The following is a 72,089-nucleotide window of genomic DNA, read 5'->3' as shown; positions in this document are numbered from 1 at the left end:
GTAAGCTAGGTTACAAGACTAGAAGTTAAACTAATACAGAGTGACAATCAAAAAAGCGTCTTTTCAAGTCTTCTGAATTAAAATGGGATGTTATAAACATAACATGAAATGGGAAGAACCTATTTTAGTGCAACTTTTCTGCAGATTCTTTGCATCTGAAAGCATGTCAGATACAGAGTTGACATGAATTAATATGTCCCAAAGTACATAACAAATTTAACATTTGGATTCTGCAGATTCATGCAGAGGATGACGGCTGCTTAAAAAAGTCCTCTCACTGACATGGATTTGTTTTCACTGTCTGTTCAAAAGTTGAAGTGTGTTGGTCAATCCAACTGTTGCAGGACAAGGAGTGGGAATCAGATGTGTGGCCTAAAATCATACTTGCAGATGAGGTGTGGAGTAATGTGAGGAAAAGTCTGCTGCATGCACATACTGCATCAGCTCATTGAGATCTGTGCTTTGGGCTTTGGAGAAGGATAAAAAAGTGAAACCACAAATGGAAAAATGGATCTCTAGAGTTTTTCTAAAAGGCTGTGTTAGGCCTTTCACTGTGTAATTTTGTTTTATGTTACAGACAAAATAATGAGTCATCTTTAAAAGCTGCTAATTGATTGGGCTGGGGTCATGTGGCCCATCAGCTTCCTTTCAATCTATTTCATAGTGATTAAACAGAGAAAAGATGTAGTTGCAGTAGAGGTAACAGAACAATTCAGAGACACCCTATTTTAACAGTCACCTTAAAATGCCCTTTTCTTTAATATTCCATTTTTGTACTGCATGTTCAGAAGACTTCAGTATTCCTTTAAAGAGAGTTGTTCAGTCCAGAAGAAAAGGATAGTCTAGGCAGTTGAACTGAATAAAAACAACAGAGTGTATAAAGTACAGTTCAGCCCAACTTGACACAGGATTTAGTTGCCCCTTGCCAATTTTTTTCATTTAGACTGAAATTTCCCATCCTGTATGTCTGCTTTAGGCCAAGATTTTCATTTGTTTTATCTGTCTATCTATAGATAGATAGAGATACATTATTTATTTGAAAAAATATCACCAGTATTGAGAATGGGGGAAGGCAAAATGCTTATTTTTCTGTGTGGTTCCCTGAAACACCTTTTGTGTCACTAGAGCTTCAGATTTGATAACAAGGCTTCATCTTGCTCAGGGGCTTGCTCAGTGCTGTCTACATGGAGCTAGGTTGTGAGGGATTGATAAACTACCATGTGTGCAGGCTTAATACAGGCTTGCAAGTGCTTTATGTGCCCTGGCTGTGCCCCAGTCCAGGGCTCAGAGAGACTTTTCCTATCATTTCAGCCATAGCCAGAAGCTGAAGTGAAATTAGGGGGAGGTATTCTCTTGCGTCCTTCCTACCTTTGATGCCCAAGTACTGGAGGGGAGAATGCCAGCAACAGTCTGGGTCCAGCCTGGAGGAAAAGACCCTGGAACACTACTTGGAAGAAAAAACTCGGGGAAGACAAAGAGAGAGTTACATCAATTCATCTTAAAACAGGATACAGAAGGAAAATTAAGAATGGATCCAAACAAAAAGGCTTCTGAAAAGTAAAACTGAAAATATTTCCACAGGCCCCTTCCCATCTTTAAAAAAAAAAAAAAAAAAAAAAAACCAAAAAATAAATAAAAAAAAAGAAAACCACCAAAAAAAATAAAAAAACCAACCAATCAAACAAACAAACAAAAAACCCACAAAAAACCCGAACAACAACAAAAAAACCCCCCCACAAAACAGCACCACCAAAACAAAACCCTCTTTTTCTTTTTCTTTTTCTTTTTTTTTTTAATCTAAACAAGATTGAGAATTAATGTGTCCTTTTTTTTTTTTTCCAAATCATGAATCCTCTTAGATTAGGAGATGTAGCTTTCACTGTGTTGTAATCAATTCCCGCAGAACATTTAGTGTTTCCACAGCTCTGCTGTTGTTCACAAATCCCTCACAATACCCAGAAGATAAGGAAATAATATTGCCTCTCTATTAAAGACCAAGAAAGGGGGTAGAGAGGGAATTAAGCAAGAAAAAATATCCATTAACCTGGGGATTTCTCATTTGTAACATCCTGTGGCCTGGCACGTTTCTACCTTCAAAGTGCAGCTGCTGATATTCACTTGCAGCTGTGAACACTCAGCTCTCTCTCAAATCAGAGCTGAGGTTGAAGACAGACTCCTAGAAAACAGGAAGGGCACAACAAAGCATCACTTCAGTGTCCTGCCTGGAGGCATCAAGGAGGTGGAACCCTGCCTTTTCCTCTGCAGGGAGAGCTGGAGACAGACCTTCTGTTTTGGGTGGCGTCACCCTCCCTCGTTGCTGATGGCAGACGCAGTATTTATGGTCTCACGAGGGCTCCTTGTTGTGTCTCGTGGCTGGGAGGCAATAAGCACCGTTGGCCCTGTGATTAATTTCTCTGGCATGCCTGTGTGACAGCTGGATTGGGAACTGCCTTCCTGCTCCCTGTTTACATGCCCAGCGCTGGAGTGGTTTAAATGCACTGTGACCTAAACGTGCTTCCAGAGTCAAGGCTGTTCTACTAATATATAAAGATAGATCTTTCTGAAATTCGGGGTGACACCTTTCAGGCAGATAAATTCATTACATTATATTGCCTTGCAAAACCACCTCATGCACTAAACCAAAGAAGAAATTCTAAACTATCAAATTAAGTGTGACAGCTCTGCTAACGCAAGAATACATTGTTATCTCAGGTGAATAAACTGAAAAACTAAACTATTGGCTGAGGAAAAAATTTGGAAAGCCATCCTGTCTCATAACCCAACAGAAATGGTAACCTACCCCAGCTGTAAAATTTGGAGGAACAAAACTAGAAACATACAGCAGGATGCAATGAAGTAATTTGCTCTCCAAGGATGGACAAATTTAAATGTACAAAGTTATTTTGTTGTTGGGTTAAAAAGTGTTTTATTTACTTTATGGGAAATGTATTGATCCAAACACTGCTATAGCCTAACTTCTTCTTTGGAACATATTAGACATTCAGTGCAGAGTCTTAGGCTAAGAGGTGCAGACTTAGGCTCTGAATACCTACTTTTGTTTTGGCCTTTTGCATTGCTTTAAACAGAAGGGAAGAGCAAGTTTTCCTTCAACAGCCCTTCTACCATGCTGAGATTACTGGATTAGGTCCTCAGATTACTGGGATTTGAATAAACCATGTTTTGCTCAGAGTAAAAACACACAAATACAAATTCACCCTTCGATTTCAAAGCATCTTGGAAAACTGAGGAAGAATTAGAATCCCTTCACTGAGAATCAGCAATGCTGGGAAGCAGTAGTCAATATTCCAGGACTCTCTACCTAACCTGAAGAGAGGCCAGGAGGCACCTAGAAACAAGCTCAAGAGCATTTGATCGTAAATACAGAAATATGGAACTTCAGCAATGAAACCCCAAACCAAGCAGGTAACTCAGCAGAATTTTGAATTTCTTGTAGCCACTATACTTAGTCAACACACTCCAAAACATCCACTTGGGTTCAGAGACTGTCTCACAACTTTGGGTTGTGGCTGCAGTGAAACAGGGATGTGTTTCAGTCGAACAGCCCTATTTATAGTTTCCAGCAGACACCAGGCCAAACTCTGTGGTTTTGCATGGTTTCCATCTGAAAGACAACAAAAATTGGGCATTTCAGCTGATTTTTTGCTTTGGGGTTTGGTGGGGATGAGAGAAAAGAGGGAGGAAGTTTCATTCAAAAGTTGAAGCGATGAGAAAAGTAAGAGTCTACAAACCCCACAAGCCAAAACTACAGAAGGTTGACATAGAGCCCTGGGAACAGAAACCACGGTGATTTTCCTGTCTACCATAGTAAGCAGAGACTATGTGGTGAGTGATAGTGCTGTAGGAAAATGTCTGAGTGGAGTTCCACAGACAGGAGGTGGATTGAATGGACAAGAAACCAACTGATTGCTGCTGGATGGATCCTGTCCTCCTACATAAAGAACTTCTGATCTAAAATCAGCTGCTCTCATGTTAGCAGCAAAACCTTTACAGCACACACCTCTCAGCTGTGAAACCTCAAAGCATGGCAAGAGGAAGCCATGTGGTCTCCTCAATGGTTGGAATAAAAATATGGGAAGCCTGGAGTACTGAGCCACTGACTCAAAATGTAACTGTTAGGAAGTCACTCCACCTTCTTGTGCTTCAGTCATAGTAGTCCAAAACAGCTTTAAAAAGCAGGAATCACTTAAAAAAAAAAAAATTTAAAAAAAAAAAAAAAAAAAAAAAAAAAAAAAAAAAAAAAAAAAAAAAACACCACCACTGACTAACCCATTTCTTAAGTAACTGTACATGTGATGTCTCTGGAAGCTTTCTTGGCAGATGAAGCATCTTCCCAAAAAGATGATCACCCAAGATAATTCAGGGTCATGATACTGTAAAGAGATCTCCCTTTTAAGGGAAACAAGAAAATGCCAACAGAAACTACCAGTGGAATCAAAACGAACCTACAAGTGTAGATGCCACCTTCCAAAAAGACATCTGGAATCACTCATTTTATAATTTTATTTTATATTGGAATCACTCACAATCATTTTATTGCTACTCATTTTCACAGGATTGTTTTCTACCTCATCATCATTTTCAAAGGGATGAAACAAAATAGACCAGAATGCGAAACTATTGAAATGTACTTTCTAAAATGGAAGAAGACATGAAGGTATACATTTTTCCCTTTCTCACAACTGGATGGAAAACAAGTGAAGCTGAATTATTTTATCATGCACTTATCTTACTTTCAGTAGTGAGAGGAACATAGCAATTTGGCAAGCATTAAAAAGACCTCAGTAAAACTTAAGTGAAAAATGTTCAGTAAAGTGATGTTATTCACACAGTATAATGGCATGAAGTGAAAGCACATTAAAAGTGTCAAGCCTGTTCTCTTCCTCCAATTCCAGCAGTATTCCCCCAAAGCCTTTACTCCATCTCCCAGATAATGCACAAAGAAACTGGGGCAGACATAAAAGTTGTATCTATAACAGAAAATTAAATGCAGTCTGACAAACACCATGACCTTTTGCACTGGCTTTAGCTTAAGAGGAGCTCAGACAAAAACCACACTTTAGTGAGCTAGGAAACAGCCAAGCTATGGATATCTGCTCTAGCATGACCTTTCTGATCCAGCTTGGCATTACAAACAAAGGCACTTGATCATGCCAGGGTGCCAAATCTGCCCAGTATGACAGTTGCCTAAGAGTGTGAAGAGATGCAGACATGTCCCAACTCCTTTTTCTTTTCCAAGTCAAAAGGAACTTTGACTTGAGGCAGTGCTGAACAAAAGACTCTTTAGCTTATTAATACAAAATGTTGATCAGCCTCAAGGAAACTGGTTTTAGCCCTAATCAATGGATGTAATTGTGATTAACTGTATGTTTATCAATCAGAAAGATTATTCGGGAAAAAGAACAATAGTAAATCCTAATTTATTTCAGTAAGGATGAAGGTTGACAAAATACAGTAGACCACATGCACCACTACAACTACTCATGGTAGTTGAACACAATGTCATGTCACACACAACCCATCCTACGTATAAGCAGAGTTCAAGAATCCAGCTGATGAAGATGGAAATACACAAAAAAAACCTGATTCGGGTGAATAAAGACCTCTGGATGTCATCAAGTAATATACCTGACCATCCCATTCCCTGAAGAAAGCAGATCTAGCACTGAAGTTCAGCATTTCCAGATGAGTTTTGAGTATCTCCAAGAGTGAAAATTGCACAACTTCTCTGGACAATCTTTTCCACCTCTAAAAAACCCTTATGACCTCCTTTTTCCTTATGTTGAGCTGGAATTTCCCTTTCTGCAACAGATGTCTGCTGCACTTTCCTTCTCTCTGTGTGTCTCTGAAAAGGGTCCAGCACTTTCTGTTTTTACAGTCTCTGCTAAGTTGGTGTTAGGCCCCTGCAAAACCATCTCTTCTCAGGCTGCACATGCCAAGATCCCTCAGGCTGTCCTTGCACATGGCATGCCTCAGTTCCCAGCCATCCTAGTAGCTTCCTATTAGCTCCCCTTTCTCAGCAATCCTTCAGCCCTGCTGTGAGCAGTGGCTCAGCCACAGTCAACACTGAATCATAGGAAGATTGCAACTGGAAGGGACCTTCAGGTATAGGTGCTGATGCGGGTTCTGCCCTCTCCTCAACAGCATCAGCATTAACAGATGTAGCTGCTGCTGCTTTTTTGATGATATCAAACTAACAAAGTTTGAGAAACTTTACTCCAGGGTGGAAAATTCTAAAATACGCCCAAATCCCAAAACTTCCTACAGCTGCTCAAAAACTCCCAGCCTTCATATGCATGCCTGAAGATATAGGATTTCATATTTAAAGGTTTTGGTGGCACATGTATTACTCTGTAGGGGGCTATTTATAGTTCACTGATGCTCACAGCACTGGCTCTTTGTACTGCCCACAAGTTATGTAACCTGGCTGTTGCCCGGGATGGTGCTAGTGGAAGACAGTGGGTACACTAGTTGTGCTTTGAGAAGTGGCCAAGAGGCAGCTGAGCACAATAAGGAACATAACTTGGACCTTTGCCCTTCCCAAATTGTAGGGCTGGCTGGGCAGTGGTCTGGTCCCCAGAGTATTTATACTTTCATTTACCTCAGCTCAGAGACAAAGCAGAAGAAAATTCTTGGCCATAGACTTGGGGAAGCAACTAAGCCAGACCTCTCTCCTGACTCTAACAAAATGTTTAAACCAGAACTAGATGGGCAGGTTTAGGTGACTAACTCTCACTGATTGCAGAGACTGAAAGACTTAGAGGACAGCAGTCTCCCACCCTTCCAGGAGAGTCTCTGGGAACAGCTCACCTTCCCAGAGCCATGCAGAGGACTTGCACACCATCTTGAGCAGACTCACTGTCTTGTTTCCCCAACATTTTCATCTTGCCTTTGCCTCTTCCCCAATATGCAAGAAAACACAAAACCTTTTTCCCCTCTCCCTTGAACATGTGCCCTTCTGGACTCACCTCCTTCTCCCATTCTGTTCTTAGGAACAGCTGATCAGGCTAATGTTTATGTGGTGAGAGACAAGTAAGACATACCCCACAATAGTGCTTGTGGTCCCAGAAATTCTGAAATAGTTTTGAATCTCCCTTCTTTTTTCCAGAGCACGGGCTCCCATGGTCTCTTATGATGGCATTAATGCAGCTTTTATTTGCCTGAGGAGCACAAAGTGCATGGACATAGCAGAGAATAAGGGCCTATGTATTTATTTAGTAGATTAAAGATCTTATATTAGTTAAAAAGACACAAATATCAAGGGGGAAAAGTACTGCACAGCATATGTCTCAAGAATAGTCAGCTTCCAATTACTGTAATTATATCTTTCAAAGGTAAGGTATGAAAATTATCCCTTTAATGAGGGAACAAGGAAAGCAGAGAGAACAGTACCTTATTTCTCATCTTATCTTTGTCTCCCTGCCATTGTACTGAATTGCCATGATTACTTTTTGTTAAAGTCTTTTCATTTTTCTCACTGTTCTCTTGAGGATATAAGGCTAGGTGAACAAAGCAAGGTTATCAACCAAAATTCAATTTCACAAACTCCTGAAGGGAAATATTTATGAAAATGCAGACTTCAGAAAGATCAGGTTCCTGTCTAACTTTCCTTTATGACTTTGAGCAGCAAGTGAACAAAAGCAAATGCTTCAGTGTTGAGGTTCTCTTTGGTTGGAGGATGGGCTAAATTAAGAGCATAAAAACACATCTCACAGAAGGAAGTTAAAACCTGCCTTCTTCTCCATGTTTTTCTCTTTCTTGCCTTCCTGAGACTTGCCCATCTTCATTCTTTTGAGCAACTAGGGGTCAGTCTAGCTCTCATTGAGCTATTGCTGCAATTGCCTCTCACAGCCAGCGCGTTCCTGCTCTGGCTGCTGCTGAGCTCCCCACCAGCTCCTGCTTTCCTTCCAACTGGATGGCATCTCTAGGACCATGAGTTACACTTTGTGTAACCTTGTCCCATTAAATTGTGTGTCTATCAGCAAAAGCAATACTTTTCTCTTTGAAAGAGGAAGGTATCATCTCAACATTGATGGAACCAAAATAACTCTGCAAATATTTTTCCTGCAGACTCAGTTCCTCAACACAATACAAGGCCTTTATCCTTCTCAACAGTCCAGAAAATTCCAGGCAAGTTTAACCCCATGATCACTGAGTCCATTTCATGTCCACTGGGCATGAGGCAGCCTCAGAGCAGAGGAGTTGGGCACAAGTTGTTGTCACATTCCCTGCAGCAGAGCCATCCAAAACACTGTTTTTCTAAGGAGACTCACAGGCAGACTTTCTGTCATTTTCTCTTTTGGTGTAAAGGCAGAGGGTTCAGAAGAAGAGGAAGGTAAGGGAAGAAGAGATGTAAGGAGAAATAATGATGAAGGGCAAAGAGAGGAAGGGGTGTGAGGGTTAAGGTCTCAGACATGAATGGGAAGGTAATAGGAGGAGGCCACCCAGCAGAGCATTTCTGATAACACCCATTCCGCACAGAGGGCATCTGGGCTGGTGACCAGTGTCTGACAGTGCTCCACTTGGATATACAAATGGATGAGGGAAGAAATCTAACCCCACAGGCCCAGTTATATCCTTGCTAGGAAATATGGTTTTGCTGTCACCACAGAGAGGCAGCTTGATGCAGGACAGAAGGCAAATGATGACATCCTGTGACTTGGGGAGGACTTGGTTAGGGAAGGCATAGATCAAGAGGTGACCTCTCAGCAAGAGATGGTGGGGCAGCTGTGACAAGTTCTGTGACACCATGTGCTTGGGGCAAACATATTCCCAGTCCCTGCTGGATATGCCCTAGTGAGGAAGGCCTGGAAATACAGTGTGCCTTGTCACTCTGCTCTGCAGAGGATTTTTCCATCCAATGTTGTCTGCAAGAAGATTGAACTTTGAACAAACACAGAAAGAAAGCTGGTTTAGTGTAAGAAGCCTCCTGTGTTGTATTGTTCATATTTCTCTGCCTCTAGTAAAATCCCTGAAAAGGCTTGGTGAGGTGACACAACTATAAGGATTCAGCTTTCTATTGCAGAAAATTCACGGAATTACAAGGAACAAGACAGAAGGAGAGCTATTAACATTGCTTTAAACTTTGATGGAATAATTTGATGACTGAATTTCAGCTCTTTTTGAAGTAGAAATTAGTAGTCATGAGTGCTGCTTTTCAAGGTAACCCTGCTTAAATTAAACCAGACAGTACTGAACTCTCACTGGAACCTGCTAAATTAATGGCAGAAGTCTTTAGCAAAGCCTTTTCCCCCTTCTAAACTGTGATAAGTGAGGAATTAGTGGTTTTGAAACAAAAATGCAATTTAAAAATTCAGAGTCTTGAAACATACAGATCACTTAGCTTCTCCACTAATGCCAGACAACTTCTACATACACCAGCTCAAGGTGATATAGGTCAGAAACAAAAAAAAAAAAAAAAAAAAAAAGCTGATAGAAGCTAAGTTATAAACTGTAGATGTAATGTTAGTAAAACAAACTTGTAAAAAAACCAAGTAATATTATGCAGGTGGCTAGAATTCCAAGCAGACAAGAATCAGATGAGAAACGGAGCACATATTTTGAACAGCCATTTGAGCACCTTCAGTACAGCTACAGTAGATTCTTGTAGGAAGGCTTGAAATAAAGGATGTCTCTTTTCTGAGAAGTTATGTTTTGGCACAGCAAGAAATTATGACCTCAGTGTGGAGGTCTATAAGCAAAATTTTCTGCCTTTTTTTGCTGGAACTCAGACTTAAGGATAATAGAGCTACCTTCCAGCCTTGGAGTCTCTGAATCTCTGCATAAGAGTATATCTAAAGCTCTCCATCTAGTGGCCATTCACAGAATCATAAGACCATAGACTCCTTTGGGCTGGAAGGGACCCTTCCAAGGCCTCTTAACTCACCTACCCTGCAAGAATCAGAGGTATCTTCCACTATAGCAGATTGATCAGAGCCCCATCCAATCCAGCCTTGAATGTCTCCAGGTTGGGGGCATCTACCACCCCTCTGGACAACATGTTCCAAGTGCCTCAGCACCCTTGCTGCAATCTGAATTGAGCCTCTTTTAGTTTAAAACAATGATGTAAAGAGCCAGGCGACATTGCCCATTGGGTGGAGGCTCAGTGTGTTTGTTGCCATGCACTGAGTATGTACTGCACATGCACACAGAGACACAGGCCAGCCTCAGCCCACTGCCCAATGCTGTCTTCTTCAATGACTGTCTCACTCCTTTCTCTAACAAAGGCATATATAGTCATTTCCTGTTTCCAGTAAAAATTACAAGGGAAAAAAACTGTGAAGATTCATCAGCTTCCTTAGGACTTTCTCACCCTTTGAGTATCTTTCCTTTGAGATGAGCTATCCTTATTATTATGTTATTATGTTATCTTTTTGAATCCTTTTTAATGTGGATGTTCAAACCTTGGAACTGGTGCAGGTGAGATAACGGAACACAGAGCAAAGTAAAGATGAGAGGACCACCAAAGATCCTAGCCAGCTTTATGGACCTGTGTCTCTAAAAAACATCATTATAAGGAGCAGAGAGGGAATGTGAGGGAAAAAGAAAAAGGGAGGGACTTTTACACAGTAAAAGTACAGGGAAAGAAAAAAATCCTTCTCATTCAAAGTCTTCTATGCACTTATCTATAAATCAAACAGAACCTCTTTGCAGTTCCATCATGATCACTGAGCTGGTAAATGCTAGGTCTAGGGACATATAGAACCTTGATCCTTCATCTTAGCTTCCAGAGTGGATTTTTACATAGCTGAAGGTTCAGCTATGCTCTGCATCAGTGACCAAGTTAAGAAGAGTGTCTTGCTTCCTTTCTGGTGAAGATGAGGTCTCCCCCATGGGTGCCTGACAAATGTGAGGGGCACAAGTGGGGCACTTCATTCTTCCTCTCCACTAGATCTCTCACTGGATGTGGTAGGAGAGAGCCCCAAACAAGGGGTCAAGGTCACTGAAAAACTATATGCAGGTTTTCAGGCTTTTAGCCAAGTTTTATATAGTTGATTGTTGGCTGGCTTGCAGATTTTCCAGCTGTTTGATTGAATTAATTATTTTTTTACCCTGTTCTCTAGCTTATGGGTTGATATTCTGGCCAGATGGTCCCAAGCTGGGACTGACTATCTTGCCTCTCTCTGCTCCCTCATTGTGCTGTTGATCCAGAAGTCAAGTTGCCGTCTGGCAGCCTTACTTTTCTAAACTCTGTTGCCTTATGCTTTTTTGCATAAAGATCATTTTGTATTACCTTTACATGCCCCATCACTATCCTGATGCATGACTGGCTGAGGAACAGCAGGAGCAAAGAAAACTCTTTCATGTGTCATGAAACACAGCAGAGACCCATCTCTGACTCCATTTGGGACAGAGTGAGTAACAGTTGACAGGTCTGTCTTTGTATCTGTGTTTCTCTATAGTAACCCTAAATGTGGAATGGATTCCTTGGTGCCTCTCTTTGGGCAGAGGAATGCCATCCTACACAGCAGGGGCCTTGATCAACATACTCAGAAAAAGCTCTCTGCATGAGAGACAGTCAGATTTCTCAGCACAACTTTTTTAAATTAAGCTCTTTATTGTAACATGAAAAAACTTTTTTGACGTATTGGATCTATATCTCTATATAATTTAAGAATGACAAAGAAGCATTAAAATTTCAAGTGCTATTTTTAAATGGAAGAAACATAAATGTTGGAGACAATGTCATAAAAGTATAGAATCATTAAGGTTGAAAAAGACCTCCAAGATCACTGAGTCTAACCTTTGACAAAACACCATTATGTCAATTAAACCATAGTACTAAGTACTATGTCCAGTTGTTTCTTGAACAGTTTCAGGGATGGTGATTTCACCACCTCCCTGGACAATCCATTCCATTGTCTGACTCTTCTTTCAGTGAAGAAATTCTTCCTGATGTCCAATCTGAAGCTCTTCGGGTACTGCAGGCCATCTCCTCATCCTGTCAACAATGTCAATCCAATGTTGTTTGGTTTTCTCTTACAGTAATACAACCAGTAAGCAAGAAACCAGATAATAAACAGAACAAGAAATAAATCCTTGCAGATGATTTCAGCATTAAGCAGCTTGCCCCTTCTGCTCTTTCTCCAGAAAAACAACTGCTTCTGATGTCGTAACATTTGGATATCCAGAAAAAGCATTATAAACTACCCACAACAGAACTCTGCAGAAGTGCCAAAACAGGGCATTTGGTAGATGGAGGCAATTCATTTTCTTGCCATCAATCTCTCCTGTCTTATATGCTTGAGATTTAGATGATTATGTAGCTTGACATTTCCACTCTGATGACAGATTTCTGAGAGCCGTCACTTCTTTAGGGCAGTGTCCCACCCTTCCCTACATACATGGTCCTTCCCTTTGAGTGACAAACTCATGTACAAACAGTTGCTGGGACTCTTACCCAAAGTGCATCTTGGCTGTCTTTTGACCTGCTTCTGCTCCCTTTAAGCTCAACAGAAAAAATCCCCGTAATTCTATATGAGCGGGAAATAACTTGCTGACCTCCTCCATGGACATCTCTTGGGTGGCCCTTGTCCTTTGTTGAATCTGATGAGGGTGTTCTCTGATCATCTTCCCCCCGAAGATCTATGGCATCATCCCTCAGTTTTGGTCTTCCAGTATGCAAGGGGTCACAACACAGCTTCTTTCACGATACACAGACTAGAAATTGGACAGGGAAAAAAGAACATTAGGGAAAGGGAAGGACATACATGGTCTTTCAGTCCCATGAGTGTCTGTTGCGCGGTTTTTCTCCACTGTTTTATTCTACTTTCTTAGTCAGTCAAGGGGATTTCTTGTTAATTTCCTAGCTTACTAACCCTCAAAATGTGATATTTTCATTTCAACCTATGAATTAGCTGGTTTCTTCTTTAAAATTCATGAAAAGGGAAATTACAAGAGCATTTGTGTTGCTAATGTATCTATTACAAACCACTAAGGAAGAAAAAATAGCCTTAAAACCTAAAGGGGAAAGAAAGACATATAACCATGACTAATTAAGAAAACACAGCATAAAAGGAGGGAATCAGGTGAAATTTTTAAGTGACTGAGGACTTACCTCATTAGAAGCTACAAACATAGGGAAAACAAGAAAGATCCTTGGGATCTACGTGCGTTGGAAATTCAACGTGTGAGGCTTATGTGGTTGTTCCTTCCTCTAAATGTAAACCACACGACAGCTCTCAATCAGTTTTGTACACTGTAAATTATTAATGTGTAGTAGCAAAAAAATCTCACTTTGTGACTCTGACTCAACCTGTCAAAAGATAAAGAAATTTTGAGGAAAGCAAGCAATTGAAAATTATAATTGTAAATGAAAACAGCTCATGCTTCTAAAAGTATAAGATAAACATTTACCAAGTGGCCTCTTGAAGCAGACAAACAGAATGTTACTGAGTCAGAGAGTATATTATCGACAAAAAAATGGTTTGATGTTTTATTGGCATCAAATAATAGATCCAAGTGCCCATCCCTGAAATCCTTATATAGTGATTCAGATATTGGTTGCATATACAGGAGACATGTGTACACCTGGGGAATGGTAATGTCCCATCAGAGATGGTGCTGTAAAAATTAATATGAGAGAATGAATTGAGTGTAATAAGACATTCTGGACATTTTGCATACTGGGAATCTCACCTCTGTGAAATACAAAATGGGCAATTAAAAATATTTGTTGAATTACATCCCTCTGGATATCGAAATGTGAAGGGTTCATTATGCAATGCTGTCTTGCAGCAAAAGAGGACAATTTAAAGTAGCTTTAAAAATTAATTTTGACACAAATGCAAGATAGTTCCCTGACTGGATAATAGTTAGGACATGGGAGGGGAAAAAAAAAAAAGAAAAAAAAGCCATTTTTAATTCCAATCCCATCTTCATTTGGCTATTAAAGGAAAATAGGATAAAAGGCACTTGAATGCAAAGACATCCAGAATGCAGTGGGCAGGTCAGCAGAGCTCTTGTTTCAGACCAAAAAATAAAGCGAGAAAGAGAAGAGAGTTTGCCTTGAGCTTTTCCCATGTGAATTTCAGCACACTAGAGAAAAGACTGATTGAAATAAAAAAGATAGGAGTAAGTTAACCTCCCTCACAGGACATCTGAGACACTGAATCTGCCCTTACCTTGTATTTTTTCACCATGACAGTGATGAACTAGAAATTCCATAGCTTCCCAGGCCCTTCCCTTCCTGGGAACCAAATTTCCCTTGAACTTTGTGCTGAAACCAAGAAGACTTTTGTCTTTTGAGTGCAAGCTTCTTCAGGAGATGACAGTCACTTGTTCATTCCAACAACGATAAGACTAGCAGACTCTGTCATAGGTGAAATCTGGCTTCTTTAGCCTATGGGAAAAAATAACAGCAAACAACCATTGGAAGTTACAAATACTTTTCTTGATGAAATTTGAATAGATGAGTAGGACTGGGTGGGAGGAGTGTTTCACCACTCCAAAGTGCACATTTTTTTTCTGAATCAGTAAAAGTGCGTCTGATTAAATAAAAATTAAAAAGTGAAAATCTTTAAAAGAACAGCTTGTCATGAAGATGGCTTCAGCTGTTTAAATGCAGAAGTCCAGTGATATTCTAGACTCCTTACAGCACCTGATGCACCTGCATGTGGCTAGCAGACAATATCACACTTATCTTTGTAGGTAGCTGTGGATAACTTCAGTCAATTCTCTGCAACAGGATAAAGGAGCTGATGAAGCCAGCTATTGCTAAAATCTGTCTGCATCTAAAGGATTATAAAATGAAAGGAAGCTTTATAATTCAGTAGCGCAGCATCTCAGCTTTCATTTTCTTTTATTTTCGTAAGAGTTCTGCCTGGCCAAAGAAGAACTGTACTTACTCACAAATATTTCAGCATGCTGAGCAGTGAGCCCCCAGTAGGGCTATGTGTGTTTTGTGCTTCACATCATTTTGCAGACAGATAGGCAGTGAAGAAACAGAGTGTATTTTGACTAGAGAGGGTGGAAAGGGAGGACAACAACCCTGCAAGCTTTAGTTGTTTGAGGTGAAGATTCCTTGACTGAAGCGGAGTTTGAGTTCTCCACTCCTGGGTACTTACAATGCATGCAAATACTCCATTCACTGATAGCCTGGTGTTTCCAAACTTTGCTCATTCTGCCTGCCTCAGCTTTGTGCATTACCCTTTTGACTCTGTGAAGAGCATTTGAATAGAATGAAACAACTTGGTTCTTTCATTGTGATCACAGTTCTCCTGATAAGCACACCATTTCATGTGGTGGTGACCTTCCAGCATCTTTTAAAAGACACACAAATCATGCCCCCCCCTTCCCCCTCCCCACCAAATAACACAACAACAAAAATAAAACAATAACTTAAACCATGGGAATAGGGAATTTTACTGTTTCCTTCTCTTCCATGATTCAGCAAATAACTTCATAATTTTTACTCTAACCTCTCTGTACCTTGGTCAAATTTGGATGAAAATTAAGAGTGGAATAATATATCTGGTGGTTTATCTAGGAGGATTTGGGTACAATAAACCAAATATTTATAGAAAAATTGCTAAATATTGGCAATCTGGGTTTCTGTATTGTTTAAAGTATTTTCAGAAATAGCTTCCTACTTCACCACAGTTTTTTAACTAGGAAAATTTTGTCTTCTGAAAGTTTCTTTTACAGTGGTTGTTTTTCTCTCTTATCTCAGTCCCTTCCAAGGATCTAAATCTTTTACTGGGCCAACCTTCCTCTGAAGGGTGAAGGAAATCTCAGTGTGGAGTAGGGAAACTGCGCATAGAGAGGATAAAGAAGGAATATGATGAACTACCCTTGAAATGCTTACAAGCATTGACCCTGCAAGAAGTTTCCCAGGTGATTTTTGCAAATTATATGCTATAAACAATTATTTTTATTACAGTAACATACAAAGATACGCAGCAAAGTTGAGAGCCTGATGGTGCAAGATACCAGTAAAAATAACAGAGCAAAATCTTTTTCTGACCCCAGGAGCCATGACCCTGCTGGGAAAGGGAGTGAACACTCTAATTCAAGGAAACAGTTGGCTTTTAAACATTCTGCATTAAAAGTGGGTGGGAATTGCTTTCCAGAGAAGAAAAGATTTGGGATATAGTCCAAATCCTGAAGTAGGAAGAAAAGATCAGCATCTTTAGGAAGAAACATGTAACCAAATCTTGCTATATTTTCATAAATTCATTCATGAAACAAATGCCTCATACTCATTCTTACCAAAGCTTAACTGTCTTTTTGTGAGTCTCATAGTCTCCAAGAGACCTGTATTTCTTCATCTCAGCTTCCATTATTCAGGACAACACCTCCTGTGCTTCACCTTCTAGAGAAGAGCCTAGTGTTTGATGCTGTTTATCATATTATATTGTAATGTTCTGGGCCTTTGATTGTAAAATCACATTTGTGTCTTCTTTCTGTGTTTAGAATTAAGAAAAGCAGTTGTAAAAGTAACTGCAGAAACAGAGTTGTGCAGATCAATGAGCAAACAAATTAATAAAAATACCTTTACAAGGAAAAAAAACAACTTTGCCAGGCTCCATAAATAAGTATCAGGCATTATTAGCAACATAAATACAAAAATGTATAAAACATTAAAAATTATGTGTACGTTTGGGATGTATGAAAACTGTGGATAAGTAGAACATTTCTGTCCATTGGGACTTAAGCCTTTTTGTCTCCCATTTACTCTAGAGTAAAAGAAGTCATTTGGCATGCAAAGCTGGATTTGGATTGTACCCTCTCCCAAATGAGCCTTGGATCTTTCTAAGTGACTGCCCTGCTCTCTCGTACTCCAGGCTGAGCTATTTCCTACTTTCTCCTGTGAAAACTGCTGAATCTTGGCTTGAGTATTTTGTTCACCAGGCCGTAGGGAAAAGAGAAGGAAAAAGATACATTTTGTATGCATTAATGAAACTATAACCTGCTGCACAAAGTGCCAAAGAAATATATTGGGTCTCAAACCCGATTTCCAAGCAAGAGTTCTTGTTTATTCAAATACTACCTCGCCAGTGTGTCCATCATATAGAACAGGCATTGTTCTTAGACATGGCATGCTCAGATTTAAACCTGTCAGGCAGCAAAATTATTTCTATTAGACATCTTGCAGCCTTAGTGAGTGCCCACACCATTGACAAGGAGGGTGGTACTTTTGTAGATGAGCCTGTGAATTGGTTTGCCTTTATTAAAAACTAAATAAAACCATTTTTTCCATACCAAACCAAACTTTCTTTTTTCCTTTTTCTTTTTTGCTTATCATTCTGTTTAATGAAAAAAACTGAATGTTTTGATTTTGGCATTATCTAAATCTGTTACCTCCCTTGATTTGAGCTGGGAAACAAACTCCAGCTGTTCCCTCAGACTTTATTCATATTGAATCAAAACTCCAGCCTATAGTGGAGATGGTGCACAGTGCCATCCCTCTAGAATAGGGATCTGCACTAGGAATTCTGGAATACAGGCAGACTTTCTCCCACCATGCTATGCATCTGTTTAGATGTTTTGTCATTGTTTGCTATTTATAAATAAGCTGCTTTCCACTACATGATAAAGACTCAAATGAAAAACACTTCACAATGCTGATGGAAAACTACTGGAAGTAGGAGCCACATGGGTGCTCAATAACAGAACAAAGGAGGATTTTAAGTGTTTTCTAATCCCTGTGACCCTTTCATAGAGTCAGTTTCTTTCACTGACTAGAAGAAAAATTACAGCAGATGAAGACTATTAGCATATGTAAAAATCGCAGATGGTATTTTGCAGTACAGCTAGGTGAAATCTTGCCATTCTGCCTGATAGACATGAAGTTCTTCAAAAATGGGACAGGAAAAGCTGACCTCAGTATAGTAAGCAGAATAAACCAGTTATACTTAGTCTCATTGGTGTTTATAAGAGGTTTTAGCTGGCTTCCTTCCTGACTGGCTATAACTGGCACAAACAATTTCCTTCTTTGAGAGCAGCTGTCACTGCTGTAGTTTCTCTTAGGGCCAGGAATGGAATAAAGCATTTATTCTCTCGAAACGTCCTCCTTTGTGTGGAGGCCTATAAACAAGTGGTAATGATAACCAGACATTCATCAAATTGTAGGGAGGTGATTAGTGGGATGCCACAAGCATTAGTGTTCAGCCTAGGTATAATTGGCATCTTTAGTCTCTTACATAATCTAATAAAATCTAGCCACTGGAAAACCTTTTCTCATTTCATTCACTTACTCATATAGTGTCAAGGTGAAGATTGTTAGATCACCTTCTGCAGTTGTTCTTTTTTGCTGTGGATTCTTCCACTGCTTGTAAAGGACTGGCCTCACAGACATCTGTCCATACTAGAAAGCAAAGCAAAGTAGTTTAGAAGTAACATGACAGTGATAGATGTTGCTATTTAGCACAATTCATAACCTCTTAGTACAGAGGGACCACAGTGTGTGAGCCTGACTTGTACAGAACTGAACCAAAGGGATTTTTATGAATTCAGAACAGGGAACACAGAACCAGGTGAGATGTGTTAAGCTGATATCTTGGGTTTCTGGACAATTGAACTAAATATCCTAAGTTGAAACTTCTTGGGTTCTAGTTCTGAGAAAATAACTTTGTATCTCCTCACCATTTCTTTTGGAAATTCATTCCAGAGCCTTATAGCTGTCATTCAGAAAACGAAGAAAAATTCTAACACAAATTTATTAATTTTATTTCAGTCCCTATACATTTGGAGACTGACTGTAATTTTCTGAACTAGGAAAGAGAGCTTATTGTGAGAGCTTTTTCAGAGGTCAGGCTATTCTTGCAATTCAGACTCCAAAAGCTTGGGGCCAAGCCACAGAAACTTACATTGCACTTTTCACAGGTCTGATTTCGCTAACTTTGCTATATTCCCATATTCCCATAGCTGAAAGTGGGAAAGGCTATCTCCCTTATTAAATTATGCCAAAACTTTGTGTAAGAAACCTTAAAATACATGTTTGGTCAACGAAAACAACATAGCATTGGTTTGTGCAGTTTCATGCTGAAATAAACCTCCAATTAAAATTTAGCACTAGGAGGTAAATGTTTTATACCATCTAAATGAAAGAATGCACAAAATCAGGAGTGGAACTTGTGTTGATGGCAAGTTAAGAATTCATAGTTTAATTATGTATCAAATAGTCCATCAGCTTGATAAAATAGAATATCAGTTTAATAAGTTAATCAATATAACAATTAAACAAATACACACATATATAGCCATAAAAAAAAGAGAATGATAATTAAATATATACCATTATAAGAAAAAACATCTTGAAGAATGTTTGGGGTCTTGGGAGCTGCTACACGCCAGCCCAACAGTATTTGTTGTTGTTTGAAATAAAAAGCCCAATATGCGTCATTCCCGATGTCTTTACCAACGTTTGGCCCAAATACAGATATTTTCATATAACTACCAACTGCCCATTTAGTGGTCTCGCTAAAAAGAGAACCTACATAAAATATGTGCAACTGCAGTGCCACCCTGATGTGTTACGAAGGTATAAACATCTTAAGTCCAATTCATGGCTTGCAAGGCTTAACTTGGACCTCAGATGTTTGCAGGTATGGAGATAGTTTACAACTGAGGAGCAGTGTTTACCAATGGTGAAGAGCAAGGCAATGACCAGAGAAACAAATGGGTTAATTATCCAAGATGAATGAGAATTACAGCCAAAAAGGAACATTCCAGGGCAGAGCAAAACCAAAGTTGTGGTTATTAATTGTAAAAAAAAAATAAATGCCTAGATTGGTAAAAGATATTTATGAGGTTAGAAATAATAGCACAAAGGAATTTTTAAAGGTATTAGTAGGGTCATTATCCCATGAGCATACCAAAAATATGGAAATTACATTTTATAGGTAGATGAGGATACACATATTCTGCTATTTATGTGATATGTAATTATTAACAGCTAGGGCATTAAGTGATGTAACTAAAGGCACTGTGGAGCTTTTCTCAGGATGATATCTTTGAAATATGTCCATTTTCTTGCTTTTCAGGGGAAGAAAAGTGTGAATGTAAGAATATTAGCAAATTACGAACAAGATTTTTGTCTTTTTATATTAACACCAAAGAATTTTAACTCTTAATCACTTTTACCTAACCAGAGTTTGTAATGATTTTTGCATACCTATGCTAGATTGACACTAACAAAAATATTGATTGGTAATCAAGTTTTATCTAGTCCCCAAACAAATGATGACTAAATCATTTCATGTCAGCACTGTTCCCTCAATGCTTTGTGGTTTTAACTCCTGAAGTATTTAGAGAGAGAAAGCATAGTCCTAGTTTGCTACAATAAACAAGTCTAATAACAACTCAATCCCTTGCAGACAGTAAGATTTTGTGAAATTCCACTGATCATGTCAGTGGCCTTTATCTCTTCAATCATTAATCTTGAATATGGCAAATGGCAATTAAAAGAAAAATGGTAGCAAGACCCAGTGAAATAACCTTGGGACTTTACCTCTAGAAAGCACATTTTGTGCAACACCCTCGAGGGTGCATTTGTCTTTTTCATGGCCATATCATAGTCCTGACTGATGGCATGCAGCTCCAGAACTGGACTCCAAAATTTATGTGTCTGTATGTGTGTGTGTCTATATTACAGTCAGTAGCACCTAGCTAGCTATTAATCTCAACCTTAAATTAGCCTCTGCAGATTCCATTTTCTGTAACAACTTGATCTTCGTTGCGTACCTTAGGATTTCCACAATCCAGCTCACATCAAGGCACATATATCACAGATGCTGAGATTTATGCGCCTGAACCCACACCCCCACTTTACACCACATAACCAGCTCAAATATCAATGTCTTTTCTTTCATAGAATCGTAGAATTGTGCAAATCAGAGAATATTTCATGCTGGAAGGGACTTGGGAAACCTTTTGTCCAGCCTTCTATTTGAGTTATGGACTCCTTTGTATTATGTGACCTATTAGAGCAGTCCAGGCTGTCCAGGGCTTTATCCAGTCAGATTTTCTTCATTTCTAACTGTTGAGCATCATTTATACCAGAAACTGTTGCTAATAGTACTGAATTCTTGCTAACAGTACTGACAGTACTGACTTTCACTTTTGTGCTGCCAACAAGCTTTCCATTTCTCTTTCTCTGTTTCCTTGCATTTGTTCCAGAAGGCATCTCAGTCTTCCCTCTGTTGTGCATGTCCAGCTTCAATTTCCCTTTGAAGTAAAATATAATTTTTAAAACAAAAAAATCCCCATCTTTACCTCCAAAAAACCACCAGTGATAAACTCACCACTGGTCTTGATAAGTTGCTTGTTAATTTCTTTAGTTTATTGAGTTTTAATTTCCAACCAGGTATCTCACCATTTCTTCAACTGATGGATGGAAGAGCCTTCAGGAAGAAATTTTCCATGCCCTTTTTGAAAACATACATGAATGTGTAGTTAATGTTCTAGTGTCTCATGTCTTACGAACAGAAATTCTCCATTAGATCACCACTCACTGGGAAGCAAGTTCATCAGGTAGGAGTAGAGGGCAAGACACATCCACTGGCTGTAATTGAAGAGTGGTAACTCAGCAAGGTATTTCTGGAGCTCTCATCCACACTTAATGAACTTCTCTAGTAAAAGCATATCTTTGGAATACAGATGTCCATCACTGCCAAAAACCTCAACAACCAGTAAGCATGCAGGCAAAAAGTACTAGGATGATGAATGGTCTGAAGAGAAAGATTCGTAGGACAAGCCAGCAGGACAGACTCTCCAACGCAGAAGTACAGTTTGGCTCAGTGACGTCCAAGAGAGGCTGATCAACAGCTTCATCTGGTTTTTCCCATTGTATGGGTTAAACAGTCTCTCTGTGACAGGCTCAGACCAAAATAGCCTTAAATAAATGACATTGCCGCTTCTCAGACAAATATTTACGCATGTAAGGATAAAGCATATAGGTGGGTGGTGACAGGGAGAGGTACAAGAACAACTACATTTCCCTGTCTCACAGCCAGCTTTAAATCCTTTCCTAGACCCTGGGAACACTGATGACCTGATTGTCCCTGCCCACCCCTTGAGGGCTCTCTTTTCCCAGGGTCCAGGACCCCTATCATCCCCTAAGCTAGGATTCCTTGGCTCAGCAACTCCAAGCAGGGTTGGTCTTGTTATCTCATATATACATTTGAATTTTATCTATCATACTAATTGTTTTGCAGTATTTGGGTGTTATAATCATCCTGACTCAGTTGTTTTAACTTTCAGGATTTTGCAATAGTTTAACAGAATTTAACTTGCTTAGTTATTCTTAACTGACCTGCATTTCCCTTCAAAACCTTCCTCATGCACTTTCCATCTTTTATTTTCAGTCAAATCTACTGGAATCTGCCCTCCTATGTCAGGTGAGAGGGCATTAAGACATACCCAGGTGACAATATTACACAGCACGGTTGCTGTCACAAGTCCCACATGGCAGATGGACATGATGTCGTGTTCTTAACCAGGAGATTCCCTCCACAGCTGAGTCATTGCAAGGCACGTGCTACAAGGAGATCCTCTGTACCTCCTATCAGTTAGAAAGTTTTGTGGCACACAGTCTTTGAAAGAGTCCTTCCATGACAAGGAAAATCTTGTCTCTTTGGAACAAACCGTGATCAGCTGCACAACAGAGCTTAGACACTCAGTCACTGATCTGTATTTTGACACTTCAGAGAAATATGACAAGGTGTTTTGCCTTCTATCTGAAGCATCTCATTTCTCATTTAATAAGCAATTTGCTGCCAAGTTTTTAATTAGGGCTCTATCAGAAAATATTCTTTTTTTGTCAGCAAAACATGCAACATCTGCCCGGCAATCTATCTTCCTCTGTTTCCTCATCCAGACCAACAACTGAAAAAAATCTTTAAAAAGTCATCAGTTTCCTGCCTACTCAGAAAAAAATACAACTCATCTTCAGTCCTGTGTTGTCTGTGTTGCATCAATTCTTCCACTGTCATCTCCCTCTTGTGTTATGCTCCTTCTGTTGAGAAGACCTGCCCTGAGCAGTGGGTGGCCTGGGAGGGCACTTTCTCTGCTTAGAAAATAAAGGGAATTCCAGCCAACTCTGGCTGCCAGGTGGAGATGTCAAACCCGGATGGGGAGCCAGCCCCATAGAATACAGGGTGTGCAGAGAGGGCAGCATTGCTGCCTCAGTGAGGGCACCCACCATCCTCAGTGGAAGGACCCCACCAAATGTACTGCTCCCCTCTGTGACCCTAAGAGCCAGACACTCCCCAGATCTGTGTGATTGATACGGGTCCCATCATAGGGAAAGAAGATGCCAAAACCCCATCTGCCTTCTGGTGTGTGCTTGAAGCAGCTGTACTAGTTGGGGGATTCACGGATTCTTCAACAGTCTCATTTTCTCTTCCAAAAAACAGGCTGTTGGGAACATAACTATGGAAATTCCCACACACGAGCCCTCCGTGGTATGTATGGAGATTACAGTGTATCCACAGATGGATTTAGGAAGACTTGTAACAGCTTCTGAAACTGTAATTATTTCCCATCTGTGACCGTGAGACCTCAGAGAGGAGCAGGCTGCTGGGGCAGGCCACCCTGGCTGAAGAAGCAGACCTGCATTAACACCATGCTGTGCACAAAGCTGACCAGCCATTCATGTGAGGCAGAAGTCTTATCCAGAGGATTTATCAGGAACCTTGCTTCCTAAGCTCTGTTGATTTATTTTGCATGAGGAGTGTGGGTGTTGGGAGGCATTCTTTGGTCCTTCCTTGTCACTGCCTGCAGAAACAGAGGGCTGCTGTGCATCCATCTTAATTACAGTGTTTGCCTCGCAGTGGTTTTCTTTTCCAAAGCTGTTTTCCTGTGACAAAGGTGACAGTCTTCACTGTTTTCTTCTGATCATGAACTGAGCCACTCCATTACAAAGCCCATAGGCCAGATGTGTTACTAATGCAGTTCCCCAAGTCCCTACAGGTTCACTGAAACAGTGCAGATCCTGATCTGAAAAATAGCTCATTGTCGCATGCCTCTAATTAAATTAACTAGAAAATCTTAATGCTAACATTGAAAGAAGCCAAACGGTTTTCTATCTTTTCTTTCTTTTTATTGCTTTAATGTCCAGCATTTTCTTCATGTGAGTTCAGTGAGCTTTGAATGGCCCTAGGAACTGGGCTATTGAAGCCATATTCAAACATTTTCCTTATATCTGCCTACCTTAGATATTGCAGCTCCTTTTCTCTCCTTGGAATGAACCTTAAAAACAGGTAGACATTGCTTCCTTGTTTCAGGTGGCACAATATTTGTAATTAATAATATTAATGTGCAATTACATGTGTATATTAGTTAATAATATACATGTGCAGATAGATACGTCTTGTCCAGATCCTGAGAAAAATGCAGGTGATTAAAGTGAATTACATTCCTACACACCTTCAGAAAACTGAATTTCCATCCCTGAAAAACAGTATTTGTGAGGGAATTTAACATCACAGATGTGTTACCCTTAAGTCAATGGCATTCAGTTAAACAAAGGCATTAACTTCAGTGGGAAAGGGTAGAGATAGAAAATGCCCATTTGAAAACTGGACCCCAAATACACAGTTAGCATTCACTTGCCCAGAGAATCTTGTCTTCTAACTTCGCCTGAAAAATAGGCTAAGATAGAAAATAATATCTGAATTTCTTTTCATTACATCAATAATTTTCATTTGAGTATTTCTTTTCCCTAATATCAATCCCAAACACTACTTAAAAGCAATCTACTCGTTCTAATTTCAGAAAAAGCTGTTTTACTACTGTTTATATAGCAGTGAAATCAAGTTTATATCCCAATGCTACCAGTGTTTCTTTTATATCACACATGTACATAGAACAAACCTCCTGGTGAACTACTATTTCTAAAAATTTCATTACTGAAATTTCAGTCTCAAGCATTATCTCCCCTCACAATCTCCAAGTCTATTCCACTTGGGTAGCATTAATCTGCTACACAGATGGAGGCAAGACATTCCCATTATTTGCTAAGATAACTAGTTTCTCCTCGATTTCTGTGGACAAGGTTAGTTTTGAGCTATTCTGACCCAAAAAGGTGACCAGAGTGTATTAGAAACTCCAAGACACAGCCCTCAGGATTGTTCACTGCATCTGTGCAAAATGTTAAGTCTTTTTATTTTTATTCTTATAAGCTTGGGAATATTTAGATGGTAAAACTGCAGTTCCTGTATTTTATACTTGATATAAAAAAGCAGTAAGGTCTTACATTGTGTAGGATCAGCTTTCTACTGCAGGTTGAATGTTCAAGACTCACAGAGCCCAATGAGTTCTTTGCCTGGGGAAAACGTGCCTTTTACCAAATTTTAAGATAGTCTCTATAATTAGTGGTCTAATTTTGTTGTGCACAAATGACCTTACCCACCCAAGTGGGAACACAAAACTCTTATTTGCGAGCTCAAATTGGCTGAATGTGTGTCCTCAAACAGGCATACTCTGAGTCTGCATACATAATATTAAGTATGGCAGCCTCTGAAACAACAGTCAATAGCTGAATATGAAACACTGCAGAACTATTTTTGGTGCAACATAGGTTAGACTAGGAAAAAGCCAGAATGAAAACTCAGACTTTTCTAAATTGGCTCCTGTTCAGATCCCCAAACATGAGCAAATTCTCCCAAGAGACTTGGGGCACTCAGAAGAATTTGAAGTGTCAATGAACTGCCCTAAATAAGAATATTAATATTTGAAATCACAATCTCATCACTGCTTCAGTGTATCAGGATCTAGAACTCCATTCCTGGAATGCTTTGAGGCATGAAGGAGGTCTGAAAATCCCTGTGAACCAGCTACTCTATACCAGACAGAGCTGACTACTGATAAATTCGTTCACAATCCCAAAAATATACTTGCATCACTCTTGCTCTGCACGGACATTTATAGCCTTGATTTTCATACTGTGCCTGTTTCTGTGTTTATAAGCTGTCTATCAGAACAGCCCAGACACTCTTAGCCTGATCATTCCTTAGCAATTGGCTGTTCCTGTTTCAAGATTTCTGTCTCCTGTTCAATTATCCAAATAAGACTAAAGGAATGAAGAGTGGAAAAGACACTAATTAGTGCAGACAGTGATCCAAATCTTCAGTAAAATCTATGAGAAACCATCATGGCAAGTAATGTGTGAACCACCACGGCTCGATTCCTTCTGTGTTTCCGGCAATATTCCAGAGGGAAGCATAGTGCAGTAGGAACAATTCATCTTATTCACCTACCAAATATAGAGGGGTTATACACTCTTGTGAGTAAATACCCCAGTTTCATTCTTGTCTGCACCCTTTAGTCCTATCTTCTCTACATAAGTAGAATTTGTAGTAGAATCAAATATTGTTATTACTATAACTAATGGCACATTTCTGAAATTGAGGATATTTTTAGCTACATGACACAAAAAGGTTGAAACAGGTGGAATATTTTTTTTTAAAGTTGCAAAATATAAACTGAATTCCTTTTTTTAAGGGTTTTTTTTTTTTTTGGGGGGGAGGGGGGTTTGAGCTAAAAACAGAGTCAAGTGTCACCCTAGGGCAAATTTCTATAGATGAGTTATAAATCTCTAAATAATGAGGTTTTTAATGAAAACAAGGCTAACTCAGTGTGAACTGTAGCACAGCAAATTGTGTCACTAAAACTGTAACTTAATGGAAATCTACAGAATATTGAAATTTTTTTCTGATTATTGTTCAATTTATCAAAACCATACCATTTACAGGACACTCTAAATGAGGCAAAAGCTTATTCAAGGATGTGGCAGAGATAATTACAAAAAGCACCAAGGAGACACCTAATGAGTAGGTAGAGGAATAAGTCACGTGAGAGAAGAAAGTGTTGCTATTATTATTATTATTATTATTATTATTATTATTATTATGTAAATCTGTGATACCAATGATTCTATCTGCTATACCTGTGGGAGATGGTGGGAAGAACTGAGGGCAGGGGGCTAAATGGAGGGAGGGATACATAACATGAGTGAAGAAGGCATTTTGGCTGGTGAGTCAGTAACATCATCTCTAATGTCTTCTTCCTGGGGCATGTTATAACTGCTGTATGTGTAGTATTTTTAACTGGAAGCTTGAGATGCAATTAAGCAAATGAACAGCTAAACCCAAAGGCTCCTGAAATAAAGAAAAGGTTGGCAAATTAGCTCTGAAGTAAATAGCACTCATCATGTGTGCAGCATTTTATATTTTCAAGGCATTGTACAAATGTTGACTAGTGAAGGGCTTTTTAAGGAATCTACAAATGAACTGGCCAAAAATGTAATTAACCAAAGATAATAGAAGAGAGGATACCAAGAAATAGCAGGCTACTAGGTAGACTCATGGAAAACAAAATCCTAAACCAGCCATGAGTGATGCAGTGCAGACCTGGTGCATTAACATAATGCAGTTGTAGCTGCTGCTCCTGAGCAGAAAAGTCCTCCATCCCAGCCAGGCACAGCACTGTGGTGGAACCATCTATTGCTCCATCAGCCTCTGTGCCACCCTTCATTGCATGTGAAACATCACAGAGTTCACCAAGGGGACGACAGATCAGGGAATTCCATCCAACAGCAGCCCACACCAATGCAAGGACAGCCCATGACCACCACTCTGATAATATTTCTCTTTCCTCTCTGGAAACTCAACCATCATCCAGAAAGAAATGGGAGATTCATAGAATAGAAAAAACTTGAAAGCCTAATGTCCACAGAGTTCACTTGCTGAGAGAATAGCCATGTTCCTGAGCATTAATTTTATGCTACATTCTCTTACAATAAAAATACATTAACTGCTTTGGGAATGAGGGAAGAAGCACTTGCCAGTGAATGTCCTTATTATAAGGTGATTTTGCAAGGGATCCCTCCGGCCTCACAATTCTTTTACCTCCAGTTTTAAAATGATCCAGTTTTCATCTTTCTCCTGTTTTGCTCCAAACATGAGACTTCTCATAGTACCCTGGATTGTGGGAGAAGAATGTACAACCCCTTTTTAAATGAAGACACCAGAAACATGATTTTAGCATCTCAGCCACTTACAGAAGGTGGACATCACTTTCCCTTTCTTCTGAATAAAAGCTTCTTTGATGGCTCACCATCCTGTGAGCTCAATAAACGAAGATGTAGCAGTGGTTTCTCTGCTTTAAATGGAAACCAGTCTCCCCAGTGTGATTTAAGTGTGCTAATAACAAATACACCAAACCTGACTGCTCGGGAGTTTAAGCCTAAAAAGCCTTTGTGGATCCCACAGGAACTTCAGACTAATCTCACACTCAGCTGAAAATGTAGCAGCTCTGAAAATGGATAAACAGGTCTGCCAAAGCCAGGCAGAAGTGCAAGCACTTGAGTCTTCACACCTGAGGAGGGGTTAGGCATATTGCTCATGCCTCAGTTAGACCTGTGAGGCATTTGAAGTATCTGAGTGTCTTTCTGGATGTGGGCAGGAGTGCTAGAGATAACAACACATCATCAGAAGCCCTACACGTCCTGGACTGTCAAACATTGAGTCCTTAGTGACAAATAGCTTCTGAGCAGTGAAGTCTGGATCACAGAAAGAGATGCTGAGAGCGCACAAGTCATTCTGTGACTATGTAGTGGCTGCTCGTGCAAAGGGTACATTTTCAAGTGTTTGCAGTACCACAGAAGCCTTGCAGCTGGCTCTGAGTCATTCTGAGCACCAGAAAAGGTGATGAACATTATAGGAAATGATCTCCAGTTACTTCAAAATATTATTCTGGAATGGAAATTTCTGAGAGTTATTTGCTCTAAGAGGTATTTTGTGGTTATTAGGCTCATTTCTGTTATTTTTGCAGAAAAGCACTGCCTACTCCTGCCCACGACTCTGCAATGATAGGCACAGCTGCATCCCATGAAGACTATGCAAACATTTAAAGAAAGCCAATAAACAAAACAACAAATAATAGTTCACTCAGCAGATGCTGAAGATAGTGTCTTATGTTGGCACATGCTGCGATTCTTTCTCCTTACATCACTGCAGTGAGTATTCACCAAAGATATTACAAATCAGAGACTTTATCACCTAAGAGAAGCAGATCCAACTATTACAGCCTGAGCTGCAGGATCCACTCAGCAGCCTCACTACCATCCTGCTGACTGCTCTCAGCTCTCCTCTCGGTCTCCAGGCTTCCAGGACAATGGTCTGGTCTGTTCCTCCCTGGACACATTTATCTCAGCTGTTCAGCCAAAAGATGATACAAAATCACATAAGTGCTTACTGGAGATGAGGATTGCTTCCAGGTCTAGGAGAAGAAACATACAGGCCATGCAGCTGGCACTACTTGCTGATTATAAATGCACTGAAGATACAAAACACCAATCTTGCAAATCTTCAGGGGAAATATTCCCAACACTGACTTCCATTCTATTGCAGTCTAATATCTGAAAGGAAATGGTAGAAGTTTCTTGACTTAGGCAATTACGTCTCACCTGCTGAATAAAGCTTTAAGAAACAGACTGCCGTGAGTAGCTTTTCCTGGGAAAGATGACAGCCTTATCATAAGGGCTTGCTCTGTCACATGTCTATGGTTTCTGACAGATTACAGTTAACCAGGTAATTAAGGTAAAAAAAAAGTAGCTTAAATGGTAACCTAAAACTGTGAGAAAGGAGAATGATTATAAACAGTGCAGACCATATTAAGGAATTATAGTAAAAATAAAAAGCCTCAGGAGGATTAAAGTGTTAAATAGTAGTTAAATAGCAGAGAGAGAGAGAGAAGACAGTCTAATGCCTCTTTTTTTTTCTTCTTCTTTATCTTTGTAATCCAGATTTAGCAGCAATTTTTGGATGCCTGATGCCCTGGTGTGTGGAAATTGGATGCATTTTCATGAGATTAATTTCCTCAGCAGGGATGGGGTCAGGTGAGGGAGTTTTGTAACTTCTTACTGTCACACAGCCACTAGGACATTGGTGGAAGTCTCAGCACATGTCTTACACCTTACTCTCCCCTTCACTGGGGGCAGTGGTTGCAGGAGGGAATGGTTGTGCCATCTGGCTGGAGCTGAGGAGTCCTGTGAGTACCACTGTTTATTTGGAGAGGGTAGATATGACATAAACCAATCCCTTTAGTACACCAGTATCAAAGGAGAAAGATGCTCTCAAAAGAAAGATACAGAGAAGACTTGTCTGAAAATGAAGCATGGATTGGAAAGAGAGCACCTTATACGCCCCTATGGCGTGGTAACCCAAAAAAAGATGGATTTCATCGGGAAGCAGTTTACGACCACAGCTGATTTACAAGGTGAGTCACTGAAGCACATACTCTAAAAGAAGGCAGTGCCCAGTAAAAACTGACTGCATGTGGGAAACCACACACCAGCCCTGCCTCAAATTCATCTATGCTGGCCATGTTCCTGTGTCCAGCCTATGTACCAAACCTAACCCAGAGTGAGACAGCCCTCCTTTCAGGCTTGGCAATGCTTGTGACAAGATTTTAGCTTAGATTCAGCTAATATATCAAGCTATTTGCACTGTGTGCCTTTGTCACTTGAGTGAAGAAAAGAGGCCAGCTGAGAATCTATGTTTAAATATAATTTAGCCTGTCAAGCAACAGTGCTCCTCGGTAGGGGGTGTTTAAACAGGAGTCAAGGCTCTCGTCATGAAACAGCAAGGTCAAAGACACACCACCACTGTCCCAGCCCTACTTCCAGCTCCAGGTTTTGGGGTGACAAGAGAAAAGGCTCCAAGAGGACAAGGCAGCAGCTGGGAGAGCTGAGGAAGCCATGCTGCAGGGGCAGGAGCAGGCAGATGCCAGCTCCTGGGGCTTGCATTTCCAGAGTCAAACATCCCTTCTTGTTTTTTCCTCTGCTTCTACCCACTGTCAGCGAGCCTGTCTGCCTGTGCATGTATCTAGATCCAAAATCAGCCACCTCCACAAGTTTTCCCCATACTGAGCTCCCAGGTCTGCGTTGGGGAAGCTGCCTCTGGGTAGGGAAATTCACTCCCTTGCAGGCATGTGGATAGGAGCAATGCCAGAGCCACCTTTACACATCCTGCTCTGTACAGTCAGCTCATAGCTGCCTAGCTACACCAACCCTTGAAACAATCATTCCAAGAAAAACACCTCCTTAAATAGCGGTGATTTGGGTGAATTTGAAATGCCATTGCACTGCTGCATGAATCTGCTATCTGGCTGAAGTTTGCAGTACTGACATTCACTTCCCGTTAGCACTGAATTCTGTGGCTCCAGCTCCGTGCAGTAGTTTGAATATTTGCCCCTGTGTACCTTCCAAGATCCATCAGCTCAATTTACTGACACCGTCAAATGCTCACTGTTTTCAGTTCTGCAGAGCCTGGACAGCTGAACAGCAAGCTGTATCTACCTCTTGCAGCATCATCAAAATTGCTAGCTAAATTACGAGTTCCGATGCTTTATTATTGCAGTGAAGATATAAGGAGCGAAACATAAAAGAAAAAAGAAAAAAAAAGAGAAGGCTTTAGGGTTGATTTCCAGTACCCATATGATTCTTAAAACTGTCACTGAAATAAAAAATACCCATCCCCACTACCCCAAAAAAAGGAACATATTTTTCCTGAATGGCAAATGAGCTTCTCAAGACAAGAATAAATTAGCCAAGGAAGAACCAATGTATCATTTTTTATAACTCCATGTGGAAGTAAATTCTCAAAATAAATTGTCATTATTATGAGCACAAATTTTGCCACCCATGATTGTAGCATTTAGTAATGGAGAATCCTGATGTAATCCAAACTTCAAGTCTTTTGGTATCATCTATGTATTTAGTTAAAATAACAAATAACAAAGCATCAATAGCTCTTTGCAAAGGCAGACACCTCCTCAATGTTTGTAAGCATTGTGAGACAGAACAGGAACATCCGTTTAGAAAAACCTGGTTAAAAAAACAAGCAAAACAAAACAGATGCCCAAAACCAAACACATGCAATACAGGGACCCTTGGAACTAAAGCCTGAATAATCAGACTTGTATCTTCTGTTTGCTGACATGGCTTCTAGGACCGATAGTTTGGTGTTTTGGGGCCCACTGAACTTATGAACTGCCAGAGTGAGCTCACAGCTCCCTGCAGGTGAGAGCTAAAACCCTGAGCCTAGAATATCTCTTTTTTTCTTAAGGCTTTTCAGCAGGATAGTTGTGTCCAATACCTTTCTTGATGGATAGGACTCTTCCTGAGGAAGCACAGCCTCAAACTTCTTCATGCTGAGGATTGTCTCAGAAGCAAGCTTTACTCAGGCAGTCTCCTGGTCTCAGAGCTGCTCACAAGCCCTGCAGTGGTAAGAGAGGTGGAGTTTAAGATAATCTGCCTCTGTTGCCTGCCTTTCATCTTCTACTTCCCACACAGACTAATGGGCTCCTTGGAAAGCAAGGCCCATCCAATGAAGCAATCACCAGAGCACAAGCCATCTCTCTGTTCACACACTGCTTCAGAGGAGCTTGGTTTTAAGCAGTCAAGTTGTACTGCACATTGGCTTAGTTCTGCACATCTGAGCCCACCATCCTTCTTTCAAATCCACATACACACAGCATTGAGCAAGCGTGGAGTCAGAAGCAAGGGCAAGCAGGAAATATCATGGACAGGAGAGTGTGGAAGAAGACACAGATGATGGAGAAATGTATTTTGGACAGGGAAGTTCTCCCCATTGAAACTCCATGGAGGTCTGAGCGATCAGAAAATGTCTGTGCAGCTGTAGCTATGACCCACTTAGACCTGTCAAGTCTCAAGATTTATGTCTGAGGGGTATCTGTCCAGCTGACTCCTGGAGCAGCTTTTCACTGTCTTTATCTCCATTGACCAGCTATACCCACTGCAGGAGGTACCAGGCCTAAGGGAGGCTCTGGCAAGGAGGCAATGGAATTTGTCTTCCTATTGGGCCATCACTGGTTGATACCTTCTGGTTTCATATAGCAGCCACAAAGCAACATGGATTGATCAGGATTGGATTGGGCTAGATTGGATTGAGCCAGACTGGGGAAATGTCAAAAGACATCACAGCCATCTGTCAGGTATTCTGACACCTGAAGTTTGTTACCCTGAAAATGGCTGCATGTCAGTCCTAGGTGAAGTGACTCTCATGCTGAAATCGAAAAGAGCTTTTATTTAATAAAATAAGGCATTATCATAGGTATTGGTAATACTAGTTTTGTTTTTACAGCTTGTTTGGCACACCTTCTAGTTTTAAAGGCCTGAAGAAACCTGACAGCTGATATGGGGATTAATGTTGTCATTTGCTATGATTACCAGCAAACCTTTCATTAAATTCATTGCTGCAAGGTAAACGGTACTTCCACATTTGCTCTTGTTCTATGGCTGCAGCAAGCTGTTAAGGTAGGACTTGGGATTTAGCTGTTTCAATAGAAATGTGGGCAACTGATTCACTGTAATTTGGCTGTCATGCTCTTTGGCATTTGTTGGGTTTTTTCAGTGCATACAGATAATGATTACTGCACAGGCAGAGATGTTTAGGCTAATTTTCAGGGGCCTTCAAGGCACTGCTGATCCACCTCTTGTCAATTATTCTTTCTTTTTTGAAATGGCTGAAGCACATTCCTCACTCACCAGGCATTAAATGAAACATACGAATTTGAAATACCTACAGTGAAAATACTAGATGGAAATAAAAGGGCGACTGCTTTGTAGTTATATTTCTACACAGCATCAATATGCCCATTTCCATTAAAATATTGCATATTAAGGGTTGTAGGAAAGGCCATGCTGCAGCAATAGTTTGATTTGTGCTGCTTTTCTCTATAGAGTATGTAAATCCTGTATTAATTTTGTCAGATGATATGCCAGCCTAGAAGAAGGTATGCAATTAAGAATGAAAAAAGCACAAATAAACAGTGCCATCTTTTGGGCACTGCTTAAACTCCACATATGTTAAATTCCAGATACAAGTAAGGTACAAATGTTATACAGGAATGTGCATGCACATGTATCCGTGTGGGAGATGATTTTAGGGTATCAGCTTTATTGTCTCTAGAGAGGCAGCGATAAGGACTCAAAGCCTGAAATTCTCCATCCAGTTTCCTGCAGCTGATCACTTCTCTGCTGTGGCATCCCAGGCTCCAGCAGCATGAGGTGCAGAACAATCCCTGTTTCTGAGGCTGCCTGTGCCATCTCCCTGCTGGATGTAAATCCTATCAAGACAGATGAATGGCTGAATATTTGTTCTGAAATTTAGTGTTTTGAAACACAAGAACAGTGAGAGTAAGGTAGAAATGCAGTGATTTCATTTCTGTAAGGGGGAAGAGCTTCATACTTTACCAACATGATGTACAAATGGATTAAATGCAATATCAGACTGCAAACTTCTGGGACAGGTTTTCTAATGAAATCTGCATAAATAACCTTCCCCCTGATGGATACAGGCTTTTCCACTGTGATCCACACTTTCACCAGTGCTGGGATTAATTATTACAACAGATTGCTGTGAGCAGAGGGAGGGCCTAAAACAAGCTCCAGACCCATCAGAACAAGCCTTCTCAACCATAAACACCACCACCTCTGTGTCTCAGGTACTGCCTTAACATTTTCTGAATGCCACAACAAATTTCATAGGTTGTCAGGAGTAATTATATGCCCATTTGCATAAGAGTCTGGTGCTCAAAACTCCTCTGAGAATCTGATCCAACCTTGAAAGAAGAATTGGGTGTTCAGTCACACTTTTCTAAAAAGATACCTACAGAAGGAGTTATACAAGGTTAAGGGCTAGTTACAGGATGACAGAAAAGTGCTGCCCTTACCAGTGATTTTGTGCATTACAGCCATCACCATTATGGCTGCATTATGGCTGATTATAAGCAAGCAATCAACTCCCTGGATGACAACAAGGAATTAGGCAGTTCTTGAAACATGCAAGAGCACTCTGGCCAAGAAAGGACTATATAAGGAGATAGGACACCAATCAATCTGCTTCCAGGTAAATGTCAAATAATAATTTGTGCCTGAATTGGTCAGTGTGATCATTGATCACAGCTGTATTTAGTCATGATTGACATAACCTCTCAAGGCTTATTATTCAGTAATTGTGCAGGACTTCAGTACACTGTGAGATCAGAAGGTCAAGCCCTGGCAGCTCCTTCCCTGACCTCCTTGGAGACAAGGCACTGAATCCTACAGTGTTGTGCAGACACTGCTGTCCTGCCCCCAGATCCACCAGAGCAATCCAGGACAATAAGGTAGAATATTCAGAGATAGAAGAAGTGCTGACACTTGAAGCCATTATTGTTGCGGTCAGGAACTCAAGAATGCAGACAGGCAGATAATGCCTGAGCTCAGGCTGGAGGGAGAAACAAAATAATTTCCTTTTCTGCACAGATTTTAAAGATTTTTAGGCTCCTAAAGCTTCAGAAATTTGTTGTCTCTGAGGTTCAGCTGTACAACACCCAGGTTTCTCTGACAGACACATTCCTGTGCATCTCCTGTCCCTGTGCTCTCTTCTTTCTTTTTCCAGCACAGTTCTGTGGTGGGAAGGCAGTTTACTCTGTTACATTTCCAAATAAAGCTACTACTCCTTAACGTCTCTCTAGGGGAGACCTACACAGAAACTGATATTTCAGAAAGAGGAGAATTAGACTATAAAGCACCATGAATTGGCCAGGGGTTCAAAACAAACCCATTTAATTTTAAGATCTTCAGATTCCCACTGCAATTCTTTCCCTTAGCTATGTTCTGGGCGATGACTCTCTTTTCAGATTAGCTTTCTCCAGCTAATGTTGTGCTCTACGTTTTTCTTCTCACCATCATCAGATGCTGAATTTTTTAATATTTTCCCAAGGATACAGAGAGTTTGAGGTCTGCTGTGCTCTCTTTATTCCTGTAAATTGATATGCTCTGTTCTCTTACTCAGAGGAAGAGTTTGGCAGCAGTGGCCACAGCCCAGTTGTGCATGGCACACATCGCACATTGCAGAGAGATCAGCACACAGATCTGCCTACTCTGCTTACCAAGCATATCATTTACTGCTTTGCAAACAGTAAAAGGCCTGATTAAATTCAGGGTTTGTGTGTTTGCCAACCTGACTTGAGTTCGTAGTCAATGGAATCAAAATTTCATTAGAACTGGTGTACACTCAAGAATAAATCATTATCTTTCTCATCTGCAGACTCTTCAGTGGCTTGCATGTTTTGTTTCTTTGTGCAGTCTTTTATTTGAATCGGTTCTCAATAATAAATGTTGTATCTAGTTGCTTTCTGGTGACAAGAATACATTGTTTGACACCGTTTGGCATGGACACATTTTCAAGTTGTTCTTTTCTGCATTACTGTAATGTTTAAGGCCCAGGGTCAGCCAGGGAGATGCTACCTTAGGCATCTGCTACAGATTGGATGAAAACGAAATATCAAGAAAGAAGAGGTGGTGCCTTCTTTAAACAACTGGATGAATTCTCTTGTCTCAATCTCTGGTTCTAAAGAGAACCAGAGACAAGTTGGTGAGGCTCAGACAAGCCAGGAGATTTCTGGGATGTGTTGAGAGTAATTTTAATAGGCAGAACATCTAGGGAGGTGTTCAGCCACTTCAGCTGCTTGTGGACAATGAATGGCTAACCAAGGATGTGATAACTGAGAGCACCCTTGGCTGTTACGACCATGAGTTGGTAGGGCCTATCACCTTAGGGAAGTGAAGAAAAATTAAGCAAAAATTTATTATGAATGGAAGGAGAGTGGACAACAACTTTTGTTTTCATGGCAGTAGTAAGCAGTATCTTGTGGGAGGTTGTTCAAAGTTCCCAGGAGAGTTGGCTATAAAAAAACACTTTGGAGCACAAAAATAGTCTACCCTGATGGGCAGGATAGAGCATATGGCATCAATAGAGCAGGAGGAGCCAGCCTGGTTGAACAGGGAAATGCCAAGCTCAAATGTCAAAAGGGGATACAGGAAACGGGGGAGCAGAGAAAGGCTGTCAGGAAAGAAGATAAACACACTGTGAGAACGTGACAGAGGGAACTATAGTTGAAACCAGTGTGAAAGGTAAAAAGTAGCAGAAGAGCTTGAATAGTCATGACTCTCTGGACTTAGACATCCTCAAGAGATTCACCCCACACAGAGTTCCTGCAGAGTTCCTGCTTCAGAGTTTATTATGTCAACCTTGCACCAATAACACAAAGACGGATGGAATTATTTCAGTGGGAAAATAAGATTGTACTCACACACACAAAAAAGGGCAATTTTGCATAGAAAATTTTCAATTTTGTTCAAAAATGTTTTGATTTTCTATCAAGCAAATTGAGCAGACAGCAGCCCAGCTGCTGACTTAGAAAGTTCTTTCAGCTGTGTTTCATGGTAGCAAAAAGTCAAATCGACCAAAGCCTGCCAAGGGGGAAGCTAAAGGCCACTTCATCTTCTTTGGTTTCCAGTCAGCTCTTCTTCCTGATTTACATGCCCAGCAAGGAAAGCTAAGTTCCTCATCCTTCTGCCCTGCTGGATCGTGCTCAGCACATCTCCAGCCACAAAGCAGGAGGGAAGGGGAGGCGGCCCCTGCTACAGCTGCCAGAGCTATGGGGACATGTCCTTGCTCCTCCTACCCTCAAGCAACATGAAAAGTGCCAGCTGATTTCATCTGACACCCACCAATAAAAGCCTTCAGAAGAGCAGCCAGAAACCTTCCCCATGAGGTTGCTTGGATTCTTGACATCTCTTTTTTAATTTCCACCTCTACTTCATATGTTTTTTTGGTTTATGTTTTTGGGGTTTTTTTCATCCAAACGCTTTTCTTCTGAGGAACACCAGATTCCAAGCTGGGATGACCACAAGTTGCTTCTGCTGAGTCCTTCAGGCCACATTGGTACAGAAAAGAGTTCCAGGGATGAGTGTGAAGCCAAGCCTGCAGGTGAGCTCCAGGCCATCCTGCAGACAGCTCTGTCCAGTGCAGAGCAGGGCTGCAGCAGTAAACAGCACAGCCAGACAGCACAAAAAGCACAGGAGCCTGTGCTCAAACTTTTGTCCTGCCCCTCTTTTATTTAGTAGCACAGCCATACCCTTTGGCACAGACCAGGACCTTGCTTCAGACCACTCTAAGATATGTCTATTGACCAGGGGGAATTCACAGCATCTTCTGAGTCCTCCTTACTCCTTTTGCCACTGGAAGAGGTGATGTCTCCCTCTGGGCTCTCATTTTCTGGATGCACAGCAGTATCCTGTTTTCCCCTACTCTTGACAACTTGTGCAGCTGCTCCTGGAAGGCATTTCTGGGGTGACCCCAAGAAAGCTGGGATTTTCCACTGATACTGAAAGCTGTACCTATCAGGAATAAACAGATCTACCTGGACCACTGTGTGGTTCAGCTTCAAGGTTTAAAATGGGATTTTAAAATATCTCAGAAACCTAATCCTCACATGACTGGCACTTCAAAGGCTAAGGACCATTGTGCCCTACTAGTGGCAGTCCATTTTACCTAGGCAATCAATGGTAGTGTTTCTCTGACATCATAATGTTTAAACATTTATTAGGGATGTTTTTACCATACAGCACAAGAAGTTTCTTGGAGCCAGTCATGCTGCTGATGTTCGAGGGAAACAAAATGAACAGCTAGTTCAGAAGTGAGAAATTTCATTTGTGAATATGTATCCAGAAAACATTTAAGAACATATATATATATATATGCATGTATGTATTTCATGATAACCCTACTGCCTAATTTGCATTGATATTTTGAGAATTTCAGCTCCTACGTGAAAGTGGCATTTTGGAGAAATAACCCACAGATAATGAAGTAGAGGCAAGTGTGGATGTCTGCACCTTTACTAGGAGAAATTAAATGAGTAACAATCTGACACAATTGAACTGATTTCCAGGATTAGAGGGCAGGTGACAAATTCTAGCATGTGCTGAGGTTATACCAGATAACAGCATCATTTGAAATTTTACCAGATAACCCATTTCCTGCTTCAGATTTTTATGATGTGTTTCAAATGAAGAGGAAATTCTAGGTAGTGCAGCTGCCTTGCTGTGTTATACCACTCCAGTCTGCCAGTGGCTGATTTCTGGTGCTGTTTTAGTGCTGTGGATGCTGGCTCAGAGTGTGATAAGTAGCATAGATCCTCATTATGGCAGATGCTTCCTTTGGCTCTTCAACTGAGGCCAAGTCAGAAACTGCAAACATCTCAGTATCTACCCCTTGCTTGCTAAGAAGCAGCTGCTAATGCAATGTGTCCCTAAAAAGTCCCTTAATCTGGTTTCTTTATGGTACATCTCATTCGGGGAACTTGAGTGTTTTGGAGTGAGGAGAAGACTGATAGGAAACAGAAGTCTGCTTTGATCTTAGAGTCAGGGACAGTCACTGGAGAAGTGGGTCTAACACATCCTTAAGCATAAGAGATCGAAAGAAGGATACTGAGAGGATACACGTTCTCAGTTGTCTTAATCAGTGCACTAATGCTGGGGAAGAAGAAAGGAAGATGAACAACCCCCATCTCCCTTGGAGGGATGTGTTCTGTCTTGCCTGTGCTGCGAAGAGGGAAAGCTTCTCAGTGTGTACAAATAAGGGTCAAAAAACCCCACTTGCCTCATTGACTGATCCACTGGAACAAGTTATTTCAGCTCTATGTAAAACATAGTTAGCTTTGATCACTATTATTACAGCAAAGCTGAAGGATTAACCAAGGAGCTCACCAGATTAGAGATTACACAGGCATCAGAAAGCAGTCTCTGAACATTGGTGGAGGCAGGTAGGACTACGGCAGACACAAACCAAAAAACAAGTAATTGCAGCAAAGACTCTCAGTGTCAAATAGATGTAGTGTTTCTAAATGGTGGCAAAGGGTTTGCTGTGGGACAGCAAGCTAAGAAAGAGGGAGAGGGAAAGAGTGTGGAGGAGAGGAGGGCCTTGAGCTCAGCAGAGGTGGGTGGCAGAGATGCCACAAGCAGCAGGATGTGAACAAGCAGTCAACAGAGGGAGCGAAAATGAAGGCAGCAAAAGTCCCTGGCGTGCATTCTCAAGCCTGCTGGCTGCAGGCTTTCCCCTGAGCAGAGGAGAGCCATGTGTTGTCATGCAAGTCAGCAAGGATTAGACTCAAGTAGGGTCTTTCCCCACCAGACTGGGGCTCGACTAAGGTCCTATTTGGGGAAAATGTGGCTTTATTTTATCTCTTCTCAACAGCCAACCCAGCATTGCTCATTCTTCCCTACAGTCCTTGTAGTACGGACACTTCTCATTCCACACAACAAACACGAAAATTCAGAGGACTGGGTTTTTCTGGGACAGTGAAAGAATTTCAGTGCTCAGCTCCCTGGAAAATTAGCAGCTAAACCCCTGAGTTCAGCTTCAAAAATCTCAGCCAGATCAGTCACTGCTGTTGTTATTCTGTATTCAAGTACTTTTGGCCAAGTGCATTATTTATGATGCTAAATAATGTCCCAGTTACTGTTTGCTATGACACTGACTTAGGACTCACTGGGAATGTTAAGAACCTGCAGATATCAACCCTTTCTAGCACAGAAATCAATGCTTGCAAGAATCAGCACAGATATGTCAAATTGTCAGAAGAGTTAGTTTTGGTCAGTTGATTCCACAGACATGGGGAGCATCTGAGGCTGATTCTCCCATCAACGGGTCTAAAGAACCCGCTGAGTATTCTAGTTTTCATACCTAATTTCCAAGAGCTTTGCATGGTATCGTGACTGACATGCTTTGTGACCGACTTTCCACCAACTTTGCATGGTATTGTGAGGATTATGAATGTTAAAATGTTTCATTGGTCAATTTAGAAAGATCTAAATTTCTCCTCTGACCCCTGGAAACCCAGGTGACCTTCAAACTTGCAAACCTCCCCCTTACTTATGCAATTTATAGAAATGGAATGAGAAAGGTCTGTGTTGAATGTTCCTGCTCAGAAAACTTTAAATTACTCAGCTAAAACCACAAGCAGCATCAATGTTTGCACCACCAATTATTTTGAAAAGGAAATACATTTCCATTTTCATGAAGCAGAGGAAGATAAAGTGATGTTTTATGAACTTCCTCTTATGTGTCAAGCTGGCTTGGTTGATTTTTGGATAGCACTTCATCGCTGGGTCTTTTCCAGGAAATGGTAATTTACTTTTGAAACTCATACTCCCCCTCTTCACTAGTCAGAAAGTACGACCTAGTTTAAGTTACAGCTTGAAGATGTGACCTAGTTTCACAGGTAGCCTGCACCCACTGAACTCAGCATTGTAAAATCTGGGAATCTTTTCTTCATGAAAAGTGAGTTGGATTGTTGCTTTGAATCATTGCTCTTTTTAATCTGCCCCCTGATAACTTAACAGTATCGCCTAATTTAGAAAGCTCAGGACAAAAGAAAAATTTAGAGGTACTTGATGTCCTAGATTTAGCCCCAGTGATAAAAAAAACGCCTGAGGGATCTTCTGTAGATCCCTTCAAAGGATGGCTGTCTGAAGGCCAGTTAAAGACCACTTCACTACTGAACACACAGCTGAGTAGCCCTGTGGTTGAGAAGCTTGAGCACAAAGAGTGACTGGCACTGCTGACATGGGAACAACCTGGGAGAAACATGATGTGGTGTGGGGAGGGCACAAATGCCAATTTTTTCCGTCTCACACAAACAATATACAATGAGGGAGGAAAATGTTTCCTTGCTTTTCTGGTCTCTACTTCGTGGGTCAATATTCAACACCTCTAAACATTGAACAAATACACTGTTTTATACAGAGCCTGGACTTATTTGTGGCTTTATGTTAGCACAGCAGTTGGCCTATTACCTCTGGGGCAGAGAACACTGGCATGCTTTCTCTTTAATCTCTACCTGGATTAGGAGTTGCTCAGATGGAGGCAGTTCTAACCATGTCCAAAAGAGAAAAATAGGCACCCTTGAAAGCAAAGAGAGATGGTGAGAGTGGGTCTTCTGCATGGAAATGGTCTGGCAGTTTTTCTCTTAAATGTTGTGATTCTAGCAGAGCATATCACAGCTCTAGGAAAGGCATCAAAACCTTCCTGAGATTTTCCTAACTGCTGATGACCATTTGCAGAAATCTCCACACAGTTTCCACTACTTTTCCAAATTTTTCACTGCATTAAATAAGGTTCTGCCTTAAACACTCTAAATACCTGAGAGCAGTGCTCATTGTAACATCCAAACAGAGGAACAAGAGGAATAATGCCAGAGAGAAAATTCTGTATTGTTTAACCAAGGGAGCACTGCTGTAATTGAAATGGAGGTTCCTCTACGTTGAAAGCTACACATGATCACGTCCATCACACCAGTGGCTTTGGAGTGATGAGCCAGACTTCCAACAAACATCTCACTTCCATAGCAGAAGAAACACCAAAACATGCAGCACTGAGATTTAGGAGTGATGGAGAATTTGAGCCTTCGGAGGCACGTACAAAGTTCATTCTCCTTTTAAGAAAAATTAATGCCCTAAAAACACAAGAATGAGGGAGCCATAGGAATGGTTACATGTCATCTCCTTTGTACATAAGTAGGAATGAGGTGAAAATGGCATTGCAAGAGTTACTTGCATCACCTGAATCTAGGTCACATCACGAAATTCAAAGAAAACTTCTGAGTTTACCAATACATTTTTAGCAAGTACCACATTTCCGAGTACTCAGGAGTTGATAATATGAGAAATACCAGTATTTCGTTTAGGCTGGTCTTTTCTCACTTCGACATCAGTACTGTGGTGAACTTTTGTATAAAGGTTATATAATGTGAAACAAACACATAGGAAGGGCTTTGGTCTAGCCCAAACTCAGCAGTTTGCTTCCATGGCTGAAACAGCAAGACACTCCCTGTCACCTTCAGTCCTATTTTATTCTCTGTAAGAAGCGGACCAGCGTGTGCTGGTCTTGATGTTCAACCCAAACTACTAACTCCAAACAAAAGCCCACGATGAAAGATAGTCCACCCGTAACCATTGGGCAAAATCAACTATAATTACTTTGAGAGGAGGAGCTGGTATTAAACCCATGGTACATTCTTGGTGTTGGTCCTTATTTTAGTGGCTCTTATAGTCTGTTATTTTTTCCTCCCTCTAATGGCCAAGAGGGAGAGGAGATCCTGCCCTGGCAGCGGGAACTTGCTCCAGCAGACTCTTTGGTAACCGGCCCATTCCCATTGTTGATTCAGACTGTCTCGTGTTGGGAACAAACCCACATTCGTATACTTTTTCTTTTTCTGTAAGAACTTAAATTACTTTTCATTGAATGTGTCTCCAGGCCATAATGGTCATACAGGCCATCTGCGCTCCCGGGCATTTGGCTCACAAGAGGAGCAGTGGATGCTGACTCGAGCCTCCTCTGCTGGCCATCTCTAAGTTTTGTAAGCACCATCAATACCTGACAAAAGCAACATAAGTAGAACAAAAAAAAAAGCCTCCTTACCACTAAGGCAGAATTTCTACCTGGGTCTTATTTTACAGAATGCAAGTGCCCTAGATATGGAAGTGTGAAAATCTCTAGCAAGTTGAGCGTGTCATATTACTTCTCCCTCACTAGATTATAGCCTCAAAACTTGGCATGGAGCAACTAGAAACCCTTGTGCCTATTCCTGGCCTGCTCCTAGCTGGGATGCTGACAAAAGATGGGTCATTCTGGACATTTGGTAAGCAAAGACATTTCCACCACTTATTCATCTGTAGATATTGTCAGAGACATTTGGCATCATCCTTTTAACACAGGCAGAAAAATGCACAAACAAGTTAATAATCTTTATTCATGGCAGACCTCAAAACAGGTACAAAATAAGGTATGTCACCAATGAGCAAATATTCTCAGGAGTTATCCTGTTACACATGGGCCTTAGGATAGTTGAAATAGATATAACAGAAAAAACATTATTTGCATTGTTTCTTTGTGTTAAAACAGTTTTTACTGCACAGTGACAAATATTAGATAGATATATAGCATATATTAAAATAGTGACCATCTAAAAAAGGCTTAAAAAGAAACTGTCTCATGTACAACTATTTATGATAATAATTAGTTATTGATGTCAGCATGAAAACATTCACTGATTTAAAAGTGGGAAGCTCAGCCCTTTCACTCCAGTGCAATACTAACCAGGATTAATAAAACTGAATGAATTGTAACAAGCAATTTATGTATTTTGGAGGAATTTTTCACATTCAGCAAGTCTCACAGCACAGCTGGGCCAATAGAGTTCTCAATTATCTTTTTTATGCAAGCTGCTTTGTTTCACAATCTCACACATCAGCAAAATTCTGCAAGTGTGCAGATGGCATATACCAGAGGACAAGAGTAAAATTAAGGAAACTGGTGCAGATATTTTCAAATAAATCATGGAGCATTTCTACTTGGCTCATATTTTGGAAAAAAATATGGTTTTTTAGATGTAATTTTAAGCCAAACTGAAAAAAAATAGCCAGATAACAAAGCAAGAATACAATAAAGTGCTACAGAAAGCAGAATGCTGGACTGCAGTCCAACACACTTATGAGAGAAAAATAGTAATCATAATACTACTTTTTATATATACAATAAGACTAATGAGGTTTAAATAAAATTATCTCTTTTTACATAGTGGTATGATAGATCTGTTAGATTTGAGAGAAAATGCAGATCCACATAAATAGTAGTTCAATAATTACACATTTACAGGTGACAGGTAAATTCACCTGTAGGTAAAATAGGTGGTAAATTCAACAGTTGCTTTCAGGAAATGTTTACCATTTCCTGAAAGTTCACTTACCAATAAAAATACTTTGTGCTACCAGAGTATTCTCTAATTTATTATTCTCTAGTGACAGTGAAAGATAAAAAAAATAAAAAAAAAAGTCAGAAGCCCAGTCCTGGACCTTTGTTGCCCACACAGGTTCTCTTTAGCTCTTATGTTCGACCTGCTTGGAGGAGCCCTCTCTATCGATCCCTGGGCCATGCAGCACATATGCTCAGTTTCATGTGATAAAAACACAACTTAGTGGGTTGCAACTTGGTAGGATCTTCTGCTTAAGAGGGAAGCTGGCTTAAGCTGCAAGGCTGTCCGCCACTCACTGCCTCGTAACTCCAGCCCTCTTCCAGTTAGCAGGACAGAAATAACCTAACTATCCATTTCCAGAACTGCAGATGTTTTCCCAGAGCAAAGATCTGGAGCCATGATGAGTGATAAAACATTACACCAGATGGACCTTGTTTTGTTTTAGATATGTCACTGCATGTGATACTGCACTGCAGAAAAAAAAAAAAAAAACAAACAATAAAAAAAAAAAAAAAAAAAAAAAAAATTTAGTGACACTAATATTGCAAAAAGCTACAGGTCAAGAAGGGAGCTGGTCAAACTTCTATGTAACACAGAAAACTTTGTATCTGAGAGATGTTTACATGGAAAAAGAGTCAATTTGCAAATGGTTGCTAACTAAAGCAGTGCCATTAGTTATTAGCTCCCAGAGGGCAGAATAAGCATGTACAGGTTACAACATTTGCTGTACATCAGTTCAGTTTGCTGTACATCAGTTCATTTGCTGGGATGCCAGCAGGCTGGAGAGCCCATGCTGGGGTCAGATTCTGGCAGAGCAGTAAATTGTAGACAAGCGAGGAAGGTCTGCTCCACCCTGTATTCATATCCAACATCTCTGGTGAACTGATTTTATCTATGATGTCCATGGAAGGTTGTAATTGTGCCATCTGGTGTTCTTTTGTGACACAGTGAGGAAAAAAATTCCAAACACTATATTAACATCCCAATTAACAGTGAAGAGTAGGTTAAAATCCTTCAAACTGGTGGGATATGAAGTAAGAGAATTATGTACAAGAGAGTATCTGAAGTTCCCAAAGTTACCTGCCATGTAATCATGCTTCAGTGCCTCCAAAATCCATCACCTGTGGTGGAAGGGACAGGGGGAGGAGATACGATTTGTAAATCTTCCCCTTTTAAGGAGCTGGGGTCCCCAAAGCCATCCATCAGGCATTGTTATTCACACCTGATAATACAGACAGGGACTGAGGGAGTTTAGAACCTCCAGGATGAGAAAGCAGCTCTTTTATGAAGATATAGCAGTACCTCGGTAGTCAAAGGAGGATTCTGGCATCCTCTACTAAAAGAACAACAATTCTCCTATAGTGAATGAATCAAGATCCAGAAGGCTGGGAAAATGAATCTATCATTTTGTGACTTGCTGCATGGAGGGAGCTGAAAACAATTGGAGTTCCTGCTTGTCTTCTGTCACAGCCCAGCATAAATTGATTGGCATTTGGTGACGAGCAGTCTGGAGAAAAGCAGTGCGGCACAAGAGAGCAGGCGGTAACAGCACATCGCTCAAGCGCTGAACAAATGGAAGGAAAATATGCCCTCCCTAACTTCATAAAATGGATTGTGAACAGACAGCACTAAATCAAAGATTCCCAAGCCCTAACCTCCACCCCAGCACAAGTATTTCCTTGCAAACACAGCTAGAAACCCCAGCATATCTAGACTTAAGGCTAAAACAAAGCAGAAAAAAAACTATTTGAAGTTGCCAAGAAGTTTTTGAAATCTGATTCAAACAACCTCAAGCTGACACAGGTTTCTCAGCTTTCCATGACTGAGCTTTGCTTGGGATCTAGTCACAAATGGAGATGTTAGGCGAAGGTATGGGATCTACAGGATCAGACCCCTGTGAGCTAAAAAAAAAAAAAAAACAGTTGGCAAAGTCTACAGGTTGTGAACTCAAATACAGCAACTATGAAATACTAGACAAGACACCAATACAGAGAGGGAGAAAAAACAAGCAGTTGCTTGTGTATATGTGCAAAAGTATTTTCTGGTTTAGGTGTGATTTTTCTCTAATCACCACAGCAAAAGGATACACACACCCATCTATATTAAGTTCTGCTGCACACTAATTTTTTAACAGCAGAATACAGACGTGTGGTTATTGTCTGGAGCCCTCCAAAGCTGGTACATCAAATCAAAGGGCAGCACAGACTGCTTAGTGTCCAACCTGCTGGTTCCTTATTCCCCAACTACTTTTCTTTATTACTTTCCAGCTCGGTCCTTGTACCAACAGTTAGAAACCCTTTTTGAAAAACACAAATTCTTGTTCTCTTCCATGCAAAGGCACAGCAAAGCTACCTGGAAGTGGGCCAAAAAAGGGAGAGTATACCTAGATCTGAACCAAGGCTGTCGCTACCACCAGGAAAAGGAGCTGTAAGAGTGGGGTGAGCAGAACACACTGGCAGCTGGAAGGAGCCAGAGAAAAGGAAGTGGGATAGACAGAAAAAGAAACAGCCACTGGCTGGAGTGAGCTTGGGAAGGCGGGGGGAGGAGTACCCAGGTGCCAAAATATGCAATCGTAACCCCATGTATAAAAATTAACTTAGCAAGAACATGGTAAGAATATACAGATGTTTACATGCACACAAATACCCTGAATTGCAAATGAACCATTTCCAAGTAAGATTTTTTTAACTTCAATTTTCAGCAAATAATCACCCTCTATCCACAGACCAAAATTATCTTTTGAAGATTATAAAATAAGAGTCACAGGTACTTTTCTTTGCCTAGAGCATGGCCCCTTCTTCTCAAGGTAACTCTCTCCATTAATTGATTAGCCTGCTCTTTTCGTTAATTGTGTTCTGATGAAGCAATCAAATAAATGAAGCAGGCACAAAGGAATTGACACTTGAGGAAGAAAACTTGGTTTTAGGAAGGTCAGCAGTAGTGCAGGCAGGTTTCATCATCATGGAATATGTGTCCAGGTTGCCTCAAATGACACCACTGAAGCTTTTCAATCTGGCTGCTCTGATATAAAAAGCAAAGTCAAACTCTACATGGAGCTTCCTGCTTCCTTTCAAATGCACAAAGGCTAAGAAGGGACCAAGGCATGACAGACAGAATAGTGAGATTTCTTACTTGATTTCTATTTTGTAGAGAGCAGAGTAAGGGCTTGGCTTCTAATTGTTACTCTCACAGTAGCCTATAAAGGCCCATGAGGACACCTCCCACCTCAACAGGGCAACTTGCAGCCAGAAAAGGCTAAAGAAGAAAAAAAACACAAAAACCACCCCAACCCTCAAACCATTTAGGCTTCAAAGTTGTCACACAAGGGAAATTTAAAGCCTCCTATTGTGAAATGTAGATGTTTACAGCACTCCTATTGAGAACGTGCATGCTAAGCTGAGCCTCAGGAGCCCTTTTCTCAGCTTTGGTGGCTTAGGATGCAAAACCAACCAACAAATCTGTGCTCGGGGGTTCAATACATGCTACAGGTCCTGTGACCTTCTCTAGAACACATTCACAGCCCCTGTCATTCAGGTGACATTGACTGCTGGTGGCTCCCCTCCTTCATATCACACCATCTGTGGGCATCTGCTGAGGTCAACTACTAAGTCTAACTTTACTTTCAAATCATGTGAACCCCCATCTCTCCCTCCCCACAGGGTGGCTGAAACCCCAAGGATAGACACAATAGAAATTTTTCTCCCAGCCCACCATTGCACATCTTTATAGTGGAAAAAATGATTGCAACCTGTAGCTCCTAAAAATAAGAAAACCAAGAGCCCCAGATTCCTCAGTCATTTCTGGGTTTGAACTGACAACTGTTTGATGTGAAACAAATGGGAAGTCTTCATTTTCAGCTGAATTCCCAACACCTGAAGATCTAACCTGACTTGAAAGTCATGTATGTAGATCTGAAGCCAAATCAAAACTCCATAAAATTCATTGTAATTTTCTCAAAGTAGCTGACTTATGCCTCAGTTTTCTTTAATGAGTTATACCATACCCAGCCTGCACATTCTGAAATCTGAATAAAATTATCAAAGCTGCACAAGATATACAGGTACACATGAAAATAAAGAAATCACAAAGTTGCTTTTTTTCTTAGAAATATATTTTGTAAGAAAACAATATTAACATTAAAAAGAAATGTTTATTATACAGTATAAAATAATTGCTTGGATTCAACTCAGTTCCTTTAACAAAAAAAAAAAAAATTAAAAAGCCTGAGGATTTGTATGAAGCCCCAATTCCTACAGATTCGATTCCTACTGCAATAAATAGTGGGCTTTCCCCACATCATCCATAGAGCACCAAAACACTTCAAACCTCCCTCATCTCCTTACCCAACAAGCTGCTGTCCCCTGTCCAGATGTGCTCTAAATATCACCTCAGGACTTGCAGCCCTCCCCTCTGGCCCCCGTGGCCACCCTTGGATTCCATCCACCCACCTCTCTTGGCCAAGCACTATACAAGCGACAACTCACGCTGCAGGAGTCTCCCCAGTTAATCTCTTGGCTAAAATGAACAGTGGCCAGCCACTGACAAATAATGTATAAATGGCTGAGTTGTCCTCAGCTGTCTGTCCTCATAAAACCTGTAAGAATATCTCTTAACTCTGCCATTCATTTGCCAAAGCTGGCAGAAGGGTGCAGAGTTTTAAAAGCTACAGTGGGAGACAAGAACAGGCAATGCAATAAGCTTCACTTTTTCAGGAAACTAAGCTAAAAAAGTTACTGTTCAATTGCAGAATTTAACACTGGCAGATTTTGTTGTAGGAAAATACGCCTGTTCAGTAACTATAAATGCCCCTAAAACATTTCCAGGGCTTACAATGTATTATTTTTTTAAATTTTGTTTTTACATAATACCAGTTTAATTACCCTTCAGGTTTGAAAGGCACCCAGTGACCAGCATTCTGGTGTAATTACTCATGGCATTGGTGTGATTCTGCCTCCCTTAATACTGACAAGTTTAAAAGAAATCTATTAAGTTAAGAAGAACAAAGATATATATTACATTTGCTAATTGCAAACAACCTCTTATAGCTGCATTTTTTCCCATTGGGATTAAAAAGTGCACCAGTTTAACATGTCTGTACATAAAAACAGTTTAAAACATTAAATATACAAACAGCAAGAGATTTTAAATATTTTGTATCAAATACTATAGGACAATATAATTTACATTTTTTTTTACACAAAACATTACACCTGAAATATAACTTTAGATATTACAGAATATAAAAATACATACTTTTTGTTTAAAAAAATGTCTTTGCAGGTTCTGGCACAATGTAATACTTAAAGGCACACCATAGTTTGGCAATCTATATTTGCAATTAACTGTGCAACAATAATAACGTGACCAGTAATTAACTTTTTAGAACTGCAAGGCGAGATGATCTCCCTTCTTCCCAGAATGGCCCTTTTAATCAGGTAGAAGTTAAGTTGAACTGTTTAGCTGTTCTCCAATCCATTTTCTGCTATGGTTTGAGCTCTCTAACCCTAATCCAGCAAAGCAAAATCAGCCCCAATTCAACATGTGAAAAGCCACATCAAATGCAATGAGATTAGTCGCACTTTCATAATCTTTGTTGTCTCAGGGTCAGAACACTCGATCCCAAGCAAAACGAAGCCCTAAATGCAAGCTGGGAACCAAGTACTGTCCTGCCCTATATTTGCACCAAAACTAGTGAGGGTAATCAGGGCAGAACTTGGAAAGAGAAGTTCAATAATATTAATTGTTTTCATGTCAACTACATCAACGCAAAAGGCGCAATGACTCTAGAGAGACCAGTGGAGACAAATGAAGTAAAACTGCTTTAACACTAAATCAGGAGAACATTTGCCCTCATTTTGCCCTTCCATGTATTTGCAAGTCTCCTGCTAGAGTCTGCATGGGACAAAACCGTGTCTTTAGAGAAATATGGCTTATACAGATGTAATTGAGTTGCAGAGGATTTTCAGTTCTTCAAGTTGTTTTTGGAAAACTAAAAACTCAAGCAATTTTCAGCACACTAAAGAAAGGTTCAATCTAAATCCCTAACTTTAAATGCTCCAAAATAAGTTGCTTCTTGCGAAGAATCCAGTAGCAATGGGTTTGATACCTGTATACTTATCATTTCACTGGATTTTAGTTTAAAAAATCCCCCTACATTTACAGAATAAAAATGAAATTCTGAATTCCCAGACCAGTATTTGGTGCTTCCTCCCTTCATCAACACATCAAAGCGCCTTATTTTAAGGTTTGTCTTAACCACATACACCATCAATTGAAGCCCTCTTTTAGTCAAGTTTCCTGAAGTTTCATGATGTCTGAAACAAATATTGGCATAAAGGTAGTAAAATCCATCTTGATTAACAATTAATTTTCCATCATGGAATGTCATATTTGATAAGTTTGCCTGGCCTTTGTCATGATGCCAGGATGTGAGGTTCACTTTGCGAGTTCCTGGAGATTAAAAAAAAAAAAAAAAAAAGATTATTTATTTTAACATTTGACAAACCCCAACATTTAAACATTTAGAAAGCAACCTCTATGTTTTTAGAATCAATAGCAGCTAGAGTTCTGTAGGTTAACGTGAATATGAAACAATTATGATAAATATTCCTAAGAAATTTCCTCTTTTCCATCACACACTCCCATATTTTGCTTAGTATTTATAATTGTGCCCTCCCAACAGAACACCTGCTAGACTGTGGCACAAAACAGTTGTTTGGCCTATAGTTTGATTATGCTAAGCAACCATGCAACAACCTCTGCATAGACACTGCATTCCACCTAAAACCTTATTCAAGTTGCAAACAGCTGAGAGTAACTTTAAAAACTTGATATAGGTTAAAACATGCAAATATTGACAAGGAATAACTAAAATTCCAGAAAAAAAAAAAAAGCTGAACTGACAATTCCCAAAAGAGAAAGTTTACAAAACTTTCCATATTTTATGTTCATGTGACTGTAGTGGTAGAAAGGTAAACATATTTTCCTTTGACAACAGAAAAAAATGGGGAAAAGTCAGTACAATTGTGCATCTTTAGTACTACACACTAAGCTGCCTAGACTTTACGCAGCACTTAAAGTATTTATTATAAACTTCCTGATAGGCACAAGCCACTAACATTCTGTTATTCAGGGTAACACCCAGGGCATAACACAACAGATGGGAGGTGGCCAACTTCTAACTTCTAACCTTCTAACCACTAGTAATTTTCAGCAGACAAGACTGACTCCACTTGCTCCCTCCCTGTGTGAGCAGTGGGCTCACGTAGGTACCACAGGACTTCACACCTCAGCCTCCCAGTGCATCAGCAAAGCCTGCTTGAAATACTCAGTACCTTATTCTTACAACATCGAACCAAAGCAGTCCATCCTGAGCAAACTTTCCAAGGCACACAGCAGGGCACAGTGCCCTCTCCTCCAAGCATGTACAGAGGCATGCCCCAGGACCCTGCCAGGTCAGTGCAGAAAGGGAGGGGAAGCAGGAACAGGGGAATCAGAGAGAGATGAGTCCTCCCTAACTGCCAAGGGCAAGCAAATTCTCCATGTGAGAGGAATACATTAACAGCAGCCCACAACAAAAACCTGCTGGTGGTTCTTCCACAAAGACTTAAGCAAAAGCAGTGTCAAATGCAGATCATAAGTAGCTGCGCCTCCATGGGTCTAGTGCAGCCAGGCGGAAATTATGAAAGCAAAACCAGACAGAGAAACCATCTTCTCTGCAATGCCTCAAAAAACCCCATCAATTAACTGGAAGAGATGCCAAGATCTTAAGCCTCTTAGTCTGCAATTATTCACCTGCAAAATATGCTGAGTTAGAGGTATCAGAGTCCATCTCTGAAGCACTGGGAACAGCTGAAGTTGTAGAACTTTGTGTGCACAGCATTAAGTCTGGGAGAAATACTGCCCCATAGAGACTAGGCTAAGTTCAAGATGAGGAGGACAGGCAAGAAATCACTGCCTGGATTGAGGAGAGGAACATTAGATACAGGACAGGAATGCACACCTATGATGGAACAGAAAGGCATGCCATGATTGCCCAGTGACACACTGGGTAGTTGCTACGCAGATTTTATTTACCTGACAAGCCAACTTTTTAGTTGCCAGTCAAGCTGTGATTTTGAAGAAATCTGCTGAAGATGGGAAAAGATGAATTTGTTTACACTATTAGGATGTTCAGGGGAACAGGCCAAGAGATGATGGGAGATGACCCTCTCTGCTTTGAGCAAAGGATTTGTACAGATAACTTCTGGAAGCACCTTCTAAGCTAGATTATGATACAATGATCATGTGTGCTGAGGCAGACACACATTTTGCCACAAAGAAGAGGTGTGCCATAGGCAGCAGCACAGCACAAAGACACTCTGGTAGGAGCTATGCCATGCCACCTGTAATGGACAGAGCAGGCAGGTTCTCAGCACTTCTGGTGCTAACACCCAGATTTGGAGACATCAAAACAATCAGTACCCTAAAACATAGGGAGTGCAGGAAACTGGAGCATGTAAGTGCTGGATCTGCTGTCCATGAATGTCATGTATCAAAAACTCTGACACATAACTCAAGCCATGGGATGGCCAAAAGTGCTGCAATACAGTATCTTCTGTGAAATAGTTTACTTTGGAACCATGAAAAAAATAGCACAAGGTAAGTCCTGTTGACAGAGAAGGAAGTGGCTGGGGGATAATGAGCAAAATAACTGCCTTCCAGATAGGGTAAAAAGCATTATTTAAGAATTCAAGATAATGCATGAGCCTTCTCAAAACTGAAGATAAAGAAAAACAATGTCTTGGTTTTTCGTGAGCTTGGACCAAGACTAATAAAAATTAGTTAAATAAAATTAATTAGCAAGAAGGAAGATGATGTGAGGAGAACAGAGGAGAAAGGAGCCCTGTTTTGATAATTTGTTTGCATCCTAGTAGCTTTCAGGTATAAAAAAAAAAAAAAAAAAAAAACAACTGAAAAAAAGGACCAAAGTACTGCTTGCTCTGAAAAGTCTTTTGCAGGCAAAGGGCAGCTAAGTCGAACCTGCAGCTGTAAATAGTTCAGAATACTACAGCATTTCCTTAGACAGCTAAAGATATCAATTCACACCCCAAATGATATATTTAACATTTATATTTATTTCTGTTTGCAATTTTCCCCTTTAAACAGTGACTAATTTCTGTAATCAATTTACAAACCAAAATTCACTGTTTTTATTTAAAACCTAGGTAGCATTTATAGTGAGCTCTGGTAAAAACCAAACAGCAAGGATCCAGCTCTAACCTAAGGCAGCAAACTTAAAAAATACACACAGCAAGCCAAACCACTACAGCTTCTGTGCCAAATGGTGGGTGGGAACACCAAGATCTGAGAAGGGTTATTTTCCCCCTCCCTTGCACTATACCCCCAGCTGCAAAAGTCCACTTGAGGCCTGACATTATTGTGAACCAGGTCAAAGAAAATGTTCTGGCACAGACCCTGCTCACTGCCCGTTCATGAAGGGTGCTCAGTAGAAAACTGCTTAAAATCCTGCTTGACAGTGATGAAGACTTTTTTTTTTCTGGCACTGTTTATTCTGGATGAGTGTGGCGACAGTAAAGAACCTTAAAATACTAAGAACAGATCTGTCCAGTCAGAGATGGCAGAAAAAGATTTAGATGGATTTCAGACATGCAGGGTAAAGAATCAGGGGAAGAAAATAGCAATTGCCATTTGCAGTCAGGGAAAACAAGATGGGAGAGAAAAATCTCCTGGTGACTCCTCAGGCAAATTTTTCTTTCTTTATGCCTGTCAATAATCTCTATGCTACCCACACAAGTGGGTACTGCCTCATGCCACTGAGCATGATATTGAAGTGCCTCACAACCAGCAGGTTCATGGTTCCCACCATCCCTAAGGATGCAGCCCCTCACTGCTGCAATGCCCACAAGGGCTGCAGAAGCTGTGCTCATGGATTAACTCCTGGCAATGCTCTTTCAAAAGAGGGAAAAGCCAGATCAGGAGGGAGTATATGCACAGCTCACCACATTGGTAAGGAGTTGATCTGCAGCAAAAAAAACCCCAGTGTCTCCCTGGCCATTACCCATAGATTTGCTGTGTCACACCCCTGAAGATTAATGCAGCAATGCACAACTGTAAAAATTATCAGCTGCTGTAAATTACAGTTGTAAAATTAAAGGTTACAGCAAAACATCCAGGTAAGCAGCAAATAAATTCCACACAGAAAAAGGTGGATTTCACAGACTGTGACACTGACACACACTTCACTTCTGCAGATAAGTGATCTGTTTCTGTGACTAGCAAATTAATTGAAACCTTCCAAAGATATGCTGATATTCCAAAAATGCTAAGGCAAGTTTACTGATACTGAATCCTCTACTATTGACCTATTGTAAAAGTAGGTCAAAGCCAAAATCTGATTAAAATAGAAGCTTGTCAAGAGGCATTTGAGCTAACAAGAAAGCTTGTGGAAGTTCTGCCATCTGACAAGCTGTTTAAGTTCTCTGCTATAAAGCTCTAGATTGTGGCAATGCCAATGCACTTGAAAGAATCCTATCCCTCCAGGCAAGAAGCTGTACAGAAGTGCTTTGTCTTTAAATAGAGCAAGAGCAAGGTATTACTATGCAAGCTGCTAAAATCTCAGATTTCAAGTCTCAACACACCATTTCCCCTTTGGTTTGGTTATATAAAACAGAAAAGCAATGTGCATAGCTCAATTAACAATGAGTTCAGCCCTGCAGAATGTATAAATCTTCAGAGAAAGAAGACAGTGGTGATCAATGCACCCCTTATTAAGATCCTCTACCTCATACCTTCAGAATAAACTCTGGTTTACTTCTACCACACCAACTGTTGAGAATACAGCATTGAGAATACAGTGAAAAATCTCAACTGACAGTGCTCCAGGGCAAAAACTAAAACTGCTCTAACATTATCTTAAAATTTTAGGAACTAATCTTTTCTTCTGGAAAGTGTTCCAAGGCAGACTCATGTCTTGTTCCCTGATATTGTACTAGCAAGGATACTCCCAAAGCCGTCTGAATACTTGTGTGTAGAAAATAAGAGCTCTGGCAAGATAAAAACACCATCTTACCACAGGGGCAGATAAAAGCCACAAGAAGATTTTTTTACCCCCCCCACCCCAGTAGCTCGGGCAATGTTTGTGCTCATACATGCTTGTATATATTTGCATGCATCCTCATGGCTGGTGTCCAGTGAGAGTCAAAAATTCCTGATGGGCCCTCCAGGCCAAAAGAAAATGGGAAACTTCAAAGGAGAGGGTTCAACTTAGATCTTCCTGCCTCACCTGAAGACAGCACAAAGGGGCAGGGCATGCCCCTCAAGAGGTTGATCATGAAAAGTGGCAATTTGAAATGGAGGCCATTCAGCATGAGACTGATACCAAGATGAGCCATCCTCCTTTTAGCACTATCCCTGCTGCCTCTGAAATCCTTTAATGCATCCAATTTATTCTCACTATCAAAAGCCATTTCTGAAGTCCCAGTCTGTTGCTGTTTTGCTTAACTATCTTCATATACTTCACTGTTCAATACATTTATACTAGTATTGAAAGTAGTCACTTAAAAACTGAACTTACCAGATGGAATATTCTTATCATCAATAATGAGATGGGCAAATGGCTGCTTCTCAGGTTTGTTCCTCCTGTACAGCTCAAGTCCTAATGCCTCCATTGCAGCTAGAGATAAAAGAATTGCATTATCCCAAAAAGACAAGTTTAGTGGAACTAAAATATTTCTTATTCATAAACCAATACCTACCTTTTTCTGGTCTTGGTGGTGTTCTTCCTATAGCACGCTGGACTTCCTAAAATGAGAAGGAGATTTTGTTTTGATGATTTCTTGGTTTTGTAACAATGTTTAGTTTGCACACTTAATACTCTGAGCGTGTATCTGGGGACACTGTTCCACCAGCAGCACATTCATATGTCTGGGATTTGAATCATGTAAATATTCACACAATCAAATTATTTCTAGTAATATGGTAGTTCTAATAAAAGTGGATAGAAATGACAGTATTTATGATCACTACATTATTTACTGAAGTAGTGGTGACAGCACATTTAAAACCTTTTCTACTTACTGTACTTGGAGTATTTCTCTAAATATAATGGAACAATTGTTGATAAGAAGGCATCACATCAAACAATAGAATTTATGAATTGATTTAATTACTTGGAGTCTAAAGACAAAGAAAGAGGCATTTCTATACAGCAACTAGTGTGTCATCACTCTAACGACTAAGGATAGCTAAGCTCTGAATTCCATTAGTGATGAGGCGAATGAAAACCTCCACACCTCACACTTTGCCACCAACAGGGAAGGCTACAAGGCTTTACAATCAAGGCTTCCTTCTAACAAGGTATGAAGGAACTGAAGGGTTAAGTATCATCCACACTGGACCAAAGGGACTGGATGCCAGACCTGGAAAGTATGTAATCCTTCAAAGCTGCATGTGGATTTTAACATGAATGAAAACTATGCTACCCAAACCCAAGAACAGCACAAAATGCAGGCATCAGGCACCACAAAAAGCTTTGCTTTTAATCATTAACACCTGTACTCCTCTTGAGAAAAAGATGCAAACAGCAGGCTTCAAAAATCTAAGCAGCCTGTTCTTTTTACAAGCCTAGACTGAGTCTTAGTATTAAGCTCAACCCTCAGTTCTGTCTCCCTTTTGACATGACTCTCCCTCTGTTTTCTAAAACACAGGGGTAATATGTTTGTTATTATGAATATCATACCACAGAGCTGTCAAGAAGATGTTTAGTAAAAGGAAACATTTTGTTGAAGATAGCAAGTCACGTCCTCTTTGAAACCTAAGAGTGGTGGTCCTTTGTTTCATCTTTATGCCATGCACACTGCTGTTCACCTGATTCAATCCATGTATACAAAATACACCTTAGATTTGGCCAGATCAGCAAAGTCCCACTGTGCTCTCAATCACTGGGGAGTTTCAGAATTTGAAGTCCTGCTCTGAAAACACCTGAAGTCCTGTTTTATGTAGTTTTGTAACCATAGTGGAATGTGTAGTGACTTGCCTGGTGCATTTATTACTCTCACTTTCCCCTTTCAGTAGGTGTTTAAATGTTAAACCAAAATGAAAAGCCACAGCTGTATGGAAGTTGCTGTATGACTATCAAAACACAATACTTCAGCTGAGATATGCTGATTTCATAGATAAGAATCATGAAGATGCTTTTTGCTGTAGGAATGAGAAAAGCAGAAGAATCAAAACTTCAAAAGTAGCAAAACTTGTATTCACTTCCCGCATTTACATTCACTTTGCTTCTCTGATCTTTCTACTTCAATGTCAGTTCTAGGAACATGAAAATTAAGTTCAATTCTAGGAGCTGCATGTCAGCATCAGCCACTATCCACACTTGAGTAGGAAATGATAAGATGACAAGAGAATGCAAGTACCGGATACTGTGAAAAACAGCAAAAACCTCTGAAGAGAACAGGATGTAAGGCAAGAAGAGCCTGGGAGATGGACCACACTCTCAGAGATTATTGCACTACACCTATCCCAACTCTTTCTCTTGAAGGAAAGACATGCTTGTTTTCTTGCTTCCTTAGTGAAAACTTCTCAGATGTGGAGTTTGTTTTAATATCCTTTCCTCTGGGAGGATGTGATAATGTCCTTCCCTGGAAAGCCTACTGATAGATCCAAAAAGAGCCACGCGCATTTCAATCTCTTACTATCTAGATTTGGTACTAAGAAAAAAAAAAAAAAAAAAGAAAAAAAAAATCCCATGTTTGATAATTGCTCTGCCCTTGAAAGCCCTGAAGTGGTCAACTTACATTTAACTTACATTTTTCTTAGGTGCATTCAGTTCTGCTTCTGCACATTTCCAAACATGCTCTAGCTTAAGCAGCTGAATACGTCACCTCCTGAGACCCAGCAACCTGACTCAGCTCATCTTCCACACAGAATGGCTCTGGTCCTCATGAGATCAGTCTGAGCTGCTCTCCTTGTAACTGGTGGTGGTGCTGTTTATCTGCAGCTTCTCAACTCAGTAAGCAGGACAACTACCCAGCTGTGGACTTGGGTCCACAACTCTCCTTGTCTGGAGTCCATGATTAGCTCAGCTGGTTAGATCATGGCACTAATAACACCAAGGCTGGGGGTTTGAGCCAATGTTTCATTGACTCTTCTGTGAGATTATCACTAGATCAGAAGCAGCTAGACTGTGGCCAAAAAACGAAATCCTCCAGCAGTTCTCTAAGCTCTGGACTAGTGTCAAGTTTTTACTTGATTCTGACCAGCCTCATGAGCGTTTGTTATTCTTTCTGTAATGTTGCCCCAGCTTCCAAAACGAAGATGAAACACATTAATTAGTTCCTAGAAAACAGATACGGAGTTGTAGGTTTCGTCACACAGAATAAGCAGGTAAACATTTCTTGATTTTTTTTTACTTGATGTTCATACAGTTCCAAGGTGCTGATAGACAACCTATCTTAGAAAAGCATTTAACTATGTATTTGCCTCTGACCCTGAAGGACATTGTTCAGTGGATGTTTGAAGGTAGCCTCTTAATGGGATTATAAAATCCTCTAGTATTCTTACTGCAAGGAATTAAGAGTTGTGATTTCTCAAATCACCAAAGTATCAACTATGATTTTTAGCTCCTGAATGTTCTCAGGTGTCTCATACTTACTCACAATGTAGAGGGTCATTAAGGAGGCAGAAATAGCTCAAGAGAACCTGTGACTAAGACACTGCTATAATGCCATGAAAACTGCTGACAAAACATTACCAGCAACTTTTTTTTAAGACCGCCATCCACAGGACCAGGTGTGATACCAAGCTGTTCAGTTATTTTTAGCAGAACTGTACACAAAAATCACCCCACTCTTAATCTTGTGACAAGCTGCACTTGTACACCTTTGTCATCTGCGCACTGCTGACCAAGTCAACTCTACTGGCCTGCTTCCCACATTCCAACCTCCTCCATACACTCACTGTTTAAACACCAGACAAGAAGTTAGGCACAAAAATGAAAAACATGTCTTCCCTTCATCCAAAAAAAAAAAAAATAAGAGGCCACTAAGAAGCTCCATAACTCTCATTTTAAAGCTAAAAATCATAAAAGTGCCTGGAAAGTTGGGAACTGCTCTCTACCTCATCCACAGCAGGTTGCAAAAATAACTGTTGCTCTTGAAGTTACGTCCAGTGCTGAGGATGCAGAGACAAGGCTACACCTGAAGACATGACATTTGTGAAAGGTTTTTAGTCTCCTTTAGCTTTTATCTAAATATCTCAGTATCTACTTTGAGCAGCTCTAATAGCCTTTTGAGACCAATGAGGACTCCTGGACAGCCACTTATTGCTTCAGATGTGGTCTTAAAGCTTCTTTATGCACTTGATTCTTTTACTACCAAGTGCTTCAAGTACAGCTGATACCAGGAAGAAGTATCTGATTCTCTTGCCGGAAATTCAGCAATTTGAAGAATGTTAATCAGGAAGGAAGTGAAACAGAAAGTACATGAACCTATATTCATCAGACTGTGGTTTAGAGACCAGCAATAAAACCTCTATCCAAATGAGTAGTCTACTGCTTGCAGGGAAAAAAAAAAAAAGGCATGTAAGATTGTAGGATGGAAAGCTACAAAATTGTAGGTGAAATTTTAACAACTTACAGCAATCACTTGTGAAACCTTTACTTGGTCCATAACTATGTGCTCTTTAAATGTCTGCTAAGTATATAGGTCTCTTTATAAATGCTGCCCTAGGGGTCTAGCAAAGCACTCTGTTGCCATGTGGGAGAATAGCTTAGGCCTGAACTCCACAAGCAGCTATAAGCTGGGAGCATTGCCAAGCAAAGTTACTTATGGATTGACCCAAGATATGTTTGTAGTCCTTTCTACTTCAGGCTCATAACAGACTTCATAAGGACTGTGGTTAGAGCATCTGGACTGCCAAAAGCTTTTTAGGGTTACATGGAAAAAAATTAAGCAAACAGACTGGCTAAGAAAGTATATTATTTGTCTGCTTGAAAGTTTTTATGCAACATTGAAAATATGCTCTCTACTTAGTAATCTGCTCCTTAAGCAGAATTTTTATCACAGAATATTTTAAGGAATCAATCATTAGATTCTGATTAAAAGAAAAAAACTATTATTTTTTCAGGAGACAAGTATTTCTACACTGGACCTTGCAGCCCTACTACACTAGTTTTCATATGAACACTTTCATTTTCAACATCAATCCCTGCTTTACATTTAAGCACTCTGCCTACAGGTGTGCAAACAAAACCGATGAGAACTGGCACAGGAAGCTGTAACCATAAACCTGAGCAGAAGAAATTTGTCTATTTTCATTTCCTGAATAGCTTGAATTGCAAAAGACAATATATTGAAAAATAAAAAAACATAAATGGTATTTTGAAGTGTTCCATTTTAGTCACTTAGCATGCTGCCAGTTCAAGTAAGAATACTGGCTCTTAAAACACACAAGTTAGGTTCTTTAGATTCTCCTTAAGGAAAGTGAAAAAAAGCACATTCAACAGGAAATCTCCTTTAAGTCATATTAGCTGGACACACACACAAAGGAGTTGAACAACTGCAAGTAGGTTTACAGCTGCATCGCTACTCTGCAGGGTGACAAAGGCAGAATTTACAGATGATGATAAAGTACAATTCTGCCTTGACACTGTTACTTTCACTTCTCTGATGTACCGAAAAGATGTAAAAAGCCTCAGGTCACCACCTTCCTATCTATTTTTTTCTCTATCATTGATACAAGATGACAAAGCATCTAGACCACTGTTGCAGCTGCTTAATAAACTCCACTGCATTCAGAGGAAATTCAGAGTCTAATTACTTTGGCAAGGGAAGTTTTATTGTTCTCAAACTAATGGTCATCAGCCAAAAAAGTTATCCCTACTCACTACTTATCCTGGCCACGAACATTGCAGCATTTAACCTCCATCCAGACTGGCAGGATATAAAGCCTCAGCTAAAGCCAGTGCCTTTGTTGAGTAACCAGCAGCAAATGACCAGAACACAGGGCCCCCCATCGACTTACTGTAACAAGCTCCTTACTCTGTCACGAGTGAATGAGCAGCCCAGCACACAGCACATATGTAGGTGCAGCGTGAGAGGCTCTATAAAATGCTGGAGGCAAGAACTACAGTCATAACTAATCCTACAGATATAACCCTTTGTTTTCACCTTAAGCTCTTAAAGGATGTGGCTAAAAAAAGGGACAAGACATGGACTCCTATGTCTCTGTGTTTCATTCAGAAAAAGGTCTGTCACTCAAGAGTTCTCTGTTAAAAGCCAACATCACATTAGCACAATTCAAATGCTGTAAATTTAACTCAAGTACAGTTCATGCTAAAGCACACATGAGTTCAGCTCAAATGTAATGTAGCACCCTTAATGAAAAACTGCCAAACCTATGCAGATGTGAGGCAGTAAAGTTGTAATGGGCCTGATAAGCCAGGAAAACCGAATACCATAGCAGACATCCATCTGTTACACAGCCCATAATTAGCACTAAACACTATCATGAACACAAAAAGATCAAAGGCAGTAACTGCAGTAAAAGAGGATTGTGGCATATTTCCAGCTTGCCTAGGTTTCTTCATTAGGGCTGACTTTTTTTGTCATTTGTGTTTGGGAACAAGCTATCAATTCTCAACTCCTGGGCAAAGACCACTCAGTTATGTTATGGCAAAGCAGATCTTCTGCCAGTGTGAGAATGGTCTGCACAGAACACAGAACTGGTGAAGTGAGCAAAACCAAAGCAGGAACTGATGCTCATTTTGGACTTCAGAGAGAGTAAAAAAACAAGAGCAAATGCCATCTCTTTTTCCTTCGGTAATATTTTGCTTGCTGATGATCTTGACTTAAAAGAATCTTGTCTGGAAGATTCCTTTGAAAAGAATGTGGAACTGACACTTGTTATAAGCTTCCAAAGTGTTGGAAAACCTATACAAATATCAACATAAATGACTACTGTTCAGGCCTATCTAAATGTCAGAATGGCTAATACCTAACTTCAATCAGTTTTCTTAGTACAACTTCAAATCTTCCTTTAAAAAAAACCAAAAAACAACAGAATAAATAAAATGTGCTTCAGTACAGAATTGGTTAGCCACTACCAGATTCATCAGCAAATACAATACAATCCTGAATAAAACTTCAAACACCAGGGGATAATTTATAGAACTTACCTCTGAACACAGATTTAGGAAAAAATGTTTTAATTTCAACAAGACCATGAAATAAACACATTGTCTGTGCCACTTACCCTCTGCACAGCCCTCTGGAGAGCCTGTTTCACACTCCTACAGGATTCTGGCATTAACTTTGCTTCTTGACTTTCAAAGGAGGCATCATGCAAATCTGTACTTTCTTGATGTCCAAAAAGTGTTCTGACACAGTGTGCATGTTCTTTTGAAATTCTAGTAGGGTCCATCTGAAACAAAAACATAAGCACAACCACAGTTCTAAGTGTTAGAGACAGTTTTCAACTATCTCAAAGTTTGCCCCCTGGCTAAGTGTGTCATTTAAATTCTCATTATAAACAGTGTAGAGAGAAAAAGTTCCCAACATTAGGTTTATTTCATTGAACAAACATGTGAAATAGGAGAATGAATGATCCTCTGGTACTGCCTATTTCATTAGCTTGGACTAGATATGTGACTTTCAAAAGATGAAGATAAATCCCATTCTTATGGTAAAGTCAGTAATTCTGTGTTTCAACCACTCAGGGCAATATCACAGTTATTTTAGCAGGAAACATACACAGTTATCCTACCTCAAAAGCTACTGTTTGTAAGATGACACAAGAATGTCAAGTACAGAAACTTCAGGAAAGTATGTGTGTGTATAGCACATCATTTTCAAGTGGAGAAACAGAAGTTCTCTGAAACCATTTTATCACTGAAATTTTATCACTGAAGCTGTCAATCAGCTATCACCAAAACTGTGATATGTACGGATGTGGTCATTGTGGATAGAGTTTATTTTCTTTACAGTGGCTGATATGGGGCTGTGTTTTGGATTTGTGACCAAAATAGTGTGTTGGTTACAGCTGAGCAGGGCTGACACAGAGTCAGGGCCTCTTCTGCCTCTCAGACCACTCCACCAGAGAGGGCTGGGGGTGCACAAGGAGCTGGGAGGGGACACAGCCATGACAGTGGACGAGAACTGGCCAACAAGATGTCCCAGATTATATGGCATCATGCTCAGCATATAAAGCTGGGGGAAGAAGGAGGAAAGAGGAGACATTTGGTATGATGGCATTTGTCCTCCCAAGTCACTTTATGTGTGGTGAACCCCTGCCTTCATATTCTGCTTCATTTGTGTGTGGAGCTTTTTTCTTTACCTTTTAAACTTTCTTTATCTCAACCCTTGAGTTCTCACGTTTACTCTTCCAATTCTGTCCATAATCCCACCAGGGAGTGAGCAGCTGTCTGAGACTTAGTTGCCAGCTGGGATTAAGCCACGATAGTGGCAAGAGATATTACTGTGCAAAACAGTCACCAAAAGTCATTAAAAGTCTTTGACTTTTACAGCAAAAGTCAAAGACCAAAAGATGATTAAACTGCACAAGACACCTCTGCATTATTGGACAAAGAATGGTAAGTTTAGAGTATCTGCAAGACATTTTAGCAGTCTTTGGGACTGAATCAAGTATATTTTTAAATTCTGCACCCTATCGCTTAGATACACTGGAAGATAATCCAAGGATTAGGATTGTACCTTGACAGAATTTTATTGCACAAAACCTATTTAAAACATTTCACTTCCTTTTTTTTTTTACATACTCCAAATCCTTTACGCTGAAGACATTAGCAACTATCTTTCAGAGATGGCCTAAGATTCTCAGAAATTGTTCTCAACTTGCATTTATTCTGCTTTTATTTCAGGCTTAAAGAAGGGTTATGCACCCAAACTCTTGTCTAAGTTCTCTCTAACTGTAGTGGCTGGCCTATTAAAGAACATTTACTTCTATCTTTCTTTAGTTGGAAGAAACATTTTTACCTGAGAATTACAAAGGTTATTTGTAATTGCAGTGCAGGAATATTAAGACATTATGGACAGTGCCTAGTGTTCAGGTTCTTTTAACACAGAGCTGAACAAAACAGCATATCAAAAGGAAGTTTTTCACAATACAAAACAGCCAGAGTGAATCAAATAAATAATTTGTTCACAGGAACATAAATTTAATTCCCTAACCCCCCCAAAAAAAAATTAGTTGGCTTAAAAATGTAAGGTTTTAAGGATTACAGATCTGAATTAAAGTCTACACCACCCAGGCAGCCACCCAATAGAAACACACAGCAGAGAGACGTTTGTTGCACAGACAGCAGTACTAAATGCTGCCTCCTCTATGATCATCCTTCTGCTCAAGTCTCCAGATGGAAAGCTCTTTGCCCAATTCATTCAGACCAGTGTCAGATCCTGTAGCCTGGTTTAGCTACAGGATCAGTCATCCCTGCAGATTTGGAATGAAACAGATCATAGAAGGCTCACCTTAAGATGCCACAGCTCAGAGCAGAGGGGTAGTGATGAGTTACAGAATGGCTTGGAGGCAGTAACATCTTTCTGTAATGACTGACACAGCTGAATCCCAAAGAAAATTTGTATATAGCCATTGCAGCTCTACAAATTAAGTCCTAAAAACTTACACTAATGCCTTCTAAAGTCAGCTAGTGCTGCACAGCCTCATTAACTGCATAAGGAGATCTAAACCAGCACCTCTCTGCTCTCAGCTCCTTCACCACAGAATTTAATTCCTGGATTTCAGTCTCCTCTTCTAAATCAGTAGTAACGAGAGGAATTTTTGCTGCCCTAATTTCCTTTAAGATTAATTCCCCACAACCAAGTCACTCCAGATATCAGCATTGGAGCCAGTATAGTGATAGGCACAAGAATGAAATATCAGGAGGGCAGCACTAGCTTTAACTGGCTGCAAAACTGCCTTCTTAAGGCATCTCTCACACTGTGTTCCACTTGTATTCAGAACTCAGAACATCAACTGTAAATTAAAATAATAATTATTATTTTTAAAAAAGAAGCACAAAATGTTTACCAACTGCTGCTAAAAAGCCATTAATGCAGAATGACTTGGGTTGGAAAGTACCTTTGGACATCTCTAGTCCAGTCCCCTGCTTGAAGCAGGGCCAACTTGTAACTTAGGTCAGGTGGGTTAAGGTCTTTTCAAGACAAGCTTCGGGGAATGTCCATCAATGAAGACTTTCAGCTTCTCTGGGCAAACTGTCCTAAAACTTCACTACTTCAACTGTGTAAAAAAAATCTTGGTTTTTATATCCAGCTAGAGCTCCCCTTGCTACAATTTATGACTGTGCCTCTTGTTTTTGCTGCACGCTACTGAAGAGCTTGACTGTCTTGAGGTAGCTAAAAACAGGATTAGCTTCCCTCACCTTAGTCTGTTCTTTGTCAAAGAATCCAGTTCTCCATTCTTTTATGCATTCTGATTCCTACCTGTCACAGTGGTCTTCTGTGGAACCTTCTAGTTTGTTGATACACTTCTGGTACTAAGGCACTCAAAATAGGACCCATTATTTCAAATGTAACCTCTCATGCTGGGATTGTTAGAGACCTGACAGAATTGATGTCTCTAGCAGGATTGGGATATCTGAGTCTTCTCCCCTCTACACAAATCACAGGATAGAACATAGAAAGCTACAGGAAATAACCGACAATAAATATTCATTTTTATCAGTAATTCTACTAGACAGAGACTACTATCCCAGTAGTGGATTCATTAAAACACATCTTCTGAATAACAGGCAAGAAAACTAAGTTTTACAACATAAAGATCATGGAATTTGTAAAGGCCTGAGTGTCCAGCATGACAAATCATTGCCAGCAGACTCGCTGCTATCAGCAATCATTCAAATGTGTCACACAATACTGTATCACAGCAGTAACAGCAGCTTGCACAGAACCACTTGCTCAGATTACAGTTTATCTGCTCAAGGCTTAAGACAGAAAACCAGCATCTCTGCACCTGCAGGTGAAAAACTGAAGGCTTAATGGACACACTGCAGCTGATGGTTTCAGCAACTTGGAGCTGTGCAGCTCACCCTGACAAAACCTGCAAGTCTCCAGAGTTACTGTTTGATAAGGGGAAACTGTTTGGGGACTAGCTAACCCACTTGTTGCCCTCACCTTTTTCAAAGAATACCTTTAAGAACAGTCTTTACCACATTTAACTATGAAAATCAGCTCACTTGCCCGAAAAGGCATTCTCAGAAATCCTGCACCTCAGGTCTTCACAAAGAGCAAGCACTGAACTGCCATGGCTGTAAACAAGCAGTACCAAGCACTGAGATAAAAACTGTGGGGAAGTAGTGATGCACAGAAAAACTTCCAAGGACATGTTTTGAAAACAACTATTAAAGAACGAGAAAATTACGATGAAATACCAGAAGCAGCTTGCTAACTTGCAGGGCAGGACAACTTCAGCAAAAGATTTAGTAAAGATTTAGTATCTGGAAGAAACATCAAGATGAAAACAAAAATAAAGGAGAAAGCTTTATAAAGTGTGAAGTAACCTAAATACCCTAGAAGAATTAAACTAAAGAGAGGAGTGTCTAACTTGTTTTTTAATATCCATTTTGCCTGACCTTGCAATCGGATCAGATTGTTCAGTGGCCCCTGATTTTCAGCATCTCTGATCATTCTAGTTGTGTTTCTATTCACCCACTTCAGGGCAGTCAAAATGAACTGAAGCATCATGGGTGAAACTAAATGAACTTACAGAATTAAGAACCAATTTTCTGATGTAAAAAGACTCAGTTTGGTGTCAAAAGACACAATACATTCCGCCCACCTTTACTATTAAATTTTGCATCAGTTATGGACTGATACAATATTTCATTTAATACTTACTCATTACAATACATGTTTAACATCTGTACTTCTACTTATTTTCAAACTTAAACCACTTTCCAGACTATCAAATACCACTTTGCACTCCATGACCTTTCTTAAGCGCCAAGCTTAAGATCTAGGCTTCTGAAAGATGCTAATGACCCCCAGCAAGCTGTTTTTCCTGTTAGCCACAATGCTCACAAAACTTCGGATGAAGTCTGAAAGGTAATCATTTGAAAACATGCCACAATGAAAGTCAGATTTCCACATAAGCATGAAATGACAAAAACTGGGGTTCCAGGTCACCATTTATCCAAGTGTGAACTCTTCAATCTGGTAGAATTCCTAGGATTTGGACAGACTTCTGTTTTTTTTTAATGGGAAAAGTGCACACTCTTGGAGGTCTAGCTTAAACTGTGGGCATAAGACACCCAGTCACCACATTTCAATTTGAGCACTTTCAATTTGCTTCACTGCCCTCCAGCTCAGTCAGTGTTAGACCAGATTCCTGCTCTTTTGAGATCTAAGTGCACTAAGGAAATGGGCCAGAAAGAAAAGCTTAAAAGCTCAGCTTTTGGAGACTATACCTCAGTATTTATCAATCAAAGCTAAAGAAAACACTTCTCTCACTTTGTGCTGTGCATGAGTCTCTATTGAGTGATGACCTCCAGCTGTTCTGAGTACCTTAACTAAATTCTCATGGCATTTTTACAGAAAATGAGGAAATATTCCTCAAAGTATAGGCAAAACAAATGTTTAAGACCAATACATTTTTTATTGTTTAGTTTCTTGGATTCAGTACACTGCATAGGATGAACCAAAAAGCAAGGATGAAACATGCTAGTGTTTTTACATTTCAGTACAGTATTATGAGAATACTGGTAAAATTCAAACTTGTTGCTTTTCTTTTCTTGCTTTTTCGACATACTATCTCATTGTCTCACTTGCATGGCACTGCATTATTTCTTGGCCACAAACATGTGTTTGCCTGTGAAAACCTAGTGTCAGTCTTAGTTATGTGTCTTGTGAAATTCCAAATGCTCAAGCCACAAAATAAACAAAATTAAGGAAAAACCAAAACCTCAACTATTGTCTCAGCTTATAGCATGTCATGATCCAGCCCAAATGATTTTATGTGAATACAGACAAAATGTGAGTGGTAAAACTGAGTCAGAGTTTACTCAGACTCTCAGATAAGGTTTTAAAGAGCTGCTAAGATATTAAGAAATTATATCAGCCTATACAGTCAAATCTTTCTAATTTACATTTGCTTAATTTACCAAGCAAATAATTCAAATCTTTTCATGCACAACTTCTACTACTAACGCTTCATTAATTTAACAGAATCAATTACAATTAACTAAGTTCTGTTATTAAAGTACAAACTTAGCTGAAATTTAAACTGAAAAGGCCAAATTGAAGTAGCTTAATAAAATAAAATTTCACTGAAACCTTTTCAAAAGAAAGAGGTCTGATCACGACCCATTTAAATCAAATAAATCTCTAAGAGTGTGAAATAAGAATTAACTGTTGCAGGACCTACTATGTTTTTCCATCTACCTTATTTCACAATTAGAAGTGGTGAACAAATATGAATTACCATATGTTCTTAAAGTGAATTATGTACCTAGTTCAAGAGTATACTTATTATTCTATTTTCCATCCATTACATTTTCTCCATTAAAATGCTTTTAGGCAATGACTTCAGTCAAGCCTACATTGAGTTGTATCACCTCTTCCAGACGATTTGGAAATTCAAATTTACAAGAGACTCCATTCAATAGCACTACTCCAAATCTATAGGAACAAGAAACTAGCAAGCGAATTAAGCTGTCAAATCCAGAGCTACACCTGAACCATGCCAATTTTTAAATCAAGGGAGCAGAAGAAAAATAGCCATTATGGTTCTTTTTACCCTTTGTTAGGCACACATGAAACCCTGACACCTACCTATCAGAAAGAGTCTTTAATAAGGATGTATACTTTGATTAGTTGCTTTGATTGCAACAGCTCTCAGGCCCCCTAATGAATGTATAGCTGTGCATCTCTGAGCTATGTTTTGACAAGAATGTCTTTTCAGGTTCATGAACATCGGCAGTGAAAAACATTCCCCTGTCACAAGTTGAAGCAGGCATTCATTTATTTCACTGTCAAGCAAACAAGCAGCTTTAAGCTACTTTACAATGAGTCCCAGAAATTAGATGTCACTCTTCTGAAATATACAAATTATGATTAACTAAGTGCTGTATTGCCGTTACATTTTATTTTGGGAAAAAAATGGAAACCACAAAGCCATTGTCAGTAAGAAAATATGAAACAGTCTGCATAATATATTACCAGCAGTGCTACTGTGTATCTGACAGCCATTCATTTGATTAAGTGGGTATACACTTGTGCAACACCTGTTTCCAGAGTGCACTTTGTTAAGAAATCCAGCCTGCTACCTCAAGATCAAGTGCCTCTACCTAGAAAGTAAACCAAAAGAAACAAGTTTCCAGTCCCTGCCGACTTCAAACGAAAAGCACACACAACAGAAGCGCCACTTCCATGGCGGCACTCAGACGCGCATTAACAGAGCTAACTAGCATCCGACAATAAAGCCGAGCAGAAATCTGACACCTAGCCCTGAGAACCAAGTAGCTGGCAGCTCCCCACTTCCTCCGAGAGGGCTCCGGCTTTCAGGGTAAGAGATAGGGCAGCGAGGGAATCCAGGCAGCCGAGGCGTTTCCAAGAAGCGGGCTCCTCTTCTCTCCGAACGCCCAACCGCCCGTGCCTTATCTGCCCCCGCAGCGACACCCCCCGCGCCCCTCGGCACCGCTGCCTCCTCCGGGCCGGCCCAACACTTGGGGCCTGCCAGGTGAGGGAGGCTTTCTCCTAGAAACCCTCAGAATCCCAAAAACCCTCCTGAGCTGCGGCAGGCACCTCTGGCCGATGCCCACGAGCACACAGAGCTCGCTCCTCCGCAGGGCCCCCGCACAGCCTGAGTGACAAACCATCACCAGTGCTGTAGCACGATGACATTTTCTGCCCTTAGAGCCATTTCCTCCTGCTCTTGAAACATTCGTGGCACGGAAAGACCTCAGCTGTCACAGAATCACAATTATACAGAGTTGGAAGGGACCCTCAAGGATCATCAGTCCAACTCCTGCCCCCGCACAGCAGCACCTCCAAAAATCACGCCGTGTGCCTGAGAATATTGTCCGAACACTTCTAAAGCTCCGTCAGGCTTGGTGCTATGACCACTTCCCTGGGAAAGCTGCTTCCAACCGTGCTCTGGGTGAAGAACCTTTTTCTAATAGCCAAAGTCAGATTTCTGCCCGGTGGAAACTGAAAGCCGATCATGAAAAACCAAAGCCCTGCGAGACTCCAGGTGAAGGATCATGACTAACCTGTTTCCCGCGTTAGGGAACGCCTCCCGCCCAGCCCCACGGCGAGGCCCTGCATCCCAAAGAGCGATGCCCGAGGCGCTCCCTGGAAACCCTCGTCCTGAGCGGCTCCAGTGACCAAGGGACAGCACGAGCTGAGCAGGGCACTGGGAGCCCATTGGCCCGACCCCTCTCAGAACTTCAGAGACAGAGAAGTGTGTTCTGAAACTTTTTGTTTTGTTCTTTTCCTTTAACTACTCGCCTCGATGGCCCCTACAGAGGCCCTTCCCCTGTTCCGCGGGGCGGCCGCACTTGCCACAGCGGGTCCCCGCTTACCTGAGCTCGGAAGTAGAGGAAGAGGGCGACGCTGCAGACCACCTGGCCCAGCCCCAGGAGGACGAGGGCGGCCAGGAGGGAGCGGGATGCGGGCGGCGGGTGCGGGTGCGCGGGCGGCGGGGGCGGCGGCGGCGGCGGGGCGCTCTCGTGGGCGGCGCCGCTGCCCAGCTCCTCCGAGCCGCGCAGGTACTTGGTGTAGTCTCGGCTGGCGCGACGCATCGCAGCTCCGCTCCGCTCCCGCGGCTCCGCCGAGCTCCCCAGCGCCGGCAAACAACCCCGCCGCTCCCGCCGGGCACTTCTTATAAACGGGGCGGCCAATCAGCCCCGGGCGGCGCGCCCCTGCCGCCCTCCTCCTCCTCCTCCTCCTGCTGCTGCCTCCCTCCCGCCCGCCGCCACCCGCACCGCTGCCGCCCCCTCCTCGCCTCGCCTCCCCGAGCACAGACCGGCCCCCGCCGGCCCGGGCCGGCCCGCCCCTGCCCTCGGTGCCCCGGTCCCCAGCGCCGGGCAGGTCGCCTGGGGCTGGCGGTCGGCGCTGCCCCGCCCCGCGCAGCGAGCCCTGCGCCTCCGGGCACCGGGGCGAGCACAGCGCGGGCAGCCTCGCCTCCGCCGCCTCTGCCCCCTCCTCACCCTGCCCCACTCAGCCCCCCGTCAGCCGCGGCTTCCCTGAGCCCCTGGTTGCATCTGGAGGGTCCTTTCCCCTGAATTCCCGGTATTTGTACTCAGCGTGCACCTCGGGTGCGCATCCTCTGGCCTCTTTGGCGGGTCCAAACCCTCAGGGGACCGAGGGCCTGTCAACCCCTCCCTGTCTCACTCTCTCCTCACTCAAGCCAAGCTAAAATGACCTCTAGTGATGTTGGCTTGTCCTGTCCAAAGAAGCAAGGCAGCTCGCAGTCGTGTTAAAGGA

The 72,089-nt window shown here is 40.8% G+C and overlaps 1 protein-coding gene across 1 annotated transcript; it reads right to left on the bottom strand.

The window, feature by feature from the left end:
- Window positions 1-48,526: 48,526 nt before the first annotated feature.
- TNFSF11 (TNF superfamily member 11) lies at window positions 48,527-71,404 on the bottom strand (the record flags this gene model as incomplete). Its single annotated transcript, XM_083855488.1, has 5 exons — window positions 48,527-51,081; window positions 56,207-56,305; window positions 56,388-56,433; window positions 62,887-63,054; window positions 71,186-71,404. The coding sequence occupies 5 exons, from the start codon at window positions 71,402-71,404 to the stop codon at window positions 50,660-50,662; spliced, it is 954 nt and encodes a 317-aa protein (XP_083711614.1). The 3' UTR covers window positions 48,527-50,659.
- Between the last annotated feature and the right edge of the window lie 685 nt (window positions 71,405-72,089).

This window comes from Zosterops lateralis, assembly GCF_965231275.1.
Source record: "Zosterops lateralis genome assembly, chromosome: 2".
In the NCBI taxonomy this organism is placed as follows: domain Eukaryota; kingdom Metazoa; phylum Chordata; class Aves; order Passeriformes; family Zosteropidae; genus Zosterops; species Zosterops lateralis.
The sequence above is the reverse complement of the archived record's forward strand: the minus strand, read 5'-3'. Positions and strand labels throughout refer to the sequence as shown.